This window comes from Megalobrama amblycephala, linkage group LG4, assembly GCF_018812025.1.
Source record: "Megalobrama amblycephala isolate DHTTF-2021 linkage group LG4, ASM1881202v1, whole genome shotgun sequence".
In the NCBI taxonomy this organism is placed as follows: Eukaryota; Metazoa; Chordata; class Actinopteri; order Cypriniformes; family Xenocyprididae; genus Megalobrama; species Megalobrama amblycephala.
Genome location: NC_063047.1, coordinates 22,831,633 through 22,902,824, shown reverse-complemented (window position 1 = coordinate 22,902,824; position 71,192 = coordinate 22,831,633). Strand labels below are relative to the sequence as shown.

General features: G+C 38.0%; 3 protein-coding genes and 1 pseudogene across 6 annotated transcripts; 2 read left to right on the top strand and 2 right to left on the bottom strand.

Annotated features, from left to right (window-relative positions):
• Positions 1–10,909: 10,909 nt before the first annotated feature.
• Positions 10,910–24,577, bottom strand: smim29 (small integral membrane protein 29). Of its 4 annotated transcripts, none has more exons than XM_048188371.1 (6): positions 24,420–24,576; positions 23,169–23,362; positions 22,825–22,850; positions 18,286–18,391; positions 12,197–12,273; positions 10,910–12,081 (listed from the first exon to the last, which is right to left on the bottom strand). In XM_048188371.1, exons 2-5 carry the CDS (start codon positions 23,274–23,276, stop codon positions 12,205–12,207), a joined length of 309 nt encoding a protein of 102 aa, XP_048044328.1. In that variant the 5' UTR covers positions 23,277–23,362; positions 24,420–24,576; the 3' UTR covers positions 10,910–12,081; positions 12,197–12,204. The 4 variants fall into 4 exon arrangements, with proteins under 4 accessions (XP_048044328.1, XP_048044331.1, XP_048044329.1 ...); XM_048188374.1 differs by having other exon boundaries at positions 24,327–24,546; XM_048188372.1 differs by having other exon boundaries at positions 24,382–24,545.
• Positions 24,578–25,332: 755 nt separating this feature from the next.
• On the top strand, positions 25,333–45,183 carry nudt3a (nudix (nucleoside diphosphate linked moiety X)-type motif 3a). The gene is made up of 5 exons (XM_048188370.1): positions 25,333–25,628; positions 26,643–26,753; positions 38,763–38,807; positions 40,585–40,669; positions 42,079–45,183. Exons 1-5 carry the CDS (start codon positions 25,530–25,532, stop codon positions 42,249–42,251), a joined length of 513 nt encoding a protein of 170 aa, XP_048044327.1. The 5' UTR covers positions 25,333–25,529; the 3' UTR covers positions 42,252–45,183.
• Positions 45,184–55,254: 10,071 nt separating this feature from the next.
• Positions 55,255–58,144, top strand: LOC125266165 (annotated as a pseudogene).
• Positions 58,145–65,097: 6,953 nt separating this feature from the next.
• Positions 65,098–66,937, bottom strand: LOC125266100. Its single transcript, XM_048186565.1, has 4 exons — positions 66,804–66,937; positions 66,112–66,423; positions 65,588–65,899; positions 65,098–65,411 (listed from the first exon to the last, which is right to left on the bottom strand). The coding sequence occupies exons 1-4, from the start codon at positions 66,859–66,861 to the stop codon at positions 65,113–65,115; spliced, it is 981 nt and encodes a 326-aa protein (XP_048042522.1). The 5' UTR covers positions 66,862–66,937; the 3' UTR covers positions 65,098–65,112.
• Positions 66,938–71,192: the final 4,255 nt, after the last annotated feature.

Sequence of the window (71,192 nt, the reverse complement as noted above, 5' to 3'; positions counted from 1 at the left end):
TATATGTTGGCAAAATGTTACGCTAGCATAGCATATGTTTTTAATGATACTGAGTGCAAAACGTCTTGAATGCTTTTATTTTATGTTTCGCTGTAGACGATATGTTTTTATTTATAGTTTGGGTGTATTTCATTATTTTTATTTGGATTTTTGTTCATGTTCTGCGTGTTTTTCAAAATAAATGAATTGAATTAATTTTGAGCTCTGCATTCATTGTTCACAGCTGTTGGAATAGCCTTTAAATTAGTTTGGGCAAATGAGGACATAAATTAGGTTAAACTACTGCATGTCCGCCCATAGAAAAATAAATAAATATAAAAATTACCAACTGATTACCATCACACAACCATTGATACACAACGTTGCCACGACGTCGCAGTTACTAACTGGCAACGTCACAAAGTTACGTTGTGGCAACGTATCTGGGAATTTCACTTTTCCGGTTGCCACAACGTAACTAGTTACGTCGCCACGACGAAAGTTTGGTCACCAAATTACGTTGCAGTTACGTAACAGTCACGTATTTTGGTTAGCTGCCTAGTTATAACGCCGGTTTCCGTTTCAATTCAGCTTTAAATTAATTCGTTTTGGCTTAACATTTATATATTATTAAAATATATATAATATTATTATATATTATTAAAATATATTATAACTAAAATAGCTAGCTGTAATTTTGATCTTTAATGTTTGATCTTTACATATTCCCTCAATCTTTTAACCAAAGGGTTATTAACATTAGCCTATATCAGCAGGCAATGTTAGGCTATATAAAATAAATAAATAAAGAGAGATGAGCTATTGTTCGTTTTTCAAAATTGCTTACACTACTTATTTATTGTGATTTAATCTATTTATTCAAAATAGAATAAAATAAAAACTGTAGTTTTTTTTTTTTTTTTTTTAAATCTGTGCTTTTCATCCGCTCCTCTATGTGGGTAGTGCAGTTTCACTATGCATATTAAACTACAAACAGCATTACAACAGTCTGTGTGCTGATTAACATTTCTGAAATAAATATTTCTGTGAAATACGCGTTAGGTTGCACAGAAGAAAGCCGATTTATGACATCTACTGATATAGCGGCAGAGGACTGTTATTTTGTTGAACGAACTGAAAATGACGTCACTGGCTCAGATTTGATTGACCAATCGGCTGAAAGGGGCGTGTAATGACCGCCCACATGTGGAAAACGAGTTTTGAAGTCGTGTTCCGTTTTCTATCCGTGACCCGAAAAAAACGAAAATCGAGTCAAAATCTCGTTTTTCCGTTTTTTTTTTAACAAACGAAAAAACGGGAAACGACCGTTTTCTCGTTTCTGCCTATTTCATTTCAAATTGGAAAACAAACTATCAAAACGTACACGGACCAAATGACAAGAAATTAACATGTTCAGTATCAGAGCATTTTAAGTAAAGATAGTCTGGCTTCCCATGGCACTTTGTAAACAATTGATTGTTAACTATAGGCTGTTGCTTTATTGCAGCTTCCTTTTCCATTAAAACTGGATTCCCCTTTAAATGTGTTTAATAATTGTTTGATTTTCAAAGTATACTAAACTGAGCATCCAAAACATTCAGTTTTCTTTAACCTGAGGACAAATCTATTTAAAATGTTTGTGACCTGTTCAATTCAGTATGCACCACAAATGCAAATTCCTATAGTATAATGTATATTTAATTTGGCTAAAATCAAACAGGTAACTTTCTCCAAGATTCTGCTGAATGAACATGTTTGCGCCACACACAATTCATAAATGTTGCTCATTGACCTTTCATGTGCCTGCTTGATAATTAAAAAATAAAAAATAGTTTGGAGGAAACATGAAATAGACCTGTTTAATGTTATTATAGATAATATAATATTTTATATTTAAATACATCTGAAAAGTCATTCAAAGTAAAAAAACAAAAAACAAATATAAATAAAAAAATAATAAATAATCTTCGCAATTAGAGTCCCCCCAGTGGAATCTCAGCCATTTCCAGCCATATATATATATATATATATATATATATATATATATATATATATATATATATATATATATATATATATACATATATATGCAGTGCCCTCCATAAGTACTGGGACAGTAAAGACAAAATTGCTTTGTTAGCTGTAGTGTCAAGACCAGTTATAAATATGATTAAAAGATTAATATGAGGCAGAAGTACAGAATGTCACATTTTATTATTGACTGTTTCAACACAAAATGTTTTACCAACTAAGTACAGAACGTTTAGAGTTTTATCCCTCTGCCTAATATGAGCATAACTATTGGGCCAGTTTAACTTAAAGTAATTGTAAAAGTGTAAAAGCTAATATTTAATTGTAAATCCCTTGCAAGCAATCACAGGAGCGAGTCTGTGACTTATAGACATCACGTGATGTTTCACACTTTAAAATGCTTTTCCAGGCCTATAATACAGCCATTTTCAACTGTTGCTTGTTTTGGGGAGTTTGGGGAGTCTCCTTTCATATGGTAAAATGCTTGTTCAATAGGATCTGGAGACTGACTTGGTCAATCTAAGACCCCAAAATTTCTTTACCATGATAATCTTGATGGAGTTGGCAGTACTAGTGTTTTGGGTCATTGTCCTGTTGCCATATAAAGCACTTCCCAGTGAGTCTGGTGGCATTTTCTTCTCTACACTGGTAGGCAAGATTCTTTTGTACACTTCTGAATTCATTCTTCTGCTGCCATCATTGAATAAGTCATCAATAAAGATGAGTGAGCCTGTTCCCGAGGCAGACATGCATGCCCATGACATGACACCTCCACCATGCTTTCCAGATGAGATTGTATGCTTTGGATCATTTGCAGTTTCTTGTTTTCTCCACACTTTTGCTTTCCCACTTTGATAAAGGTTAAACTTTGTCTCATCTGTCCATAAAATTCTGTTCTAAAACTCTATTGGCTCATCTCTGTGTGTTTTTGCAAATTGAAATTGGCTTTCCTATTTTTGGAACTGATCAGATGTTTATCTTGCTGTGTAGCCTCTGTAATTCTGTTGGTGAAGTCTCCTGCAAACAGCAAATTGTGAGACCATCACCCCAGATATCTGGAGGTTGCCGGTGATTTTTCTGACAGTTATTTTATATATTTTTATATAGCCCTTGTCATTTGTCTATCATCAACTGTTGTTGATTTTCTCAGCTGACCAGGGATGCGTTTCTCAAAAGCATCGTTATCTAACTAACATCGCAAGTTCCGTCGTTACTTGCATAGTTCAATGATTTGGTGTTTCCAGAAGCCATAGTTCAAATGAATATTCACAAACTGCATCGCAAACTTGTGTGGTTGGAACTTTGATCTCAAACGGATTCATTTAAAGAAGTTATTACTCCACCACCTGCGTGACGTCATTCACCAACGTGGTTGAATGACAGGTTTACGACAATACGGTTTTGGGAAACAGTCGTGACTAGCTAGTTGATTTGTTCAACGATGCATCGTACTATGGTAGTTCAGCAGCGAGTTGCATCGTTGTTTGGGAAACGCACCCCTGGTCATTGTCAGTTGCTGAAGCTTGCCAGTGGTATCTGTCTTTTTCAGTACATTCCAAACTGGACATTCCAAGTCAATCTCCAGATTTAAATCCTATTGAACAAGCATTTCATCAGCTGAAGAGGAGACTAAAGGCAGAAACTCCCCAAAGCAAGCAACCGTTGAAAATGGCTGCATTAAAGGCCTGGAAAAGCATTTCAAAGTGTGAAACCAAGAGTCTGGTGATGTCTATGGGTCACAGACTCCTGTGATTGCTTGCAAGGGATTTACAATTAAATATTATCTTTTACACTTTTACATTTACTTTAAGTTAAACTGTCCCAATACTTATTCTCACATTAGGCAGAGGGATAAAACTCTAATAGTGCTGTACTTCTTAGTTGGTAAAACAAACAGTCAATAATAAAATGTGACCTTCTGTTTTTACTGTCTGTTTTTTTTTTTTTTTTTTTTTTTTTTTATTTTGTCTTTACTTTGTCTTCACTTTAGACAGGTGAAGTGAATAACACTGATTATCTCTTCATCACAGCACCTGTTAGTGGGTGGGATATATTAGCTAGCAAGTGAACATTTTGTCCTCAAAGTTGATGCATTAGAAGCAGGAAAAATGGGCAAGCGTAAGTGTAGTACACTTAAGTTCGTAGTTGAGGGAAGGAAGAGGTCAGGGTCGACGAACAACTGCTGACTGAGCCTTTATTAACTTTCAAAAAGGTTCAACAGAAAGTCTGTGCAACGCACAACAACAAAAATAAACAATCCACAAAGGGCTTCACTCCAGGTTCGGTATACACCATCCACAAGGGCTTCTCTCCAAGTTTGGTATACACAATCCACAAGGGCTTCACTCCAAGAACCTCGACTCGACTCAGTCAGCAGTTCCCCTCTCTCTCACACACTCCTGCTTCTCACGGCGTTTTGTCCTGTCTCCGCGCCAATCACTGGAATGAGAAACAGGTGTTCGTGATTTGTATTCAACCCACTCACTTACCAAGCGTCTCCCGCTATTCTCTCCGGTTGCAGACCTCGCTGAACCACGCCCCCCTCGCCACATACCCCCACCGCCCGACTCAGGCCGGGGAGCCGTCCGGCCTGCAGCCCCCCCCCCCCCCCCCCCCCATTTCTGGAGAGGAAATCGGCCACAGCCATCCGAACACCCGGCCTGTGGACCACCTTGAACTTAAAAGGCTGTAGAGCCAGATACCAACGAGTGATCCGCGCGTTGGTATCCTTCATGCGGTGGAGCCACTGCAGGGGAGCGTGGTCCGAAGAGAGAGTGAATTCCCGTCCCAGGAGATAATAGCGGAGGGTGAGGACGGCCCACCTGATAGCCAAACACTCTTTTTCTACGGTACTGTACTTAGCTTCTCTCTTAGAGAGCTTACGGCTAATGTACAGTACCGGCCGCTCCTCACCCTCTATCTCCTGGGACAGGACAGCACCCAGCCCCCTGTCCGACGCGTCAGTCTGCAACAGAAAAGGGAGAGAAAAGTCAGGAGAGTGAAGCAATGGCCCGCCACATAGAGCAGCCTTCACTTGGGTGAAGGCCTGCTGGCACAGCTCCGTCCACTGGACCATATCTGGAGCATCCTTTTTAGTTAGATCAGTCAACGAGCTGGTGAGGGCCGAATAATTAGCATTTCTCAAAATGCTCAAGAAGTCAATGCTGGTTCTGATAGAAAGGTGTCAGAATACACAGTGCATCGCCGTTTGTTGCGTATGGGGCTGCATAGCTGCAGACCAGTCAGGGTGCCCATGCTGACCCCTGTCCACCGCCGAAAGCACCAACAGTGAGCATTAGAACTGGACCACAGAGCAATAGAAGAAGGTGGCCTTGTCTGACAAATCTCATTTTCTTTTACATCACGTGGATTGCCGGGTGCGTGTGCGCCGCTTGGGGAACACATGGCACCAGGATGCACTATGGGAAGAAGACAAGCCGGCGGAGGCAGTGTGATGCTTTGGGCAATATTCTGCTGGGAAACCTTGGGTCCATGCCATCCATGTGGATGTTACTTTGACGCGTACCACCTACCTAAGCATTGTTGCAGACCATGTACACCCTTTCATAGAAACGGGTGGCTGTGGCCTCTTTCAGCAGGATAATGTGCCCTGCCACAAATCAAAAATGGTTCAGGAATGGTTTGAGGAGCACAACAATGAGTTTGAAGTGTTGACTTGGCCTCCAAATTCCCCAGATCCCAATCCAATCAAGCATCTGTGGGATGTGCTGAACTAACAAGTCCGCTCCATGGAGGCCCACCTCGCAACTTACAGGACTTAAAGGATCTGCTGCTAACATCTTTGTGCCACATACCACAGCACACCTTCAGGGGTCTAGTGGAGTCCATGCATCGATGGGTCAAGGCTGTTTTGGCAGCAAAAGGGGGACCAGGGGGATGTGTGAGACCCCTGTAATTACAAAATGGTTCAGTCTGTTTTGTTAAAAGGACTTCATTTTCTTTAAAAGCTGTTATAATAATGACAATTATTATTTTGGTGAGTTTAGAATTTAATACATTTCTCATAATGTAAAAATTGTTATTACATTATGAGCTCAAGATTGTATTATGTTTGGAGAAAATTATTACATTATGGACATTTTATTACAACAATAATGTAATACTTATTACACATTATATGCAGTTTTTACATTATGTGTAGTTATTACATTATGAGTTGCTACATTGCTGTTACAGCAAATGAAAATGCAAAATAATATTTGCTGGTACACAATGTATATCTGAACATGATTAAGGATCCATATACATATCAAACATGTTACTGCCTTTTCTTTTTTTTTTAAATGAAGAATTGTGCCTTGTAGCATGAAGAAAATTATGTAAAATGTGTTCACGCTTACTGTTGTTTGCTGCTAAGTGTTCACACTCAACAGCATTTTGCAACTATAAATTGCCATCATCTCCCACTGATAACTGCAAATTTGTCACTGTTCATTTGAATAAAGTTAAATTATTTTGCTTCAAAACCTGGCCAACTCTACTTGAAAGTGAAATATGCTTTCATGCTGTCAGTGCACACAACCCTTTAGATGAAAGAATTAAAGCATATGTAGTAACAGTATTAGTTTTAATAGAAGTTCAACAAAAATACATCCAGTACAAACTGAATGTGCAAGTACATCAGCTTTAAATTAAAACGCTTTAAATTTCATGTTGACCATGAAATCCTGATCTCACGTTTGGAGCAGTGGGTGGGCATCACGGGCATAGCGCTCGAATGGTTTAGGTCCTACTTCGAAGGTCGGACTTTCTGTGTCAGCTGTGGTGACTCTGAGTTCTCCTCTGCCCCTCTCTCTTGTGGGGTTCCACAGGGCTCAGTTTTAGGCCCTCTTCTCTTCTCTCTGTATTTGCTCCCGCTAGGTTTCAATCAGGAAGCACGGCATGTCTTTCCATTTTTACGCAGACGATAGCCATAATTATGTGCCTCTTAAAAAAGAACAACACTGTCAGACCGTTACTCGATTGTCTTGACGATATACAGGCCTGGATGTCTCTTAACTTTTTAAGTTTTAATGTAAAAAAGACAGAGGTGATGGTTTTTGGTGGCACCATTGGGACCCCTTCTGTTGATATGGGGGCCTTGGCCCAGTACAACAAACCAACCATTACTAACCTAGGGGTTAAAATCGACTCTGACCTTAAGCTTGACAGTCAGATCAGGGCAGTCGTTAAAGCAGAACTAAGTTATTTTTTTTATCTTCATAAATAGTTTTCTAAGTCCTTACGATGGTTAATTGACTTGTAGTGGTGTGTTTGAGGCGAGCACTAACCCCCTCTGGCACGTCTACGCCAAAAAACAGCACTTGCAAGTTGAGCTGCGCCGACCCGACACAATCTCGCCTCATGTTCACGTTCACGAGAGTGACAAAATGCTTTACGGTAATTCAAAAACAATGTATATATTATGACTTTATAAGACAATTTTTAAAAATTACCCACCTCCATTGAGATTTCTTGTACTGTATTTGGAAAACTACTGCGCTAGTGAGCGTTGTAGTTGTTGTAGTCCAGAGCTGTGCTTGGAGTATTTACGACAGTGTGATTCACTGAAGGAACCAGTAGGGGGAGCTTTGCAAATCTTACTGAGTTCCTGCTTTAAATCTAGCTTTTTTAGGTTCAAAATCTAGGTTCTAAACGCTGCAGCACGGCTGTTAACTGGAACACGCAAATACGAGCAAATTTCCCCTATTTTAGCCTCACTTCACTTGCTGCCCATCCATTTTAGGATCCATTTTAAAATTCTCTTATTTGTTTTTAAATCTTAAAATGTTCTTACCCCACTCTACATTTCGGAGCTGTTACACCCTTATACACACACCCATTCTCTCAGGTCAGCTGATCAACTACTCCTGAATGTGCCCAAAACAAAACTTAAGCTCAGAAGGGACCGTGCCTTTGCTGTGGCAGCTCCTAAACTGTGGAATGATCTGCCTCTGCCCATTAGACAGGCCTTTTCATTGTCTTCTTTTAAGTAAGCTTCTTAAAACCCACCTTTTCTCTTTGGCCTTTGACTCTTGATTTTGACATTTGTTTCTTAATTTGTTTTATTTGTATTCTATGTCTTGTATGAGTTGGGTATTTTATGTTATATATTCTTCTGTACAGCACTTTGGTCTACTTCGGTTGTTTTAAAGTGCTCTATAAATGAGCATAGAATGATTAATATTCCAGTAATTGGTTTGAACTTTTTTTAATTATAAGCCCTAGGTCATCAGCCCTGCTCCTGGAGGCCCACTGTCCTGCAGAGTTCAGCGTCAACCCTAATCATACACATCTGAACCAGCTCATCAAGCTCTTCAGGATCATTTGAAATCACAGCAGGACTGAAGACCTATAAGCAGTGGGAATCCTATTCAAAGATAGAATGGTTGCATGTGTTAATTCATGAGGCGTGTGACAAATTGAAGGAGCTGACAGCACTCACATCTGATATTGTAAAAACATTTACTTGTTTTGCTGCCTGATATGAACAGCCTGCAGTTTGCCAAGCAGGTCTGTTAAAATGTGGTAAACCTGGACAAACCAGAAATCACTTCATAACTATTCCAAACTTTTGCAAACTTTTCCTTGACTTCAACTCGGCTTTCCGTACAGTCAACCAACTCGGTTTTAGAACAATCCTCCTTTCATGTGTCACTAGGTGCTAGATTTCAGAAGACACAGAACAGATTCTATATTTACATTTATTCATTTTGCAGATGCTTTTATCCAAAGCGACTTACAAATGAGGAATACAGCAAGTGATTCAACATAAAGAGGCAAATAAACACAAGAAGTGCTCATAATATTAAGTTTCAATCATTGCTTAGAGTAGCACAAACTAGAATACAATAGATGAGTTTTCTGCTGTCTTTTGAATTCCACCAGTAAGGAACAGTAAACAAAAATGTTTTGGAGAGTGATTTTGTGCCTCTCTGTGATGGTACCACGAGCCGTTGCTCACTTACCAATCACAGGCTTCTGGTAGGGATGTAGACTCGTAAGAGCGAGTGGAAGTAGGAGGGTGCTGAGCCTGTGGTAGATCTGTAAGCAAGCATCAATGCCTTGAACTTGATGCGAGCAGCATGTGGTAGCCAGTGCAGAGAGATGAAGAGAGGTGTGACGTGGGCCCTTTGAAGAAAATATGTGCAGCAGCATTCTGTATCATTTGAAGAGGTTATGATTGCACATGACGGAAGTCCAGTCAGAAGAGCATTTCAGTAATCAAGCCTAGAAATGACCAGGGATTGGATGAGAAGTTGTGTTGCTTGCTGAGTTAGGAAAGGCCTGATCTTCCTGATGTTGCGTAGTGCAAACCTGCATGACCGAGCTGTCTTTGCATGTGGTCTTTGAAGGTCAGCTGGTCAAGATTATTCCAAATTTTTCTGACCGACCTAGATGGGGAAATTGATGATGAACCTAGCAGGATGGTGAAATCGTGCTGTAGAGTCAGATTGGCAGGGAGGACAAGAAGATCAGTCTTTGCCAGGTTGAGCTGCAGGTGATGTTCTTTCATCCATGCCGAGATGTCTGCCAGACAGCTTGAGATTCGTGCAGCTACTGCTGGATCATGTGGCTGAAATGAAAGCTAGATCTGTGTCATCAGCATAGCAATGGTATGAGAAACCATGTGTCTGTATGATGGTTCCCAGTGATGTAGTGTATATGGAAGAGAGGAGGGGTCAAAGAACTGAACCCTGAGGAACCCCCATTATCAGTTGATGTGCTTTGGATACATCCCCCCTCCAGGCAACCCTGAAAGACCTGTGAGATAAGATTCAAACCAGTGAAGTGGAGTTCCGATGATGCCCATTGATGAGAGGGTGGACAGAAGGATCTCATGATACAGTGTCGAAGGCAGCAGATAGATCCAGCAGAATGAGAACTGATGATTTGGAATCAGCTTTTGCAATCCGCAGGGCTTCAGTGACAAAACAGTAACGCAGTATCGGTTGAATGGTCATTCTTTAAACCAGATTGGTTAACGTCCAGCTGGATATTCTGTGAAAGGAAAGATGATACCTGGTTGAAAACAACACATTCAAGTGTTTTCACTAGACAGGTCTGTAACTATCTACAAGTGGCGTATTGTGGGTTTTTTAAGTAGTGGGGTTACCTGAGCCTGCTTGAATGCTGTAGGGAATATGCCAGTGCGGAGATATGTGTTGTTGATGTGTGAGTGCTGGTAAAAGTGTAGGAGCAATGGCTGGTAGAAGGTGTGAGGAGATGGGATCTAGAGGGCAGGTAGTAGGATGAATGGAGAGAAGTTTAGATACTTCTGCCTCAGTGAGGGGAGAGAAGGAAGAGAGAAGATTTCTGGCTGTGGATGTGGTTCGTCTGAGCCTTGTGTGTGTGGAGCTGAAAACTGACTGTTGATGTAGGGGTTACATTATATGCTGACAATGACCAAATGTCTCACAATATAAGAACTGATTAATGGAAGAACAATTGGTTACACTTTATTTTAAGGTGTCCATGTTACAGTGTAATTATACATTTAAGTACAGAGTAATAATAATTAACTGCATGTACTTACTATAGGGTTAGGGTTAGGATGAGAGTTTGATTTAGGATTAATTGCATGTAATTATGCATAATTTATAGTTATTACTACAGTAACTACATGTAACCTGTGTAACAATAACACTGTAAAATAAAGTGTTACCAAATTATTTGATAGAACCATATGATATTTAACAACCAAGCACCAGACTGTAAACTCCATTGATAACATCAGTTAATTTCAGTGGAACAAAACACAATAATAAATAAATAAATAAAAACCACACCCAGAATCACTCGCTCTCTTCTTGCACTGTTCACATTGCACAAAACCTCACATTTAACAATCAGTTTTTATGACTGTACACAGAGACAAAGAAGAACACATAAAACAAAATTTGTGATTACATGTCTTTTAGCTTTGAGGTCATCTCTATACAAGTGTATTTCCAAAAGTTGACTAAATAAACAAGCAGCAAATATATTTCAGCAAATATATTTTTGCTAAGTTATGCAATATGTGTACATTTTTCCAGCAAAACGGGCAAAAAATATTGATGACTCATCTTGCACTCACGGGTATATTCACATTTGTTGTCCAATAAATATGCTCTCTAGAATGAGAATGTCTTTTGGTTCTGCTTCTGATTAGCAATAGCAATTACTCTTGTGTATTTGCAAAAACTCAAAAATTTCCTTTCTCAACCACCAACTGCTAGAGGGAAGTGGATGGAATTAACCCATTTTGAAAATGTCTTCACTGCTTTTGTCCATGTTACAAGAGTGGTTTTACAGAATTATGACACACTAAACAAATTTTGAAAAAAAAAAAAAAAAAAAAAGTTCCATTATTTATTTATTTTTTGTCCATACAATGAAATTTATTGGGGTCCAATGTTGTTTGGACTGCAACATCTTCTCTTGTAGTCCACAGTAGAAAGAAATAGATACAGGTTTAGAACAACATGAAAGTGAGTAAATGATGACAATGTTTATTTCGGGGTCTGTCTTTAAATATTTAATTTAGCACTCTCACATTCTGGTTAGTTCAAATCTAACGCAGGTGTTCTCATGAATTGGCCAGAGCATGAGTGTGTCCAGCATAATGAAACAAATGGCGGCAACATGCTTTGAACAGGGCGATTCTCTTGACAAACTAGTTTTCTTGGAGAATAAAAAACAGTTTCTTGTGTGTTGTGATGGTTTAGCACGATGACCTTGTTTGGTCTTGGTTTACTCACAGTGAGCAATCACATTCATGCATACTTCAGTAAAATGAACAGCTCTCACAAGGATTTAATAACACAGAACCTCAGTAAAATACATAAAACTAAAATAAATAAATAAATTGTAACAGTGGCAAATTAACATCCTTCTTGAGTCTTACTATTCAGACAGCAACGCTGCACTTTAAATGGAGTATATTTGCAAGAGGAGACCTGAGATGAACAAGTATGATCCCAATGCTTGAGTCATTTCTCATTTCACTAAAGCTCTTCTAGGCTCATCGCTTCAAACTGCCAGGGAAAAATCAGTAGCTTATTGCTCAAAATTGTCCATCTTGTGAATCTGCAATACAGGATGATGAGGCAACATATGAAGTGACTATTGACCAGGTTCAGAGATTGTGTGTAGAATCACCAAAATGTAAAGTAGATTTTTTTTTTTTTTTTTTTTGGCAAACCTTTATTTTCATGCATCAGGATCCCTTGAAAGCAAGGGTCTGCGCTGTTGATAGGTCCTCATCCAACCCTGGACCACCTGGAAATACAAATGTAAAAAATTTACATATGCCCACACACATATGGTCTTCATTGGCTGCCAGAAAATGTATACTTTGCCCTGCCCAAAAAACACTTTAGTTGTAGCAGAGACTGGAAGAGTTTAGTTCATGTTGAGAAGACACTGTTTTCTGCACTGCCAAAGCAAATCCACTTTGATGCACTTCAAAAGGATGAGGATTCGTGCTGGAATTGATACAATAAAACCGACGCCAATGTTACTGTTCATATCACTGTGTATCATGTGCTGAGGAAGAGCTGAAATTCAGATATGGTAATGGGCGTTTCGGTTCTGACACACTCTGTTAGTTGACCAATCACAACAGACTGTCCATCTGACCAATCAGAGCAGAATAGACCAATCACAACCAGAGTTGGGTATAACGCATTACAAAGTAACCGTTACTGTATTCTAATTACTTTTCCCCGATAACGGCAGTAATGTAATGCATTACATTTTAAATGCATTTTTATGTAATTTGATTAAAGTTACTGATGTCAATAAAATTACGTTACTTGTTGTATAATAAAAAATATTAGGTAAAATGCATTTCTAAAAGAAATCACGTTTGGCACAGATGCATCATTTGATGAGCATGCGCTTCAATGAATCACCGGAGAACGAGTGCTAAAATGGACGGAGAGGAGTGTGTTAGTAATCTGATTACTTTTTACATGCAGTAATCAGTAATGTAATCAAATTACAATTTTAATGTAGTAATTTGTAATTTGTATTGGATTACTTTTTTTGAGTAATTTACCCAACACTGTTCACAACAGACTAGGCCATCTGACCAATCAGAGCACAGTAGGCTCTCGGAAAGGAGGGGCTTAGAGAGGCAGAATCCTTTATTGAACCCGTTTAGACACTGTGGCTGCATTTAAAGGTGCCCTAGAACGTTCTTTCACAAGATGTAATATAAGTCTAAGGTGTCCCCTGAATGTGTCTGTGAAGTTTCAGCTCAAAATACCCCATAGATTTTTTTTTTTATAAATTTTTTTTAACTGCCTATTTTGGGGCATCAACTATGCACCGATTCAGGCTGCGGCACCCTTTGAATCCTTCGCACTCCCTGTCCCCCTGAGCTCTCAACTATAATACAGTGCCTATACAAAGTTCACACAGCTAATATAACCCTCGAATGGATCTTTACAAGATGTTCGTCATGCATGCTGCATGTACTGCAATACATTACACACTGTTGGATAGATTTATAAAGAATGAAGTTGTGTTTGTGAATTATACAGACTGCAAGTGTTTAAAGGGTCATGAAACCCCCCTGGTCGTTCACACCTCTGAGCTGGAAAAAGTCTGTTAAAATGGGCGTGTAAAGCTCTGGAAAAGTGGGAGTGTAGAGGGGGAGAAGAGGGGAGAGAACAACCAATGAAGCACAGACATAGAACACACTCATTATACAGAATAATGAATACTAATATATGAGCACGGAGAATATGACAACAAACTCAGGGCTAATAATAGGCTACTTTGATTATGTTTACGAGCATTGCAGTCTCAAAATCAGTCTTTTGTCTATTAGAATAATTGTGTCGTCGCGTTCAGATAGGCTACACCACTGTATCAGTGTCCAGTTTGCACATATAATTCATTTGAAGAAGACTTGATGAAATATGTGTGCATAACTACACCGTGCTGGTTAATGTTTGGTGCAGGAGAATGTGTGAAATAAAAACTTTAAACACGGATACTTTATTCTGTATGAGCTATGTACCACGTGGCTAGTGTTATTAAACTCATCGCGGAGCTCTGCGCTGAAACCGATCATATGCGTGCTCCGCGTCTATATCATAATAACAGTCGTATTTTTCATGTGTTCGTATTCAAATCCAGTTCTGACCGCATCGCAAGCAAGATACAAACACCACGCGTGCTGCTGTGCTGAAGGAAACAGCCTACGGCTCGCGTGTTTGAACGCAGCTAGAGCAGGCAGAGGTGAATGAGCCGCACTTTTGTGACATTTGAATTCTCCGCTGTAATGCGATCTCACGCGAATATATTTTCCAATTTGTGCTGGTAGATTACAGCAAAACAATCCACATGCACACAAACCTCTGCTCTGGTCGCGTCGTAGGAAAACACATTGTGTTGTAGCACTGAGGAAACGAACACCAACGATATGTCTCTGAATGACAACAGAGACAGAGGCGAGAGAAGTGATACTTCCTCATGCATAATACCGCAATTATAATCTTATGCATACTACAGCACAGTGATTGGATTAAATGAGCTTCATGTAATGAATATATGTCAAGAATCGCTCGAAAACAGTCTACGTCAGCATGTTTGACCAAGCCCATACTTGGGCCGAAAGTACACAATGACGTCAGATTTTGTGACGTCGCTCTGACTCAGCTTTTCAAACTGAAAGACAGAAATCGCTCTGAAAAATGCAAAAATAACAATTTTTCACTTATGAATAACATTAATGAGTACCTTTAGTGTTTTCAATGATGTGCAGCCTATACATATCTGTTTACAGCTCAAAAAAAGTGTTTTGGGGTTTCATGACCCTCTAAAATGAAAATAACGATAATAACGATAAATAATCTCCGTGAATACAGTAATAAATGATGGTAACTTTAACCACATTTAACAGTACATTAGCAACATGCTAACAAAACATTTAGAAAGACAGTTTACAAATATCACTAAAAATATCATGTTATCATGGATCATGTCAGTTATTGTCGCTCCATCTGCTATTTTTCGCTATTGTTCTTGCATGCTTACCTAGTCTGATGATATTGCTGTGCACAGATCCAGATGTTAATACTGGCTGCCCTTGTGTAATGCCTTGAACAGGGCTGGCATATGCAAATATTGGGGGCGTACATATTAATGATCCCAACTGTTATGTTGAGATTCGGTGTTCGGTGTTATGTTCGAGATTCGCCTGTTCTTCGGAGGTCTTTTAAACAAATGAGGTTTACACAAGAAGGAGGAAACAATGGTGTTTGAGACTCACTGTATGTCATGTCCATGTACTGAACTCTTGTTATTCAACTATGCCGAGGTAAATTAAATTTTTGATTCTAGAGCACCTTTAAATCCAATTTTTTACACCCTTCCCTCACTAACTTCCCTCTGTCTCATTCACTCAGTACGTCACTTCTTATGTTGCACGAGTACCCACTACTAACACCCTAAGCCTTTGATCACTCTGAATCCGATATGGAGCTGGTTTATTATTTATAGTTTATTTTCCTTATATATTTTTTATTTTATTATTTTTGCATGAAAATTGTAAAAAAAAAACAAAAAAAAAAAAAAAACATCACACTAGGTAGAATGTTTAAATGTTTACAATTGAAAATGTTTTACAGTTTCCCTCAGACACTTAAACACAGCACATAAATATTTAATGATGTAAGCTTGGTTTAGTTTACCATTTGTTTTCTGTTGCTAAACAACTTGCTGTAAAATACTGCATTGTCATTTGCAATGCAGGTGCAAAATACTTTCTACATTTCTAAAAGTAACTAAATAAATACTGAATTAAACATATTATTAATCACTCTTTCTGTTTCATGGATTCAGAAACTTTACTGAAGCTATCTGTTATGTAACAAAGGTGATAACACTTGAATTAAGAGGAGAATCTGAACACGGGTTTTAAGATTTAGGCCAGGTGACCAGATATCAGATACATTTATTTAAAACTACATTTTTAATTGAATTCCAAATATGCCTTACTGTTCATAAATGTATGCTACGGAGCCCCGCACATGACATGCAAGAAAAAAATTAAATAAATCTTGCTCACAATTTACTAATTCATTTCCGAATTAGATTTACTAATTTGTTCCCGAAATAGTAAATCGTGCGCATGATTTGCATGTCATGTCCGGGGCTCCGTAGCATGCTGTTCACATGAAAACAACAACAACAACAACAACAACAAAAAACGGAAGTGGTTGTAAATGTTATTGTTTACAGGAGCGTTCTCTATGACTGGGTCACTTATTAGACATTTTCCCATTTACACTTAATAGTTATCCAAAGCAAACAAAGGTTTTTATTGTTTGATGAGGGAGAAAATTTGTTTTGGTTTTATAGTTGACGACAATACTAATTAACAATTAGATGCCAGTTTTTGTATGGGATAATTCCACAGTGCATTAAGTTAAGTATTCAGTATTCGGTAGATTGTTGCTGCAATTAGACAGTTCTTTGTTTGAAATCTTGAGCACAATCTCAGATGCATTTAACATTTTATTAACTTTATCATACGGGTACCAGTACCACTACTGTTCAGAAGTTTGGGGTCGGAAAGGCTCTTATGCTCATTTATTTCATTAAAAATACAGTATAAACAGTAATATTGTGAAATATTCTTACAATATAAAATAACTGTTTTCTAGTATGTGAATATATTGTAAAATATGAATTTTCAGCATCATTACTCCAGTCATCAGTGGCCATGTACACACTAGTTGTGTCCCAAATGACGTACTATACACTATGGACTTATACTCTATGTACTTATGCACTATGTACTCAACCGTGTAATGTATGAACTTTATAAGGTTATTTTGTCATTCAACATTGGAGTCTGATAGCCCTTCCCCCTCTGCTATGAAATTAAAGCTGCGACAGTTGAGTGCATGAAGTGTCCAACATTCCACACTTAATTTTTTCAGTTAAATAAGAGCATCATCCAGGTATTTAAAGTGCACTTTTTTGGGGGGATTTTCAGTGAGAACACTCTATTCGCACTATTTATTCTACAAAGCGGCATAGAACAGTGCACAAGTATGCAAATTGGGACGCACCTACTGGAAAGTTTCAGCAGTGACAACCGCATTTAAATGCAGGAGTGAGTCTCTTAAATTATCATTCTAAAGGCCCCGATATACTTCAAACAAATCGAAGAACGAACTGTGATGTCATTTCGAACAAAACAATGTTCTTTTTGTCAGTTCAAAACGGCTTGCCAAAGCAAACTCTCAAGAAAAGTTTGCTCCACCTGCAAAACACCTTCGTACTACCATTGGTCCGTGACGATAACATAATAGGAGGTGTGTGCCAATGCTCTGCCTTCTTTCAAATGGAACTCTTCACTGACTCATTTTGTCTGTTGAGTCCGTCGAGGTAAGATCTCCGAGGGGGAAAACACTGAACACAGTGGATAGCTGCATTATAGTAGAAAATGAATTTGTGTTTCTGATGAAATGAGGCACTGACACTGTTTTTCATATTTGAAACTAAAACTAATTTGCAGAGCTTGTGCTAATATACCCATGTTGTTATTATCAGATGCTTTTCTCATGCTTTTTACAAAAAAAATTCTTGCTGTTTTCTCATTTTTGTTGTGTTTATTTTGTTACTGAGAGAAAAGCATGCAGCACATATTTATATATTCATCTAAACGCCACTCTTAACAGTGTGGGTGGCATCAGATGTTTGATAACAGTATATCACTACTCGCATATTTCAAACTTTGTTTTACTCCTAAACGAAGAATGAAAAAGAACTTCGCCGTGAGTTTCTTAAGAGCATACGGAACACGATTCACTCACAAACCTGAGATGATTGACATTGTGGTAACCATAGCAAAATTCTGGCGTCTCACGTGTTTGGTATCTGCTGTTCTGACCAAAGAAATATTACAGCGACAAAAGAGTCATGTTCAGCAATTTTAACTAAAGCACAGTCGACAGAGGCATCATGTTTTGCTTATGCTTGGAAAAGCTGATTCACAGAGTGTTGCCATGTCCACTTATTAAGTGTTTTTGGGCTTGTTGTTCAAGCTTGGCTCATAAAGCGATCCAAGTTCACAGAGTGATTAATGTGAGCAGGTGCGGGTCGTTATATTTTGGTCTTATTTTCAGCATAAAGCATTTGGATGCATTTCAGTTTATTTTGGGTTTATTCTTGTTTGTCGTTTTTTTAGCAAGATGTAAACATGTATATGTTCACATTTTCTGAATATGTTCACACCAGTGTTTTCTTTTTCATAACAGGATGGATTACCTTTGTGTCTTCCTCTTTCCAAAGAATTTCCTGTTCTGCCTCGTTCAGCTCTTCAGTTGGGTCATAAGTGTAGACTGGAAGCAGCTGATGCCGCAGTCTATCAATCCTAAACGTGTAACAGACACACAAGCAGCAAAGAAAAAGTCATTCTGACCCAGTATTATTTTCTTCATCATCCACCTTGTATTGAAAACAGAGGCTCAGACATTCTGTCTACTATCTACTGTTGTATCTCACAGAAGAAAACCATATGGGTTTACTCATTTTTGAGTGAACTACACTAGTGGTCAAAAGTTTGGAATAATTTATTTGATAAAAAAAGAAAAGAAAAAAAGTAATGTTGTGAAATATTATTACAAAACTTAAAAAGAATCAAAAGCTGAGTGATCAAAGCTGAATTTTCAGCATCATTACTCTAGTCTTCAGTGTCACATGATCCTTCAGAAATGTTCTAATATGTTTATTTGATCCTCAAGAAAAATTTTTATTATGATCAAGGTTGAAAACAGTTCAAATAGTGCTGCTTAAACATTTTTTGTGGAAACTGTGATACTATATCATTCAAAAGTGTGGGGGTAACATTATTATATTTTTTTTTTAAATCAGTAAGGAGGCATTAAAGGTGCCATCGAATTGAAAATTGAATTTACCTCGACATAGTTGAATAACAAGAGTTCAGTACATGGAAATGATATACAGTGAGTCTCAAACTCCATTGTTTCCTCCTTCTTATATAAATCTCATTTGTTTAAAAGACCTCCGAAGAACAGGTGACTCTCAACCAATGTTCCCTCTAATTTTTTTTCTTGCTGAGCAAAACTTTTCTCTGTTGAGCGCCATTTTGGCCACCTGAGCAAAAACATATTTTTCAGACCTTACAATGACGTAAACACACACACAAAAAAAGGTTTTATCATGCAACTGTAACATTTAACTTTAATGTGCCGTTTCTATTTTATTTGACCCTTGTTAACTTAGTGATTTATTAAAAATATGTTTGAAATTAAGCAGTTCAGTCACTAAATTAAGCACATTTTAGATTACTTGTGATTTTTTCACATTGCTGTATTAACTGTACCAGTCTTTACCAAGAAATTCTATTAAAAAATAATTTCTGTCCTCCTGCAGGACAGTTCAGTTCTTTATAATAATATAATATGAGCAGTTACAATGATGGTTTGGGACAATCATAATGTGTTTTTGTACAGTCAATTATTAGCAACAGACAGTGTTAAACCATCAAAATACATGTTTATTGCTTATGAATTTCCCAGATTTTATTACCAGGAGGTTTCAAGATTTTTCGTGGCAAGGAACCCTAAACAATCCCCTTGTGAGATCATTTTTTTATAAGGCTTACATTATAATATAATAAAATATTTAAGTATTTAAACTGATATACAGTATTATATCAGTTTAAATGCTTCCATTTGTTTTAATATATTATTTAGTGAAAACAAACTGAAGCATTTAAACTGATAGCTAAATATTTTTAAGAAAAGTGAACGTTAACTCTTTTATAGTTACTAAACATCCCTGAAACCCACAGCACCACACACAAAAATATATTTAAACTGAGTATATCACTGATGTATTTTGAGTTTGCAAGCTACACCTGTGGTGGGTGTGTGATTGTAAATGTCTCAGAGCATTCTGTGCCCATCATCCGTTATTTCCACCACTTTTCATTAAAACATGACGCTTTATTTCACATTTCTTTTGGTTTCGCGTTGCCTCTCGTATTCATGTATTTAGTCCGCAAACATTACAGTATTCTTACCGCGACTGATTTGGCTCAGGGCCAGCCAGCTCACACGCGCTCAATCGTTCTCTTTCTATGAAACCTGTAAACCGCATTCACCGGTTCCACTCTATAGCGACAATAACTCTATAGCGGTTGTCCAGAGCACTGCAATTATTTCTCATTTAAACTACTACAATCATTTTCATGTCTGTTCTCTGCGCGGCAATTATTTCTTCTGCGCGGCCGCGGCTTCAGAAGTGCGCGGCCGCGCACGCGCGCAGCTTAGAGGAAACATTGATCTCAACATAACACCGACTGTTACGTAACAGTCGCGGTGTACGCCCCCAATATTTGCATATGCCAGCCCATGTTCCCAACATTATGAAAGGCATTACACAAGGGCAGCCAGTATTAACGTCTGGATGTGCACAGCCGAATCATCAGACTAGGTAAGCAAGCAAGGACAATAGCGAAAAATGGCAGATGGAGCAATAATAACTGACAGGATCCATGATTACATGATATTTTTATATTTTAATTGTCTTTCTAAATGTTTCGTTAGCATGTTGCTAATGTACTGTTAAATGTGGTTAAAATTACCATCGTTTATTACTGTATTCACGGAGACAAGAGCCGTCGCTATTTTAATTTTTAAACACTTGCAGTCTGTATAATGCATAAACACAACTTCGTATTTTGATCTGAAACTTCACAGACACATTCAGGGGACACCTTAGACTTATATTACATCTTGAAAAAAAACGTTCGATGGCACCTTTAAATTGATCAAAGGTGACAGTAAATGTACAAACTCGATTCGAAAAAAGTTGGGACACTGTACAAATTGTGAATAAAAAAAGGAATGCAATAATTTACAAATCTCATAAACTTATATTTTATTCACAATAGAATATAGATAACATATCAAATGTTGAAAGTGAGACATTTTGAAATGTCATGCCAAATATTGGCTCATTTTGGATTTCATGAGAGCTACACATTCCAAAAAAGTTGGGACAGGTAGCAATAAGAGGCCGGAAAAGTTAAATGTACATATAAGGAACAGCTGGAGGACCAATTTGCAACTTATTAGGTCAATTGGCAACAAGATTGGGTATAAAAAAGAGCCTCTCAGAGTGGCAGTGTCTCTTAGAAGTCAAGATGGGCAGAGGATCACCAATTCCCCCAATGCTGCGGCGAAAAATAGTGGAGCAATATCAGAAAGGAGTTTCTCAGAGAAAAATTGCAAAGAGTTTGAAGTTATCATCATCTACAGTGCATAATATCATCCAAAGATTCAGAGAATCTGGAACAATCTCTGTGCGTAAGGGTCAAGGCCGGAAAACCATACTGGATGCCCGTGATCCTCGGGCCCTTAGACGGCACTGCATCACATACAGGAATGCTACTGTAATGGAAATCACAACATGGGCTAAAACTCTATAGGTCAAAAAAGAAGCCATATCTAAACATGATCCAGAAGCGCAGGCATTTTCTCTGGGCCAAGGCTCATTTAAAATGGACTGTGGCAAAGTGGAAAACTGTTCTGTGGTCAGACGAATCAAAATTTGAAGTTCTTTTTGGAAAACTGGGACGCCATGTCATCCGGACTAAAGAGGACAAGGACAACCTAAGTTGTTATCAGCGCTCAGTTCAGAAGCCTGCATCTCTGATGGTATGGGGTTGCATGAGTGCGTGTGGCATGGGCAGCTTACACATCTGGAAAGGCACCATCAATGCTGAAAGGTATATCCAAGTTCTAGAACAACATATGCTCCCATCCAGACGTCGTCTCTTTCAGGGAAGACCTTGCATTTTCCAACATGACAATGCCAGACCACATACTGCATCAATTACAACATCATGGCTGCGTAGAAGAAGGATCTGGGTACTGAAATGGCCAGCCTGCAGTCCAGATCTTTCATCCATAGAAAACATTTGGCGCATCATAAAGAGGAAGATGCGACAAAGAAGACCTAAGACAGTTGAGCAACTAGAAGCCTGTATTAGACAAGAATGGGATAACATTCCTATTCCTAAACTTGAGCAACTTGTCTCCTCAGTCCCCAGACGTTTGTTATAAAAAGAAGAGGGGATGCCACACAGTGGTAAACATGGCCTTGTCCCAACTTTTTTGAGATGTGTTGATGCCATGAAATTTAAAATCAACTTATTTTTACCTTAAAATTATACATTTTCTCAGTTTAAACATTTGATATATCATCTATGTTGTATTCTGAATAAAATATTGAAATTTGAAACTTCCACATCATTGCATTCTGTTTTTATTCACAATTTGTACAGTGTCCCAACTTTTTTGGAATCGGGTTTGTATTTATACTGTTAAAAAAGATTTATATTTAAAATAAATGCATTAAAGAATGTATCACTGTTTCCTCAAAAACATCTTAAGCAGAAAAAAAAACTGTTTTCAACATTGATAATAATAAGAACCATTAATAATATTTGAGCACCAATAATAAGTGATAATAAACTAAGCAGAAAATCATATTAGAATGATATCTGAAGGATCATGTGACAATGAACACTGGAGTAATAATTCTGAAAATTCAGCTTTGATCACAGGAATAAATTATACTTCAAAATATATTCAAATAGAATTTTTTTTTTTAAATTGTAATAATATTTCACATTACTGCGTTTACTGTATTTTGCTCAAATAAATGCAGCCTTAGTTAGTAGAAGAGAGTTCTTTCAAAAAGCAATCTTAATTATTCCAAACTTTTGAAAGGTAGTGTATTTTTTTAATGCCAGAGTGCTGAGCGTTTATTTACCTCTGTTTCCTCCTTATGTACATCACCTATAAAACAAAAAGATACATTAGCATTTTCCTAGTAACAATACCTGGAACATATTCTGCCATTTAAAAATGTCTGCATGACCACTCCAGCCGTGGAAACAAGGAGAGATGCATCTGACAAACATCTGTGCACGCATTCATAATAGAATAAAGGTCTTTTGTCTTTCTGGATGTACTGCTCAATCAAATTACTCCATCATGCGACTTCACATTCTTCCCCCACAATAGCACACAGTCAAACACTGCTAAAAACACCCTGAAGAGGCAATGCATGCTACCTAGTAAAACAGTGCTGATTCAGGTTTATATGCCACCTACCACTGCTGTGACAATCCCAATCACAGTGATGAGGAAGAAGGGGACCAGCACGTAGCTGACGGCCACATCTCCGTTGATAGTGTGAGGAGGCTGTGTGGTGCTGTTCATAGTGAGGCCTGTGCTCCTGTCATCTGTTTACTGCTCATCTTCTGCGTGCATGTGACTCCCACATGGTCTCTCTGCCCCAGTAATGACTGGGAAATCCAAGAGAATAAAGTTATTTATGGAGAAGGACACAGCGAGGAATGCTGGAAAAGAGCTAAAGGGTGTTGATCATTTTATTTCAGACAAGTTATCAACTAGATCAGTCATATTTCCTTTTTCTTGGATCTGTAAAAACGTTTCTTTAACTGGGTCTATACATTCCCTTTGACAACACATTTTTTACTGCCGGGTGAATCTAGCAAAAACAGGTTCACTCCAACAAGGAAAAAAGTTTATTTAGCAATTTAAGATGTAGCCTGCTTTAGAACCATTCCCCCCATTGTGCCAGTGACAATTTCTTTATTGCCATAGTATGTCTGAATGTTTTATAGATTTTCTTCTAATTTTGTTGAGGATTTTTGTTGAATCTTAATTTTTTCTCATTACTGTAATACAGAAATACATTGACTTCTTAATTTTGTATGTAAATCAGCATTTCAGGGCAGTACAAATACTACCATAATGTAGTTTTTAAAATGTTTTATTGTTATTATGCTATGTTTTTGAGGCATTCTTTAACGTATCGTGTAAAAATGGTATAAGAATATAGTACCTTCATAAGTAGCATGTACGAGGGACGAATTGTCCAAACACCCTTTCTAAAGCTCAGTATATGCAAAATAAAGCAGTTGACATGGCACAATGCAGAGTGACTGTCAACAGACTTTTAATATCATTCAATCTGCACAACTTCTCTCTATTAGGGAAATGTAACATTTGGATTTAATACAAAACGTCCAGCAGAAGACTGCTTTAATATACGTTTTATAATGACAAAGCGTTTATGTCGCATATGACTAAAAAACAACGCATTTTTTTTTTTTTTTTTTTTTTTACATTATCTACTCCCAGTTGTTTACATTACGTTAATTGCATTATTATGGTGACCAGCATTGATAGCATTAATGTCCTGATAATTATGAGCGGTAATAACACTGGTGTCTGCTGACTCACGTGAAAACATCATGACCAGTCAAACTTCACCATCGAAGCATTAATGTAAACCCACCTGATTCAGTCAAAAGAGCAGAATGAATGTCACTTAACTATAAGACGACTCCAAATCCAGTTATTATAACACAAGTCATGAGTTTGTCTGACATAAAACCTCCACTGTCAGTGTTTACGGAAAGCAAGTCTGCAATGAGAAGGAAACGATGATGGTGGTGCTGGAGGGAGGAGTTATGTCGGTGTCAATGAACGATATTGATCAGCAGATGTCGCTATTGCATGAAATTGTACTACTGTATCATATCATATCATATCATATCATATCATATCATATCATATCATATCATATCATCATATCAAGGTTAATACAGGTAAAATCAATGCTATTCATTATTGATATAATTGCTATTTTATATTTGATATTCTTTTGTAATTATTTTATTTACAAATTTAAGGGTTGGAGCAATAATGTATATTTGCATTTGTGTATGGGATTTTTCAGTTAAATTCTTAGATTATTATTATTATATTTTTATAATATATTTACAACAATATTTTCAATTTATTAAATCTCAACACAATCAGACATTTCAAAACACATCTTTAAATAAAATAGCTGAAAAATCACGCCTTCCAAAGACATGCCAGCCAATCCGATGTCAGCAATTCCAAAAGCCCAAAGTGATTGACGTTCTCTGATTGGCTAAAAAGCGCGGGCCGCCCATAGACAGGGGCCGCCCCCCTGGCTCTTTATTTGTAGATTTCAAAGAGTAAGGTTTCAGTGATCTGTCAAGTAATAAAGGTATTATATTCCTGCCACTATAACAATAACAGTAATAATAATAATAATAATTTAATTAATTAAAACAATAAAATATTATAGAACGCAATGATAAGAAAAATAACCGTGGCACTACGGTAGTGCTCTCTCACTCTTAACCATGCTCTTAACCAGTTCTATCTCTACTGCGCAACGTCATATTCACAAAAAGGAAATGCGCTTCGCGGTTGTACATAATGCTACGCAGTTTGCGCAGAGCTCAGAGTAATGGCGTCTGTGCGACACAAGCTCACAAGACTGACAAAATGAAGCGACGGAGGGAATATTTATGATAGCAGAGGGCCTTTAGAAGGGTTTGTGGGTGCGGGACTGCAGTGACAGGTGCAGAGCTGACAGGAGTTAAGGACTTTCATCTGTTCAGCGCGATGATAAAGCTGAAGTCCAACCAGACGCGCACGTATGACAGAGATGGCTATAAAAAGCGCGCGGCCTGCCTGTGCTTCAGGAGTGAGCGCGAGGAGGAGGTGACGCCATCAATCACTGCTGTCTTTATTTACTTCACCAAATAAATTGACTCTAAAGATATGAGCTAATAAAGTTAGCATTGTGTATGTGTTAGAAGTACAGTTGTACATGTTTATATGATGGATATGTGTATTGTAAGGCCACAGAAACGATATCTGCTCATATCTGTTTTTGTTTTCGGTAAAGTCACTTCTTTCCGTCAATATGACACGGTTATTGATACTACTGTAAACATAAATTAAGTTGGAATCTCCCTCAAATAGTTGCTACTAAAAAGGGTTTAACCTGGACATTCTGCATGTGGTAATCTTGAAGTACTATGTAAATATCAAATATACTGGTGCATGATTATTATCATTACAATGAGTTTGAATTTATTAATATATGAATCTGATATCTTCACTGTTCCATAGTATTGTTTTGTAGCACAGTAGTGTTTTGTGTAAGAAACTTAAACTAACTTTGTCATATTGGTTAGCCTATTTTTTTGTATGACCATGTTGGCTAATACCAGGATACCACAACTGCAGTAGCAATTAAAAAGTAGTCCTTGCTGTATAATTAGTGTTGAGTATACTTGAATATGAAACGTTTTGCCATGTTAAAATATTCCAGAGTTCAAGCACGCTGTCTCACCATATCAGTTATTAATTTACATTTCTGGAGCCTTTAGCCATGATTCACCCTCAGGCTCAGTTTGTTGTGTAGTGTCATTGAATCAGTGATTTTGTTAGCCTAGAGCACTTAAACTCAGAAACACAGTAGATTTTAGAAGACAAAGGGGTTATGAATTCTTGCATCTTGACTTTAAAGTTGTCTTTGCATATTAAACCAGGATAGGAGAAGGAAGTATTTTAACATACAAAAATGATGCCATGTGGCACATTGTGATGTGTACACAAACCATGGGATGTCTTATCACTTTTAAGTGATAAATAGATAATTCACAAACATGATTTGTTGCATTAGCTCTTGGTCAGCGTTCTGACGGCGGTCTGTTGTGTCTGTGTTAGGTGCTGTTAGTGAGCAGCAGCAGCCATCCTGATCGATGGATTGTTCCTGGAGGAGGGATGGAGCCGGAGGAGGAGCCCAGTGTTGCTGCTGCCAGGGAGGTGTGTGAAGAGGTAGGCATTCTTTAAAGGGGGGGTATCATACACAGTTTCTGCCAATCTCATTGTAGTAGTGCATCCTTCATATCTCCAAAAAGTCCTTAGTTTTATCATATTTACAAAAGATACTGTAACGAGGTTAGTAGATATGGGAAGAAGGAGGCGGGAACCGGCGAACATTGAACAAAACTTTAATCTCAAAATAAACAAACAAAACGAAAGTAATGCCGGCAGACCCTCGCGGACGTCTGCCGGCTACACAAACATAATAAAACATAACGTAAAGTCCAGGCCTGGTCCTCTCTCGTCCTTCACTGTAGTCGCTCCTCCTTTTATGCTCCCGGAGCTCCTCCGTGAGGGACTCAAGGCCGGTGCGCCTCCCAGGTGAAGCTCATTAACACTCGCGCCACCGGCCTCGCGCCGTTCCCTCACGGCTCTCGCCCGCCCTGGTCGCCACATACCCCCATCGCCCCTCGCAGGCCGGGGGGTACTCCCGAGACTGCGCTCTACTCCCCCCCGGGGCCTGTCTCGGCGGCCGCAGCACCTGGGGGTAAGGACAGACGAGACGAGAGAAAGGAGACGGAAGCAAGGGGAGCGACAGGACGAGAGAGGGGAGAGAGGAAAAAAGAGAAAAAAAAAATTCTTGGTCCGGTTCCCCGACACACTGCCGTTCGGTCCTCAGCCAGCCGGGAGGCTCTTCCTCGCGGTGCCATGCGGTGGCACTGGACGCTCGGTGGACGGCCCGATCCTCGACCGCCTCCTGGCGGCCGGCGATGGCTCCTCCGGACTGAGGGCAGCCGGCAGCGAGTCCCCCGTTCCCTGCTCCTCCCCTTTATGGCGGACGGCAGCAGGCTCCGGCCCACGGCAAACGGCGGCGACTCCTCCGCTCCCTCTTGGACGGCAGCCACCCCACCTCGTCCCAGGGGCACAGCCTCGAGCTCTCCGTCCCACCTGTCACTAGGCTCCAGCACCACCGCCTCGGGCAGCCTCTCGCGGTCTACACACACTCCCGCGCTGCCCGAACTCCGCAGCACCGCGATCCCCCTCAGCAGCGAGGGCTCTTCGACAGCATGTCCCTCCTTCCTCCCGGGTTTCGGCACCAATGTAACGAGGTTAGTAGATATGGGAAGAAGGAGGCGGGAACCGGCGAACATTGAACAAAACTTTAATCTCAAAATAAACAAACAAAACGAAAGTAATGCCGGCAGACCCTCGCGGACGTCTGCCGGCTACACAAACATAATAAAACATAACGTAAAGTCCAGGCCTGGTCCTCTCTCGTCCTTCACTGTAGTCGCTCCTCCTTTTATGCTCCCGGAGCTCCTCCGTGAGGGACTCAAGGCCGGTGCGCCTCCCAGGTGAAGCTCATTAACACTCGCGCCACCGGCCTCGCGCCGTTCCCTCACGGCTCTCGCCCGCCCTGGTCGCCACAGATACATATGCTGTACCGAGTATTTCCGAAAACAGCCGAGTGCCTGAAGGCGTGACGTGTGAGCGGAGATAGAGTGATGAGCTATCACGAGCACGTGCAGCTTTTGTGTAGAGATCGGCTGCAAGCTATCAATGGTCAGCTAAACAAATGTATTTAAACATGCACAATACACCATCGCATTATCCCTGGATAACTTTTGAATCACTATAATGAATATAGCGTATAGTGAATGATGCATAATGAATTTATGAATTCACTACATTCGTGTTGTTTACATTATATGCACTTAGGCGCCTATTGGCAACAAAACAGACATTTGAAGCAGTTTTACTCACTACCTGCGGTTCCGACTCATGACCGGGATCATTACCGCTGTGACCGCTCCATCTTTCAGTTTCAAACGATCTGTAAATCCAGCATTATACCCCTGAAATAGCATTATACCCCCCTTTAAAAACACTTATTTGTTTTAACGGACCCAGGTGGTCGCAAGGGGAATCGCACCAGGAATCGGTTCAAGGGTAAATTATGTTTAATACTTTAAAAGCCAGGTTGTGCAAAAGGTCCATGAAAACAGTGGCTAAGAGAAAAATAAAAACAAAAGTTACAAAAACAAAAGTCGATTTTCCACCATTGGGCCAAACGGTTCTTAGAATGATAAGGAACGGTTCAATTTGTGTTTCAACTTGAGCCTAGTACAACACGGCGCGATTACAAACTGTTCTCGACCTGGAATTCTCGGCACGGTTGTCTAACCGTGCTGAATTGTGCTAGTAGAATCCGTGAAGTGACGTTGCCACTCAGGATTGGCTGTACACTACCAGTTTCTCTGTAGCTGGTTAAGTGCTCTATTTGAGCGACGTAAACACAAATTAATAAAAAAAAATAAATAAATATCTGATCGTCCTCCATAACATAGTCGCTATTTATATCTCGCATCATCAGTAAACCGCTGCGTTACCAAGGCAACAACTGGCACTTTTGTATTACGTCTTGCAGTGGAAAATGAAACCGTAACCATACCAACTGGCCCAGATCGGCACAGAATGGAATGGTTACGCAATGAAAACTGTTTGGCCCGACGATGGAAAAGCAGTTATAGTCTAAAAACTAAAACTGTTTAGATACTAAAGCAAGCACCAACTTCTCTCCCTAACTGTTGAAGCCTGGAGTTTCTCAAGCAGCAACTAATCATCCTTTTAACCCAGTAACTTTTGAGCCAGTTCACAGAATCGAACTTTTAAAGTTCCTGGTTGATGACGCAAGATGCACTCTGAAGTAGAAGTACTGTATTGTTCCGAATATAAGATGATGATTTTTTTTCTTAGAAATGCATCCATCTTATCCATCTTATATTCAGGGTCTAGACTTTTACATGTCAATAATAAACCCACATGAAAAAGGTAAAGGTATGCACATCCAAAACGTCTTGCCCAGGTGCAAGATAAAAAAAATACATCAAATAATACACGTGTGCCTGACAAAGGTCTTTGACCGAAACAATGCCACTTTTATTTTTTTCTAAATAAAGGGAGAACAACAATGTGCAGATCTTTTTCGTATTATTTAATAATACACCCACAACAATAGGTGGCACCAAATACAAGTGCAAAAAGACCATCTTAAAGGGTTAGTTCACCCAAAAATGAAAATTCTGTCATCAATAACTCGCCCTCATGTCGTTCCACACCCGTAAGCTCTTCGTTCATCTGCGGAACACAAATTAAGATATTTTTGATGAAATCTGAGAGGTATATGACTCGTCCATAGACAGCAATTTAACCACCACTTTCAAGGTCCAGAAAGGTACTAAAGACATTGTTAAAAAAGTCAACGTGACTGCAGTGGTTTAACCTTAATTTTATGAAGCGACGAGAATGCATTTTGTGCATAAAAACAAAACAAAAATAACGGCTTTATTCAACAATATCTTCTCTTCTGTATCATTCTCATACTCCGTTTGTGTTCAGCGCTTCAAGGTTCTATGTCAGAATGCTGGCTCCTGCATCAACATCACACGAATGTGTCATACTGCTCACGTGAACAGCCTCTGCCAATACTGAGCCGGCGTTCTAATGTAATAAAAATTTAATAAATGTGTAATAAATATTATTATTATTAAACTGTTTGAATGAATGATTCAGTGACTCAATCATACAAGACTTCACTCATTTCATTACTGGATGAATCATTATTTTTTAACACATCTCTTGAATGAATGATTCAATGACAAATATATTTTTTAAGTCACTTGTCGCCACCTACTGGTGGAACAATGTAATTGCAATTGTTACTTTCAAAAGTTCCATAAAGGTGCAATACGTAATATTTTTGCTGTAAAATATCCAAAAACCACTAGGCCAGTGTTATATATTTTGTTCACTTGAGTACTTAGAATCTTAAATGTTTTCAACTATTTGTAAATCGTGAGAAAATTGCAATTTTAACCAAGGCTTCGGGATGTGTGAGGAGTCGCCTGTCAATGGCGTCATGCCCGCCTTAACTCTGTCCGACTCGGTTTCCGGTTTTATTTTGTAGAAACCATGGAAACACCAAAGACGCTTTAATATAATACACATTTTAATAGACAAGGGAATAACTGTTTTGATATATTATAGACAGAAAACTAATTGTTACATAGCTCAACACATTTAGTCTTATTGTTTAAATCTAATTTTCTTAAAAAAACATTTTTGTGAGTACCATGTTTTGCCATGCCTCAGAGAAAAACACTATTTTGTCAAGTGGCTAACATAGCAGATGCAGCTTTATTTTTAGTAACAGTAATACAGCATTTTCTCCATCATACAATACGTTTTAAAATTAATTGCATGCCATTTATCAACACAAGCCATCCAGCATTTCATATGATATTTTAAAATCGATCTATCTTACTGCAGTGTGTAACAGTGTCTCAAAGCAGCCGCCAAGCGAACGCACAGTAACGTTATAACATCATTTTCAACACTCTCAAATGTATCTAATATGATAAACAGAGCTGCGTTACCTCATACTCATGACCGGAAAAGTGGAAGCAGCACCGGCGACTGCGGAATAATAAAAGATCCGCTGCTCGTGAGGCGTGTGTTGCTCAATCGCTCCAGCGGCCTTGTTCAGCTCCCACAACACTCGGTCTTGCTCTGCTTCATACTACAGTAATGTTAATAATTGCATCCATGAACATGATTTCTTCCCGAGTCCTATCCCTATTCTTTTGCACCGTCCGTTGAGGTGAAGATTCCGCTCTCAAACTTGGCGTCATCAAGCTACCTCTTTGTTTTAAATAGGCCTCTAGCGACCTCTAGCGGACAGAATTCTTACATACTGCACCTTTTAAAGTGATAGTTCACCCAAAAATTAAAATTATCCCTGAACTCACCCTCAAGCCATCCTAGGTGTATATGACTATCTTCTTTCATACGAACAGGTCAAACCACTGCAGTCATAAAAAAAAAAAAAGTAATCCATATGACTCCGGGGGTTAATAAAGGCCTTCTAAAGCGAAGTGATGCGTTCTTGTCAGAAAAATATCCATATTTAAAACTTAATAATTTCAAATAACTAGCCTCCGGCAGATGACCGTACACAGAATGCGCCAGTCGACTTGTGCCAAATGAGGAATTCTCATACACGATGTATGAACTTCTCTTCAGAAGGCCTTTATTAACCCACTGCAGTCATATTTATATTTATTTATTTATTTTTTATTTTTTTTATGGATGGATGCATTATTTTTGACTTCAAAACACGCCCCCCATTCACAACCCTTATAAACCTTGGAGGATTAAGGATTTTTAGAGTGTTTAGGATTTTTTCTTTTACAAAGTACTACAGCTGCCCCGATGGAGATTCCAAAAAAAGTGTTGTCCAGACTTCCGCTGGGAAGGAAATATAGAGACCGGACCTCTTGGAACTTTAATTGAATACCCCTGCAATATACTGTTACACATCAGCTTTACACCAGTTTACTTAAGACATAACTGGCTGTGTTTATGAATACGATGAGCATTTTGACACAATTACTCTTATATTCGACCAATCAAGAGCAATAAGACGTGAAAGAGAACTGGATTCGCGGCCTCCTTCTAAAGCCCAATGTATACCGCATCCATGCATTGTCAACATGACATAATTGGAGGGTCCGCAGACATTGGCACACATCAAGCATATCCTGCTCTTTATTGTCTCATTCATGCATTTCACTCTAAAGCAGCGTTTCCCAAACTGGATGCCGTCTGGTGAGAGCAGGGTTGCCGTGTAAAAACTCCTTCAAACGTTTTTAAATTGCTACAATGTGTAAAAAAACATTTATTGTATACCATCAATGTCTGATGTCCCCAATAACAACAAATAACACACACATTTATAATAAAAATGCGAATCGTAGGATAGTTTGATCTGAATTTCGGTGGGGGTTGCGCATGATTTCATTCCCGTGCTTCATTCCCAGTGCGTACACATGAAGCCGCCTATTTTTCATGATTTGTTTTTGTGCTTACGGTCAAATACACACGAAAATATTGCCACTATGTATGTCTTGCCTCGTATTCACATAAACATATTGGTTATATCATATAATTAGTGCTGTCAACGTTAACGCATGCGATTTGATTTTAAAATATTTAACACAGCGTCCGATTTTTTTCTGTCATCCTTTGGCTTGCGTTACATTATATGATCACGCTCTTCTTCATGCAAATGCTTTTAAACCATTCAAGCGCGACAAGATAAACGAGAGTGCTTGATGATTCTGGCACGCGTATTTCTGTGCGTCGTGCGAGGACATTCATTTATTAAAGTTCTCTCTCGCACTTGAACGAATAACACACACAATTATGCCAAAATTGTCTAGTATACTCATAAGAGCAGTTAAATAAACATTAAACGAATGTAAAAAGTAGTAAGAAAATGGGACGCGTGCCAAATCCACGTCATGCGCAGCAGTGGCAGATCTTAAAGTGACAGCAACCACTAATAACTTTAAAAACTGTCTTTAATGTTAGCCTAATCAAAGAACAAAGGTAACAGAGAAAATTTCTTACTGCTCTTGACTAAAGAACTTTTGTAGCTTTGCTAAGGATATATATATATATATATATATATATATTAGGGCTGTCAATCGATTAAAAATTTTAATCTAATTAATTACATACTTTGTGATTAATTAATCTAAATTAATCGCATACATAATTTTTGCTGTGAAAGTATTAAATATTTCAATTCAAATGAATCAATGCAGGGTTTTTCCTGGGTCAAAAATGGTCTTCGGTGGTGACAGACATTGTCATCCACACAAACAGTAAAAAGTGCCCTACACACGTGATCTGCGAGCCCGATACTGACAATAAAGTACCCGACACTCTCACTGTAATTCTTTCTTTCTTTTTTGAAAAAAAAAAAGTGATTTTATAGCTTTGTAAGCGAAGATGCTTTTTTGCTAAACCTGAAAAGTATTAAAAAGTAGCATTTAGAAGTTATATTAACTAATAATATAATTTTCTACCATATACAATTTAATGCACCTAGCTAACAACAACTTGCTTTGTTCTGGTTTCACCTCACTCCAGTCTAAACTAACTGATTTTATAGGTAGGCCAAATTTTCTAAACATTGTCATTTAAATAACCTGAAAATATTGTGGATTATTAAGGCTAATTTTACTAACCAATCTTGCTAAATGGGGTAAGCACACTTATGTTCTCATTTCAGAGTTGTTCAAGTAAATGATTCAAGTAAATGATTCATTATAGACCGTGTGGACAGATCAGTTGTTGTCATTAATCTGTTCAAATGAGTCATTAGGGCGCGAATTGGACATTAGCGGACGTCGACGCGTTGCGTGCGAATCGCGACTGTTATTAGTATGGGGTTCCGACGAGCTCTTTAATATGAAGTTGCAACATGCACTCGTCTCACTGAACGTGACGTCTGCGTCTGCCGAACTGCGTCTGCCGAACTGCGTCTGCCGAACGTGACGTCTGCGTCTGCCACATTACAGTTTGACTGCCTGGACGTGACATCTACGTGACGTCTGTGTTTGCTGCAAGGGTTTCCAGCACATTCCATACACTAATTTGAGCTTTATTATACCTATTCATTCTCTATTATTGTTTACACTTATCCTCATTGGAAATAATATTTAACGTTTTCAAGTCCATTCATTATTTTTAGCATGCAAGCCACCCATGCAGCTTTGTTACTACAAAGTGCCTTCAATTTTATGATAAAATACATAGGCCTAGAATAAAAGTGTTTTTACGCTCTTTAATTTGAGACAATTCGCCAGGATGAATCAATGACGTTTTCCTCTAATATTTGCAGCAAGAAATAAACATGAATATTTGAATTCATGTTAAAAAAATCAGAACAATTTAATACGAACCACTATCTCATGCAATTGATCGGTCAGTTTCAAAAAACGTGGCACTAATGCCGCTGTGTGATATTTGTACTGAATGAAAACAATTTTCGCACAGCGGCCAAAAGAAAAAAATGAATTAAAAAAATAAATAATAAAAGAATTGTGAGGGGGTATTTGAATTATTTATTAATAAACTAGTGTTTTCTGATTGTCACAAAGATGAATTTGATGATCTTAACTCATCTCCTCAACTGGACGCCCTTTAGATAAAAATGCTTCTTTACGGATTACATAGGCTAATAAGAGTTTGTTTTCGATTTGAATTATTTCGTTTTAAAGTAGTAATTTAAAGCATTTTATAGATATTTTTATCATCTATGAGGCTATTCGCTTAGTCTCGGTTCATTTTTGTGAAGACTTCCTTCTTAAGCCAGAGACGCGAAATGGTTATTTTTATTTATTTATTTATTTATTTAGCTCGGTTGTTCCTTAAAAAAACAAAAAACAAAAAAAAAAAACTTGATTTTAACAAACATAGAATGTTCCCAAAATATTTCTAAATTAACTAAAGAAACGAAAAGAAATTGACCACCTTATCATTAAAAAACAAAACTGAAATATTGTAATGGCTGCACATCAGCTGTGTTTGGGAAAGAGAGAGAGAAAGACAGACTCGGCTAAAATATAGTCTGATTATGGTTATGGCTAAAAATCCCAGAAAATATCGAGATATCATTTTTGTCTCTATCGCACACCTTTATATAGCCTATTTAATTAATCTTTGCTTGTTTGGTACACAATCCACTGATCATAAAGTTTAAAAAAAAAAAACTTAGATTCTTAGATTTTCTCAACGATATCTAGTTGTCCTGCATCTTCAATAAACAAGTTAAAGTTAGTCCATAATGCAGCTGCTAGAATTCTTGCCAGTAGTTTTTACTTCTATTCATGACTTCTTTGTTAACTTATCTGTTTTCTTTTCTTCTTGTGGCTACTGAAACTATTTATTTATTTACATACTTGTATAAGCACCCAATCATTTATTTTTGTTGTCGGATAAAATGAATTAAACATGGGCCAACGACGCCATCTATTGGTGAGCGAGTGCCAGCGTCGTTGTTTAGCTCTATTTTCATTTCACGCATCCATTAACGATTCATTTCACGCAACGATAAGGATCGAGGACAAGACAAATAAATAAATAAACAAACAAATAAAATTGGTGAATCATTTATATAAGGTTTTATTTATTTATATATTGAAGGGCTGGGTCTGGTTAATATTGTTATAATATTGTTACAATTTAAAATAATGGTTTTCTATTTTAATATACTTTATATTTATTTCTGAGATGCAAAGCTGAGTTCTCAGCATCATTACTCCAGTCTTCTTTGATGCATGATCCTTCAATGTCAACGTCGGAAAAAATCGTGCTGCTTAATATTTTTCTGTGATATTTTTACAGGATTGATTATTGAATACTGGCAGATTATTCAAAATATAGAAATCTTATCAATTTAACATTATTGCTGAATAAAAGTTAACATTTTCTTTTTAAAAAAGAAAGGAAAACATGATAAAATAATACTAGAATCCTAATTTATATTTTAAATGTAAAATATAAGAAGAGAGGTGCTTGAAAAACTGAACATTAATCAGGCATAATGCATTTTTCCATGTATTTTATTATTATTTTACAGCAACAGTCTCAGATCTAGCAGCTGATTGCGATCAATGGGTTGGCCATCAAGCGTGTAGGCTACATTAAAAATGTAAAAAGATAAAAAACAATAACCCCTAAATGTAAAAAAAATTCAAAATGGATTTCATAAAACTAAACGACATGAGTATACCTATAAGCAACACAAACTTCGCTAAAACATTGCTTTTAGGCTTTATACTTTTTATGTTATCTTTATACTTTTACAATTTAAAAAAGTAAAAAAAAAAAAGAATGTCTAAATTGTTATATATTAATATATGTATATTTAATATGCACATAATGTATATTGAGTTTGCTGGGAAAAAGTTGCACTAAAAACTGACAAAAAAAAAAAAGTCAGACGCAGACGTCACGTTACAAGTCAGACGGAGATGTCATGTCCATTGAGAGCAGTGAATGAAGTGCAGGTAAATTGTGCATTGGCTCACACACTGCACTGAGCCGTGTGAGGACCATGTTCTGATACGTGTTAGCGAAAAAATAAATAAATAACTTCACTGCTACACATGAATCACGCGTGAATGTCTGACTCGACACTTCACTGCCACACGTGATTTACGTGACATCTGCGTGACGTCTACGCCTCGTCTGCGTCTTAAAATGAATGGATTTAATAGCAAAAAATTAAGACGTCAGTGAGACGTTCAGTGAGATGAGTGCATGTTGCAACGTCATATTTTAGACCTCGTCCGAACGCCATATATTAGGACATCGCAAAAGATTTGTCAACACGGAAAACACTTCACCACTGGATAGGATTTTCTTTTTGTTTACTGAACTGTTCTCCTGTCAGAGAAGATGAGGTGATGTTTTTTTGAGCACTATTCACACCCAACGGTTATTCAGGAAAGACATTCTCCGAATGTGCCTCGTGAAACATGGATTCGGTCTAACAAACTTTTAGCATTGTGTCAGTTGATTTAGATTATTATGTGTGAGGTAGAGAGAGTGCAAAGACGGTGCTTACTTTGAAGAAGAAGAGAGCGTTCTGTCAGTCAGCGCAGCAGTCATCTCCCTCCTTCTTTTTACAGTCGAATGGTGGCTAGAACGGCTCCAGGTTCAAAGGTCAATGCGAAATGGATTAATCTGCGTTATTTTTTTTAACGCGTTATTTTTTCTCAGATTAATTAATCGAAATTAACGCGTTATTTTGACAGCCCATATATATATATATATATATATATATATATATATATATATATATATATATATATATATATATATATCTTAGACTGATTTTCTAGACTTTCAGTGGATGGACAAAAAAAATTAGATGACAGAATTATGACAGAAGGCCTATATACGGCGGTTCTTCCCTGTGGTATTGAATATCGGTAATTTTCAAGGTATTGTATCAATGTAGTATCATGACAACATTTGTGGGGTGCCACAAATTTTTCAAAAATTTTCAAAGGGTGCTGAGACTGAAAAAAGTTTGGGAAACACTGCTCTAAAGTGTCGATAATGCTGTGCAACACATATATTTACATACTGCGATATACACAATATAGCAGTTAAAATCTCTGGAAGATGGAAGACATTTTATTCCGTTGTCACAATGTATATCATTCATACCTGCCAGCACTAAAAAGAATAATAAGGACATAGTTTTGAAATCTGGGGGTGGAGAAGTGTCCCATCTGCTCTCCATCACAATTATATATAGTATTTATTTTATCCTCAGAGAGTTTCCATTTTAGGAGTCCTGGTTTGCGATATGTTGGACTGAAATATTCAGAATTGAACTCCACACTTTACAATAAGGTTCAATTCATCATTTGTTGATGTATTAACTACATAATTTATTATTTAGGTTAATGTTAGTTTGTAAATATAATTGTTAATTGTTAATGCATGTTTGCATGAAGTAATGTTTATTTATACAACGGAAAATGGTAAAACATATTAGTATATGTAAAACTAATGTGAACATTACCTAGATTAATAAATGCAGTAAAAGCATTGCTTCCTGTTAGCTCATGATGCCCAGTGCATTAACTAATGTTGGCAAAGTGAACTTTATTGTAAGCATTCACCGTTTTAAAGGAAGCTGCATATTTGACTTTCTCTGCTCTATTCCTTTTTAGAGTTTCCCCCAGCTGTTACATCTGCAAACACTCATATGATGTCAAGTCTGTAAATCATTAGTAATGCAGTTCTCACATTTCCAAACTCAGTCAAATAATAGGAATTGTGTTGATGGCTTTGACCAGTAATCCTCACATTTGGAACAAATAATCTTAGGTTTACTTTGGCAAGCACTTTTGGTAGAATGTTTTGTTTGCAGAACATATAGAACTAAATCTGTTTTGTTAAATATTTTATATGGTACTGTGATTTAGATTAATGAAGAGCACTCTATTCACAAAAGCCATCGAATTTGTAAATGTTTTTCACATTTAACTTTGTCTTTTGCTTAAATAAGATGTTTCATGATGCTTTAAAATGCTAGAGGATGTTATACATGTCCTGAATTAAGTTTCACTCTATATTTTTTCATTCCCACAGGCAGGAGTAAAAGGCACATTAGGAAGATTGGTAGGCGTTTTTGAGGTGAGCATTTTCTGATGGTAAACAACAGTCAAAAAGAAATTGTCACCACAAGAGTGTATTAGATTGGTGCTTCAGTCCAAGTTGAATTATTAAAAAAAAAATTTTTTTAAAAAAATTGAGAAGTCGTAATGTTTTGAAAATCTCAAAATAGGCATTTTACAAGAATAAAGTTTTGAGATTAATAGTAATATGTAGTAAAGTTTTTAGAAATAGGACAACACAGTTGTCCCAAACAATGAGAGTGCTTTATGTTAAGCGCTTCAAACTAAAGTGTATAGTTTGATGCGGCTTGCCCTGTCAGGAGCTTTAACAGATGAGTGCGCTGTTTAATAGATTAATTCACTTTCAAATGAAAATTAGCCCAAGCTTTACTCACCCTCAAGCCATCCTAGGTGTATATGACTTTCTTCTTTGTGATGAACATAATCGGAGAAATATTAATATTTATCCTGACTCATCTGAGCTTTATAATGGCAGTGAACAGGGTCACAAGTATGAGCTGAGGAAAGTGCTTCCATCCACATCCATCCATCATAAACGTGTACTCCACGTGGCTCTGGGGGATTAATAAAGGTCTTCTGAAGCGAAGCGATGCATTTGTGTAAAAAAAAAAAAAAAAAATTTTTTATTTTTTTAACAAGTTATACAGTAAAATAAACTAGCTTCCACCAGACCGCGTTTTTTTTTTTTTTTCTTTTTTCTTTCTCACAAATGCATCGCTTCACTTCAGAAGACCTTTACTAACCCCCCGGAGCTGTGTGGAGTACACGTTTATGATGGATGGATGTGGATAGAAGCACCTTTTTAGCTCATTTTAGCTCATACTCACTGGTCCCGTTCACTGCCATTATAAAGCTCGGATGCGTCAGGATATTTATTAAAATATCTCCGTTTGTGTTAGTAGAAAGAAAGAAAGTCATATACACCTAGGATGGCTTGAGGGTGAGTAAACGCTTGGGGTAATTTTCATTTAAAAGTGAACTAATCCTTTAATGCATTATGAGATGTTTTGTTTGTTTTTTGTTTTTCTCAACACATAACTTATATTTTACAGTTATCTGTATGTGTAAGAAAGTCGCAATTATTTCCATTTTGAATGAAGGATTGTCCTGACAGCAAGTAAACGAGGACTGGTTCTTGCATGCGCATCAAACAGACGGAGCACAACAACTTATATACACATTTTGCTCAAATATTTCTTGTTAGACATTAAATGTAGGTTTCAAATTCTACATGTAAAACAAGCACTTGTATTTTTATGATAGCAGTAACAGTAAAAGGGCTATTTTCGATTATAAACGTAATATAATTACTAGGTTTGATCAGTGTGTATTCCATGTTAATATTTAGTCTGCTTTTTATTTTGGTTTATCATATTTAATTTAGTTATTTTAACTCCTGCTTTAAATTGGTAAGCAATCAGCAATTGATTTTTTTGGTTTAGAATGTAAGGTTTACATTTTAACCTATTTTTGCACATAATTGTATAGCATGGTGTGTATATACTGTACATTCACTATGTTTTCATTGCCTTCAGATTGCACATTGTTAATTGTTTTTGTTTTTAATTAAAATGTTTGATTTTTAATTAGTAATTAGTAATTATTGGGTTTTTCATCTGATGAATCAAAGAATTAATGACCAGATTAATTATCAAATATTAGTTAAAGCCCTAATTTTAATTTGTCACTAAAACACCATTGCACTTATTCCTTGTGATTTTAATATTTCCTGTGAGGCTGTTACTTGTGCTGAAACAAGTTGTTTTTCTTCACAGAACAGAGACAGAAAGCACAGAACGTATGTCTATGTTCTCATCGTAACTGAGGTTCTGGAGGACTGGGAGGATTCTGTAAATATTGGTAAGAGAATTAGATAAAAATTAGGACGAATTTGCTCTTGGAGGACAAATAAATTATCTATCTATAAATGATCTAAAAACGAATAGGCTAGCTTGTGCCACAGTTGTGCTGCATTTACTGAATGAGTTAGTGGAATCCCAAAAATCCGTCCTTGTTTGTCAAAACCTTAGTGTATTTTAGTTAGAAAGTGGCAGCAACCTCAGTTGAATTAAGATCAAACTATTTCTACAAGTTTGTTTTAGCTAGTGTTACCTGGTGCGCAAGCTTGGATTATTTATTTTTTATTTTAATTTATTTCTTTATACATTTTTACCATTACATGCATTGCCATTAGGGCTGCCTTTGACTAATGTTTTTATATGGTTGACTAGTAGTCCTTCATTTTAAGCATTAGTCGACTAATCGCACGTTCATTAATAAACCATATAAATCATAATAAAGAGCCTTTAATGCGTACATAGACTAATCAGTGCTCAAGCACGCTTAAAGTTTGCCACAGCACACGGGCAGAGGTAATGATTATGAATGCGTTGGGGGAAAAACAGCAAGGAGACCTGCTTTAAGTAGTGTTTTCTGTATTTTCGGCTGCAACGATGAAGTGATTCGTCATTTCCGCAGTAGTGCACATACCTATATGCACGTTTCATTATTATTAAATGACCTGAGAATATTTGTTTTCCATTTCAATTGGTTCATTTAAAAGTAGACATTTCGCTTTTATAGATATATTTCTCATGTCTGTGAGGCAAGTTTACATGGAGTTTTGGCTCTTTTTTATTTTTATTTTTTTTTATTTGGCGCTTAAGTTCACAGAGAGAGATGGCAGAAAGCAGACCCTGTTTGATTATATTATTTTACAAAAGCACAACCTTTTGTTGTTATTGTGAGTCCACACAAATAAAAGTAGACTTTTCACAGATTCAAAAGATGTATTAGTCTTATCTGTATAACCAAAAATGACAGAGTATTTTAAGTGCAAGTGATCATGCTACTATTCAGCTTTCACACTCCTGCACAAACACTTGAATAGCTCACATTTTTCTAAAGCAAGCGGCCATGTAAAAGTTGCTACTACTTACATTTTCCAGTTGATAAGCCATATTTGACGTCGATGAATGATAGGCAAGCGCTTGGATGTCCTGCCTGATGTACTGTAATTACCACATAGACCAGCTGTTAACGATCTGTCCGTCACAGACTGCGTGACTTTGCCACAATTTTTTCCTGCGACTAATAAAATTTTGGTCGACTAAGCCTCTTCCTCGTTGACTAACAGTTAGTCGACTATTAGGGGGCAGCCCTAATTGCCATAGAAGCAAATCAGTGAGGGGATGCTCAGAGCACAAAATATAATTACAGTAAGTAGGACACCACGTGAATGCACAATTTCTGTTGTCTTTTGTTCACAGGTAGGAAAAGGGAGTGGTTTAAGACAGAAGATGCCCGGCGTGTGCTGCAGTGTCATAAACCTGTGCAAGCATCTTACTTTGAAGCCCTTCAGCAGGACTGTATGACCAGCAATGGCACTGCTCTGGTGGCCACATATAACATTAATCAAAACTCTCTCTCCAGCATCAGATAACCACCACAACTAACACAGAAGCCTCTGCAAAGTTCTCCACAATTTTCTACCTTTTCTTACCCGACTGAACCCCTTCTGCATCCACTATCACTGTTTTTTTTTTTTTTTTTTTTTTTTTAATAATTTCAGCACATTAATGGCAACATCGAATGAAATCTGATTGCATTTTACCAGCCTTTTTAGTGTTTAGTTAAAGAATACAGTGTGGGGATGTCTGAGATAAGAGAAAAGTCATAGACTAGTTTGCAAATGAAGTTTGTCTTGCGTTTTAATGAATACTTGCATGAGATTCTCATTTCCTCATGTCAGGTTTATTGAATGCAACTACACTTTCAATATCATGTCTTGAAATAAGTGGCGTTTAAAGAGAAAGCTTTTGGAAGTGTTCATAATGATGTTGTGGTAACGAATGGCCCTTTCGTTCTGCAGTGTATGCCTTTAGCCTTTATGGATATGCTGTTATATAGAGTTGGTTGAATTTTTTTTTTTTTTTTTTTTTTTTTTTTTTTTTGCATGAGGATGTCATGTATTAATGATCTTAAAATACAGGGAGTCTTAGGTTTTCGTGATGTGAACTAAACCGAATGTAGATTTTTTCTTGGTAACGATGGATGGGGCCATTCGACTAATATTGATGTTTGTTTAGTGTATGCTGTACGTAGTAAAATTGCATATTCATAGTCTTAGTTCTTTAAACTGCTAAACAAAAATAGGTGTCATGTCTTAAACTGATCAAAGTAGTTGAAATCTTACTGAAGTCTTATTGCCAATATTACACACTCATGTTGGGAATTCTCACACACGCAGCTACTTCTCAGATTAGTTTTCAAAAACACATTTGCAAAATGTTCTAATGTTGATGGGGTTTAGTGGTTAGTAGTCCACCACTTTTACCATTGAAGGAGATTTTGATAGGAAAGTCTTTAAAGTGTAGTGTGGTGGTTTTTCTGGGTCTGCGATCTTAGATGTCCTGGTGAAAAAGCTTTTCACGTCAGATGTGCGTCATTTCATTAAGTGGCTTAATACGATGCTGGTCAGTCCAGTTTACTGAGTGCACTTGTTTTGTTCTGGTACAGGATTGTTTTTAAGAGAAGAGAACTTTGGAAGGACATTCTAAAATTGAGTTAAGGTGAAATGAGCCTGTTTAGGACATCAGTATCATAAATCTCATGGTCAGTGGTCATACTGGACCTTCTCAGCAGCTGCTGATGTCAGATTCTTCCTCACTCTTCTGAGGGTTTTGCACCTGTAACCAAAGCACAATAGCAACAATTTACAAATGTCTCAATTATTCAGTTTTTTCAGTTTTATTTCAAATTATTGTTCGTCCACTCATAAACTATAACCATAGATTGTGTGTGTGTGTGTCTGTGTACAGTATGTTGGTTTGTATGTTTGAAATAATGTGAATAATCGAAAGACTTGATGCCAAGGTAAATTGCCTCTTGCATAAGGGGATGGATTTCATTTGAAATGTTTACAACTTGATTGTAGTTTCTCTTCAGACACTGGATATTCACTGACCTCTTTTCATTTGTCATAAGTGACTGTTAATGATAGTGCCATTTCATTTTGGAAAGGTGCTTTTCTTGGTCTTAAACTCTTTAATCTGTCCTAAGTATAAATTGTTTTTTGTTTGTTTGTTTCTGATTTATACAATTTTCACAAACATATACTTCAAACGATAATTATTTATGTCTCAAGTAAACTTGTCTTATCAGTATTTCAATGTATTTGTTTTATTATTAATCGGAAAGCTCAAAATGTATTGTAATAAAATTAGTTGGCTAAACCCACTTAAAACCTTTAACTTAAACTTAACTTAAAACCTGTGGCACAACAACACATTTAAAGGTGCAGTAAGAGATTTCTGAGAAACAATGTTGATAGTTGAAATCAAGCCAGACAAACACACCCCTCCCGCCCCAAAACACTCAATGCAAGAGTGGATGTCTCTTTATCATAGTTGAAGCGAAGCAAAATAATACTTTGCAAAAAAATAAAGCTAAGATAACGAATGAACGAAGGAAGAACAAAAAATAAACAAATAGTACATAAGAGTTTATACAAACAGGAATTTGTTGTTAGTCACCAGCAGCTCCAGACAAACAATGACACTTCAAAACTGTCCTGTTACTATAGCTAACATTACAACAACAGCATATTTTGGTTCTGTGAAACATAGCAAAACCAATCTTACTTGCGAATGAAGCAGAAACAATGTGGCGTCCTTTTCAGGCCTTCCCAATCTCTTGCATCTCTTCAGCGCTGGAAAGCTTTTCTATTATTATTGTGGGTTCTAAAGCTCTTGCCTGATTAGAATCCTTCTTTTTCCACTGATATTTCTCTGAGATTTTCTCTTTTTGTAATGTCTCTCAGCCATCTCTCTTTCTACAGTCTTCAAATCTCCTTCTTACTCACTCCCTCTCCTCCCCCATCATGACTGGATACACCCCCTACTGCTGATTTGCTACAAGTGTGTTGGGCTGCTCGGTCCAATCCACTTTCAACAGCGTTTCTTAGAAATCTCTTACTGCACCTTTAACAGCTGTGACAGAGGCTGGCAATGGTCATCTAATGGTGATTTATATGATCTTTCTCTACCCGTTTATTGCAATCATTAGTGGAATGTGAATAAGAAATAATCAAAACTGTACTGAAATTATAGCAGATTTGTTCTTGAATTGTAAATGCTGCATTGTTTTTTGTTGTTGTTGTTGTTGTAAAGTATTAATTTCTTTATTTCTGGAGTAAATTGAAAACATTTCAAGAATCTCAATCTTTCCCCAGTCGCTCTCCTTTTGTAACATTTCAAGCACACTCTTTACCCTGTATCGCTCTGCTGTATCTGATGTTGGGAAAAGAAAATTCGACTCAAGACTGTATAACAGTTGTCAACAATCTATAAATAAAATAAATATCATGAATCACAGGTGCAGTTGTTACAATGTTGGATTTTTTTGGTTCGGTTCGCTTCACAAGGCAACATTTCTCAACTGACCAAAATTTATTAATACAAGTCACATGTAAGTAAACTGTCCTCTTGTTGGACAGTGTGCGAATGTATTACTTTTCCACATCAAGGCTTCGTCTGGGCATCGTACCCATTTCGGAGAAGAGCAGCATTTTAAAATGGAAAAATCGTGCTTCGTCTTTGGTCCGGGTTAACTCACAATTCATTTTGAGAGGAATTATGCTGCGTTCACACCGAACGCGTCTGGGGCGTCTGATTTACATGTTAAGTCAATTTGAACGCGCGCGGCGCGAATCGGCCGTTGACGCGCGAATGGCGCGGCGCTAATTGAGCGTTCACGCGCCTGACGCGCGATTCAGGAATAAAAAGGAATTGCCTGGAAGGTGATAAGCGAAGAAATCGGACAATCTGGTTAGTTGTAAAACGCTTTGCATGATTGTAGCCGTTGATCATAGCCCACCTGCTCGCTAGCAAAAGCCGACCGGCATAACAGAGTTAAATTGTCGCTACTAACTTAGTTTCCAACTGACAAGATGATTTGTTTATTCAGAGGATTTGTGCAGAAAGACATGGAAGCACCTCCCATGACGCGAATTCGCGTCTGAACACACTGTTTAGACGCGTGAATAGAGCGAATTTGACGCGCGTCTGAAGAGTCTGACTTCAAAATGTTCAAGCGTCCAACTAGACGCGTCAGACGCGAATTTGACGCCCCAGACGCGTTCGGTGTGAACGCAGCATTAGCAAAACAAACACTGCTGCTTTTTATGCAATGCTCATCAAATATTGTGTTACAGAGTGGTTCGTCGGGTTGGATTGCTTTCACACCACAAGCGACTGCTCTAGAGTTCGTTTTCAAGTGGGCCCGGACCATCTTGTTCTGGTGATATCGGACAATTTTTTTTGTGTGGATGAGAGTGTGAATGCCATGTTCATACATGCCTAAATGAACCTAGGGTGCTTCTCTTTTTTTCTTATTTGTTCATCCTCGTTTCCTTCCCTCGTGTCTCAGCTTCACCCCCATAGGATGTGAGGGGAGGATGCAAGGAAAGAAAAGGGAATTGAAGGAAATGTTGTTTATTGGAATGTGCTAGATCACTCGAGCTTCACTTCACAGCGTCATCAGCTGCGCTCAGGGATTCTGTCCTTATGTTGTAAAAGTTTGGTTCTTTAAAAAATTCATAATAAATATTAATAATGGAGGGATCACGTGACGCATCGTACGTGACGGCTGCCGATCTTTAGAGCTCCTAGCACGCTCCCTCTTTTATCAATATTTAACAGGTTAAAGTTTACAATCTAACAGTCTAAACACACCTTTAAACAAGATGAATGCCAACAAGAAGGCTGCATCCTCGCCCGCAAAAACCCCGACTGGAAAACGGATGAAATCTTCAATTTGCAGTGAAGACATGGCGGACGCCATTTCTCTGGCTTTAGCGAAACAACAAGCTACGTTGGAAGAAGTTGTCCGGAACGCAGTGCATATTGCGATGAAAGATGTGACACAGTGCATGCAGTCACTGACTGCCGAATTTCAGTCACAGATGGCCGTTGTGCGCGGGCTTATCGACAAAGTGGACAATATCCAACGCGAGACCAGAGGCCTGAAACAAGACGTTGTCGGCTGCAAATCAGATGTGTCTAAATTTCAAGCAAAGCTGGCAGAATTGGAAGATCGAGAAAGACGCAATAATGTTCGACTTGTTGGTCTCGCACCGAACCGTGAGGGAGGCGACGCGATACGCTTTCTTACAGAAATGCTTCCAAAGTGGATCCCCTCGCTCTCAAACAGGCCGATAGAGATCGAAAGAGCCCACCGCATCTATGGACAGCAGAGGTCCACGGAGACGGGTCGCACTATGATTTTTAAAGTGCTGAGATATCAAGACCGTCAGTCTATCTTAGATGGGGCAAGAGAGCTGAGCAAGAGGGGACCAATTCTGGATGGCGAGAATCGGCTGAAATTCTTTGCTGACTACAGCGCCTACACCTCGCAAAGGCGGAGAAGTTTTGCGGATACACGGAAGGAGTTACGAGCTTCAGGAATCCAATCTTTTTTGATCTACCCAGCCACTCTGCGCGTTATGCACAACGGTGAGAAACTGTCTTTCTCTTCCCCACAAGAAGCAGAGGAGTTCCGACTTCAGATCGCAGACACTTCGCGGGCAAAACGGCAGCTGACTTTCGGCGATGTCAATCCATACGAGATGGACACGGATCAAACTGATAATTAACCAGCCATCGTAACTGGTAGGACTGTTCATGGAACTGTATGGTTAAGGACATTCTACATTTACTTTGGCTAAACACAGGCTACCAATAAGTTAAATGCCGTTTCATTACGTTCAGTATTTCTTTCTTGTTCAGGGCAGCACAAAATTTGAGAGTAGCCTATATAACGCAGAAAGGCGTGCTTTTACTTGAACGTGTTCGATTGTTCCTGTTAACTTTTGTTTCTGACATCTAAGTCACACACGAGAGGGAGCGGGTGAGTTTCAGATCAGTGGAACGTATGATACTGTCACGGTTCCGATACACAAGTTGGGGAATATCTAGCGGTCTGGGGGAGCGGGGAGGGGGGAGTTTCGTCCTACCATGTATCTCTTTGTTTATGTTAGTAACGAAATGTGCAATCAAACTAGTGTTGTCTAAAACAACTAATTATTTACCCTTTAATATAGTCAAAGTTTACAGTCCTTTTGATAATGGTTAATATCTCAATGATTTCAGTTAACATCAGAGGTTTAAATAGTCCTATAAAGAGAACAAAGTTTCTGCATAGTTTAAACAGACATAACATAGATGTGGCTCTAGTTCAAGAATCTCATCTAAAAACAAGCGATGTTGCTCGTGTACAAAATAAATTTTATAAAGTCATTGCTGCATCTAGTGATGGAACAAAAACAAAGGGATCTCTTATACTCATTAAAAGAAACTTTCCTCTTGTTATTGAAAGATGTAGTAATGATAAATCTGGCAGGTTGAGCTATTTCTGCACAAGTATTCAAGGCAAGAAAATAGCTTTTGTCTCCGTCTATGCTCCAGCAGTTTTTGACGTAAACTTTTTTCAGTGGTTAACTAATCAGTTGCTACTCCTGAATGAATATGCCCTTATTATTGGAGGGGACATGAATGCACTTGCTGATTTGATGCTTGATAAATCCACTACTACATTTTCCAAATCGCAAGAGACAACATCTGTAAACTTTAAGTCCTTTATGCAAACTTTTAATCTCATAGATGTATGGCGAGTTCAGAATCCTTTGGTTAGAGATTACACTTTCTTTTCTTCAAGGCATCAGACATATTCTAGAATAGATTATATTTTATGTTCTCGTGAATTCAGGATGTGTTTTGAGAGCATCGCAATCCTTCCTGCTGTAATATCTGACCACAACCCTCTTCTGACAAAGTTTATTTACTGTTCACATGAGAGGTCTCCAAGATGGCAATTTAATATATCTCTTCTACAAGATTCTGCATTTTTAATAGATTTTAGAAATAATTTGAAAGACTTTTTGAGCATAAACCTCAATAGTGTGGATAACCACATGATGGTATGGATGGCTACCAAAGGTTTTATTAGAGACTTCGTTATATCCTTCTCATCACATTTAAATAAAGCAAGAAAATCACAAATTCAGGAATTAGAACAAATTTGCCTCTCCCATGAGAAAGATTTGAAGAAGAAATTCTCAAGATCAGTTGAAAATGCTTTAAAGAGTTCTAGGTCAAAGCTAAATGATTTGCTCCGAAGAAAAGCTGAATTCATTATGCATAGAGTCCGTCAGAAGTATTATTATAATGGGCCAAGACCCAGTAAGTTACTGGCTCTACAACTCAGACAAAGTGAAGGAATGGCTATTATTGATACCATTCATTCACCTACAAAAGGCCTAGTAACAAATCCTAGAGAGATAAATAATACTTTTGCAGAACATTTTAAAGAGCTATATCAGCCAAAGGATAATACTGACAAGGTTGAATGTCATAAATTTCTACAGGACATCGATTTACCACAATTAACGCATAGTGAATCTGAACAAATGACCCAACCTATAACAATTGAGGAGCTGTATGCAGCACTAAAAACGGTAAAGAAGGGGAAATCACCTGGGCCAGACGGGATCCCCCCTGAATTAATTTTAAATTTTTGGGATATATTAGGACCAATTATGCATGCTGCAATAAATGCTGCAATCCAAAAGGGACGCTTTGAAAAACAAATGAATACAGCTCTAATCTCTTTAATTCCAAAAAAAGATAAGGACCATACTAAATGTTCAAATTTTAGACCAATTTCTTTAATTAACTCAGATTTAAAAATATATGCTAGGGTTTTAGCTTTACGTCTTGAAAAATATATCTGTAAATTAGTTCATAGCGATCAATCTGGCTTTATCCCACATCGTTTGGCTGCAGACAATATACGTCGGTTGTTACATGTAATTCATGAAAGTAAGGATAAAAATTTCCCTTGTGTAGTTTTATCCTTAGATGCAGATAAAGCTTTCGATAGATTAAATTGGGATTATTTATGGATGGTGTTAGATAAATTTGGTTTTGATGAGAAATTTATTAATATGGTACAAATAATTTATTATAATCCATCAGCAATTATAGCAACAAATGGCTTACACTCCCAACCTTTTAATATTTTGAGAGGGACAAGGCAAGGATGCCCCCTCTCACCAATGTTATTTGCACTGTCTCTCGAACCTTTAGCGCAAAAAATAAGACAAGACCAAATTTGTTCCATTTCAATCAAGGATACCCAACATGCAATATCTCTCTACGCAGATGACATCTTACTGTATTTTTCAGATTTTGACGCAATACAAAACATACTAGAAATTTTTAACTGTTTTGGGAAATTTTCCGGATACAGGATCAATTGGTCCAAATCATCTCTTCTACCTTTAAACAAAAAAGCTCAGAGTACCCAGACACCATCAGTTATCCCAATTATGAATCAGATAACTTATCTAGGGATATTTATACGGCCCTCTCTAAAAGAAATTGTACATATTAATTATGATAAAGTCTTTCAAAAGCTTAAAAGAGATATTGACAGGTGGAGGACACTTCCTGCATCACTGCAATCTAGAGTTTCGACTGTGAAGATGAATATATTACCTAGGGTTAATTTTCTTAGTGCCATGATTCCTTTGCCACCTCTTTTAAAATGGTGGAAAAGACTTGACTCTTTAATTCGCACTTTTCTTTGGAATGGCAAACAACCAAAGTTAAAATTGGCGACATTGCAACGTACTAAAATGGAGGGTGGTCTCTCCCTTCCCAATTTTGAGCTATATCATAAAGCATTCCAACTGCGAGCAGTCAAGACATGGTTTGACTCTATAGCTTCCACACCTTGCAGAGAAATAGAAGCAGCAATTGTCAGACCAATTAGACTTCAAGATGTACTGTTTTCTGGACTCTCTTTAAAGTATTGTAAACAATCCTTCGGTCCCATTGTAACAAACACCATTAACACTTTCATAGCAGTGGAGAAATTATTAAGTTACAACAACAAATGGCACCTACAGACTCCCCTATGGCGTAATAGGAATATTAAATGTGGTTCTGAACCGTTCACATCAGAACAGTGGTCAAAGCAGGGAATAAGGACTCTTGCCGACATATGGAATGATAACGGGATGCTCAGCTTTCAAAATATAGTTGCATCTTTTAATGTACCGGCATCTTCCTTTTTTTTGTTTTTGCAACTGCGTTCAGCCCTCAGAGCTTATGGAGTCCCATGGGGATCAGCTCTCGAAACACATCCTGTTCATTGTTGGCTCTTTAATCCTTCTCAACAAAGGGTAGTGTCAGCTGTCTATCCTTACCTTCTTGAAGCTAAGCAAAAACAATTACCACTGCACACAATTTGGACAAGGGAGCTATCTGTAGACCAGATTGATTGGGAGACGGTATGGAAAAATATTTTCTGTGCATCAAAGAATCCAAACCATCAATTAATTCATTTCAAATTTTGTCACAGATTGTATTGGACACCAAAGAAACGCTTCCTCATTAAATTGTCTGCAAATCCCCACTGTAGTTTTTGTCCCTACCAACAAGAGGGAACATTCATGCATATGGTCTGGGAATGTGAGAAGGTTTATGAGTTCTGGGAAAAGATCTCATCAATAATGTCTGATATGATAGGAAAAGAGATACCAGTGCAACCAGTTGTGCTCCTTCTAAATGATGACTCCAATTTAGGTTTCACAGAGCTACAAAGGAAGATTTGGCTGGCAGGACTAACCTCTGCCAAAAAGATAATTGCGCAAAGATGGCTCCCTCCCAATATTTTATCTGTGCGACACTGGCTATTTCAGTTTCATGATATAGTAATGTTAGAACTGTCAACGGCCAGAATAAATAAAGCCAGAGCCTCAACTCTTGAGGCTTGGGAATCTGTGGCAGATAAGTTGACAGAAAAGCTTCAAGATGGTAGAATCTAATTTTGTGATATGATCGGACTCTCAAACCTCTGATGATCGTTGTTATTTTACTTATCCTAAGTTTCTCATATTGCAGACTTGTATCTGTTTTTTTTTTTTTTTTTTTTTTTTATTGTAATCTTTATTGTATTTTATTATGCAGGTGTATATGTGAATGTTATTTTGTTTTGATTGCAATTTTATGTCAAGGATCAATGGTCTGGACCTTGGGGACCGCTGGACGGGGTGGGGGGGGGGTTACAGGTCACCTCCTTGTTTGTGTTTTACTATGGACAACTGTATGTGACCTTATCTATACAATAATCAATAAAAAATTGATCAAAAAAAAAAATAAATAAATATTAATAATGCAAGATGCCCCATTGAAATATGTGAGATGTAACTTTTATTTAAACTAAAAGTAAAGCATACATTTAAGTTATTGTGACAGATATGAGGGGGGAGGATAAAGTATATGTGCATTAGGTTTCTTGAAGAGAAAGACTTCCGCAAAGTATACACCTGTGTATCCTCATTCATAGCTCCTCGTGAAGCTTCCTCATTCCTCGTTCCTTGCCTCCTCGCTGTGCAATTAGACAATTGAGATGTCCTTCAAGATGGCTGAGTTCGATCTGTTTCCGGGTCACAGGCTGAAGGATGTAGGAGCGAGGAAACGGGGAAGCATCAATTTGAGTATTGAGAAGCACTAGTCTTGCATAGCCAAAGCTTCATATTGATGGCAGAAGGTCTGGACTCCTTTGCAGCTTTCATCAGCCAAGGACCGGCAAAGACAACATCTGACTGACATGTAAAGCAGCCAATCACAGTTCATTTTGTTCTGCTTCCTGTTTAGGGACTTGAAAATGTAAAGTCAATGTGTGTACGATAACCACCATGCATACAATAAATTATTCGTTCAAGAAGGTTGTGCAAGTTTAATGGTACTGCAAATTTCACATACTTTTGAAAATTCTGCATTTAGTTGATCCTGATAAGCGTTCACAAAGGCTTTCTTCTATGAGGGAGTTTGGGGTCACGACGGCTTTGTTTTCAGGCAGACTGTTGAATGCAACACACATCTGGAATTCCTGGAGAATTCAACCAATTAGATGATGACTTTGGAACTCCCAAAGTGTTTCCATTTTGTGTACCTTATATCAGACATTCAGCCCTGACATCTGAGGCTGAGACTAAAATGAATCGAACTAAGGGGGAAAATGTTCCGAAACAAATGCTTCAAACAAGCCAGGTGTGAAAATGCCCTAAAAGACTTTGGATAAAAACTAGTGCTTGAAGAACAGAAGCATGACACTTTGGCCGGCCTGGTGGTATAATTAATTAAAAGACAGTGGCCCTCATTTATCAAACAATCGTACGGCAGAAAACTGTGCATACGCTCGTTTAAACGCAAAATTTGGCATTTATCAATATGAGCGTGAGCGGTGGCTACAATCAAATCTCACGTCAGGTCTCAGCTTGTGTACATCTGGTGGAGAGTTGTTATGAGAACCTTTAGTTTATTTTCCTGACCGACAATCACTCACTAACCGATCATTAACCATTGAAACGATTAAAATTAAAATTAAATTAGAATAGATGAGTGTCTTAAAATACCACAAATGTTTGTTTTTTTCTTTCCAGGGATTTCGCTTTGCATGCGCAAATGGCTGCATCAACAGAACATTAGGATTCACACATCATGCACCTGCAATGCAAAGAAAATCACATTATACAAGGAATGAAAAATAGGACTACACAAAATATATATTTCACTGAAATAACAGATTAAATGTGCAATATGTAATATTTTTGCAGTAAAATATCCAAAAACCACTAGGCCAGTGTTATATATTTTGTTCACTTGAGTACTTACAATATCCCAAATGTTTCCAACTATTTGTAAATCGTGAGAAAATTGTAATTTTAACCAAGGCTCCGGGATGTGTGAGGAGTCGCCTGTCAATTGCGTCATACCCGCGTTACCCTTGGTTCCCGGTTTTATTTTGTAGAAACCATGGAAACACCAAAGACACTTTAAAATATTACACATTTTAATAGACAAGGGAACATCTGTTTTTATATATTTATAGACAGAAAACGAATTGTTGTTATATAGCACAACACGTTTAGTCTTATTGTTTAAATTAATTTTCTTGATTTTTTTTTTTTGAGTACCATGTTTTACCATGCCTCAGAGAAAAACACTATTTTGTCAAATAGCTAACATAGCATAATCAGATGCAGCTTTATTTTTATTAACAGTAATACATAATTTTCTCCATCATACAAAATGTTTTAAAATTAATTTAAAATCGATCTAGCTTACTGCAGTGTGTAACAAGTGTCTCTCAGCAGCCGCCGAGCGAACGCACGGAGTAATGTTATGATATTTTCAACACACTCAAATGTATCTAATAATAAACAGAGCTGCGTTACCTCATACTCATGACCGGAAAAGTGGAAGCGGCGCGGGTGACTGGCATAATAAAAGTTCTGCTGCTCGTGAGGCGTGTGTTGCGCAATCGCTCCAGCGGCCTCATTCAGCTCCCACAACACTCAGTCCTGCTCTGCTTCATACTACAGTAATGTTAATAATCTCATCCATGAACATGAGTTCTTCCTGACTCCAATCCCTATTCTTTTGCACCGTCCATTGAGATGGAGATCACATGTCCCAAGATTCCACTCTAAAACTTGGCGTCATCAAGCTACGCCTTTGTTTTGAATAGGCTTCTAAGCGAACTCTAGCGCACACAATTATTACAAATTGTACCTTTAATAAAACAAAAGAGAAAAACTGCATCAAGAAGGGCTAGTACAGGCTACGCTCATTTGATGCATTGTATTCGTTTTCTTTAATTAAATCCAATTGATTGCGTGGGCGCCTCACTCACACTGTCACAATCACCAGCCTCTTGTTCATTGACATTCACACATGAACTACATTTCCCATAACTCTCTTCCCATTATTTGGATCATGCATGATTGTTTCCACCTGTGGTTCATTATCTTGTTTGTCTTTGTCTGTTTAAAGCTGTGTTCTCATTTGGTTTGGTGCGTAGTCTTGGTAATGTTACCACTGCATTTCTGAGCACCTGTATTCTTGTTTTAGTGTTTCATGTTCTCTGCCTGTGTTCTTGGATTCTGCCTAGTTTGGAATGCTGTGTGTATTTGACCATGTGCCTGTTTTGACTACTCATTTGGATTGTCCTAAATAAATGCTGCACGTGGAATCTTCACTCAAGTCTTTTTAGCAGTGTGTTCGTAAAACACACGCAGACCCATCATATCAGTTCTAGAGTTGCTAGCTTTACATTTTAGCCATTTATCAGCAAACTAAATGCAGAGAAAGTTAACACTGCTCAGTTTAATGGTCCGCTATACATCTGTACCATTCAGCGCGCAACGCCCAACCAAACAAATTTTTGCGCATGCGAAGGATGATGTTTTACATGGATATTGAAACAAGAATGAAATACAAAACCTTAGCTTACATAATGAACAATAGTTCAGAAACCAATAAATGTTACATCACAAATATGGAAACATTTGGATTCCTCCCGAATAAGAAAGCCGAATGGGTCGCCTGGGTGAGAGTGTATGATGCTTGAAAGACCCGAAACACTCCGTGACCCCAGGTAACATCACTGATGATGTGCCCAGGTTGCATCGAGTCGATGTATGTTACAAGCTTCTGTCTGGAACAACCAGTGACGATCAGGAATAGACTGATTGACAACCGAGAACAGAGTGGTGACAGCTGGAGTGACAGCGGACAGCTCGGAGAGACGGCAACGGGGTAGGGAGGGTTAGCAGCCCAACCTGCATCTTCTGAGAGGAAGAACCCATTTTCACAAGCTACAGATCGACCTATGGAGTTATACCCCCAGGGATCCCCGAGAGGGGGTGAGGATGAGGATCCCACTCGGACAGACCAAAGAATACAGACACACAGCGATGGAAACATGACGACAAGCACACAATGCTTTTGCGGCAAAGTGTGCAAAAACCCACATGGCCTGAAAATCCACCAGGCCAAGATGAGATGCATGCGGATGGTTCCTGTATCACAGCGCTCAGGGAACACCCCTGGTGAGACGCAGGAGGAGCTAGGCCCAGCTGGAAGGAGATCTAGGAGGTGATCAAAATGGCCAGAGCAAGCTCAACCCCAGGACCTAGTGGGGTACCTTACAAGGTTTATAAGAACTGCCCGAAGCTACTCCACAGGCTCTGGAAGATCCTGAAGGTCATATGGAGGAGGGGAAAGGTTGCTCAGCAGTGGTGGTATGCAGAAGGGGTGTGGATTCCAAAGGAGGAAGAGTCAAAGACTATCAACCAGTTCAGAAACATCTCGCTGCTCAGTGTTGAGGGGAATATATTATTCAGCATTGTTGCTAGGCGGCTGACCGATTACCTCCTGAGGAACTCGTACATTGACACCTCTGTGCAGAAAGGAGGGATCCCGAAGGTGCCGGGGTGTCTGGAGCACACAGGCGTGGTCACACAGCTGATCAGGGAAGCCCGGGAGAACAAACGCCTATGAATCCATACCGCACAAACTGGTTGAGGAGGCCCTGTGCCGGCACCACATCCCAGACAAGTTTAGAGACCTCATTCTGGACTACTACGACAGTTTCAGTCTGAGAGTCTCTGTGGGGTCTATAACATCAGACTGGCACAGGCTTGAAAAGGGGATCATCACGGGATGCACAATTTCAGTGATATTATTTGCACTTGCCATGAACATGCTGGTAAATCTGCAGAGGTCCAGTGCAGAGGTCCCCTCACCAAGTCCAGTATTCGCCAGCCGCCCATTAGGGCTTTCATGGATGACCTGACGATGACAACACCACACATCCCAGGGGGCATGTGGATCCTGAAGGGCTTGGAAGAGATGGCCTCCTGGGCTCGCATGTGCTTCAAGCCAGCAAAGTCTAGATCTCTGGTGTTGAAGAAAGGAAAGGTTACCAACAAGTCCCGCTTCACACTTGGCACGACCCAGACACCATCAATCACTGAGAAACCAGCAAAGAGCTTGGGAAAGGTGTTCGACTGCAGCCTGAAAGATACAGCAGCCATCCATGCAACCAACCTTGAACTGGAAGGCTGCAGTGGACAAGTCAGGCCTACATGGCAAGTTCAAGGCCTGGATTTACCAACACTGCATCCTCCCATGGATTCTCTGGCCCCTCCTGATTTATGAGGTTCCAATCTCCACCATCGAGGGCTTTGAGAGGAGAGTCAGCAGGTTTCTACGGAAGTGGCTGGGCCTACCTCGAAGCCTGAGCAGCATTGCTCTGTATGGCCAGAGCAACAAGCTGAAGCTCCCCATCAGCAATCTGAATGAGGAGTTCAAGGTAGGCCGTGCCAGGGAGGTGCTGCAATACAGAGAGTCACAAGACCCGAAGGTCTCCCAGGCTGGGATTGAGGTGAGGACAGGGCGGAAGTGGAGGGCAGCAGAGGCGGTGGATGTGGCTGAGTCACAGCTACGGCACAGGGCACTGATAGGAGCAGTGACTCATGGAAGAGCTGGCCTGGGTAACGGCACAACATCTCGCTACAACAAGGCACGGGAAGGACAGAAGATCACTGGTGCAGCAAGAGGTGTGGGTAGCAGTAGAGGAGGAGCGGGCCAGCAGGATGGTTGGAATGCAGCAGCAGGGAGCCTGGACAAGATGGAAGCATGCAGTGGACTGTAGAGTGTCATGGGCAGAGCTGTGGAAAGCAGACCTCCATTGCATACAGTTCCTAATCCAGGCTGTCTATGATGTATTACTGAGCCCTTCCAACCTGTTCATCTGGGGAATGGTGGAGTCACCAGCCTGCAGCCTCTGCCTAAAGAGGGGGACCCTGGAGCACATCCTCAGCTGCTGTCCGAAGGCCCTGGGTGAGGGTTGCTACTGTTGGCGCCATGACCAAGTTCTGAAGGCCATAGCGAATACCATCAGCTGTGGAATTGGCCACTGTAAGTGCCTCCGCCCAGTGAAGAACACCATTGCTTTCGTCCGGGCTAGGGAGAAGCCACCATTAGCAGCTACACCTCATCTGGCCTGCTAGCAACAGCACGAGACTGGGAGTTGAAAGTTGATCTGGGGAAGCAACTGAAATTCCCAGAAGCTGTCGCCACCTCAACACTGCGGCCTGACATGCTACTCATCTCAGAGACCTCCAAGCAGATCGTTCTCTTGGAACTCACTGTACCCTGGGAGGACCGTATCGAGGAGGCCAATGAAAGGAAGAGGGCAAAATATGCTGAGCTAGTGGAGGAGTGCCGGAACAATGGGTGGGAGCGCGGCGTGGCCCATCGAGGTGGTATGCAGAGGCTTTGCTGGCCAGTCTCTCTGCAGGGCCTATAAATCCTGGGCATCAAGAGCCAGTAAGCAAGGGCCATCAAGGAGGTCATGGAGGCAGCAGAAGTTGCCTCAAGATGGCTGTGGATAAGGAGAGTAGAACCATGGTTGGGGTAGGGCTACCTGGACACAAGCTGGGGCCTGATCAACCCCAGCTGGGTCACCTGGGTGAGAGTGTATGATGCTTGAAAGACCCGAAACACTCCGTGACCCCAGGTAACATCACTGATGATGTGCCCAGGTTGCATCGAGTTGATGTATGTTACAAGCTATGTCAGCCTAATTCAGTTTTGCTTTAAATAAATTCATTTCTGCTTTATAATTAATGCCACTATAGCCTAATTTGTGTTTCAATTTATAATATATAGCTACTTATTTTTTGTTCTTGTTATGTTCTGAATATAATAAATTTAAAGGATTTTCTGTGGAGTGACGTACTAAAATAACCAAGTTTATATATGTTATGTATATATATGTTTGCAATTACGAGGTTGAGGGGTGTTTTTAGAGTAAGATAAATGTATTTTTCATGCGATTACTTCCTCTTCATGGCCGGGTTACGTTTCTAAACTATTGAAGCTAAACTGTTAAGTTTCTAAACTATAGGGCGAGGCTTTTAAAATTTGATGCGTGAATGACATCAGCCACCACATTTATCAACACCCGTTCATTCATGTGAAGGGATTGTATGGAAGGCCGTAAAGACAAATTAGACGTTATGTGTACAGACATTATATAATGCGTGGATGTGTAATTGCATCTAAACATTATTTCGTGTACAGACGTTAATGTTTTGGTCAATGGAAAGGCCGAAGACTTGAATATTTGCATAAAATTAATTAAACATATAATAGTGACATAAATATCTACCTAAGGGACATGTCATTAATGAATAATGCATATAAAGGTGACGTGCCATTGTACGTACCATAGCACAAGGTTGCATGTCAACACTATCTATGGTCACATCATAATTCGTCGTGTTACGAATGAAGGAGGAGGAAGTCTTTCAAAATACATGCGGCAGAGAGGAATCATGGCTTTGAGAAACTTTGTGAACAATTGCAAGCAAATTTTTCATAAATGTTCTCACTTGTGTCTATCAGATAAACATGGGCACCTAACATCTTTTAATCTGTATATTAAAAAAAAAACATTCCTTCAAAAACCATAGTTGAAAATACAAAAAAACCTTGAACATTTATATCACCCTATTTCTATGCTGGTGACACCATTGCTTTGTGTATGTTAAGCAAGCATCACACGACCAAGAGTGCTGTTTTCCTAAATACCATGACGATTTGAAAATGTGACACTGATTTCATAGAACAGTTTAATACACAAGTAGTTAAAATTAAGTCACTTACATTTTAGATGCAATATTGACTATTTTTGTTCTGTTTTAGCAGCGAAAATAGTTCCAAACAAAGACCACTGCAAAATGGTTTCCATTACTGAACGATTCAGTGTTTTGAACAAATCGCTTGAGGTCAAAAAAAATCTTTTTTATGGAACGCACTTCTGCGTCATCTTAACGAGACAATCAAGGAGGACAGTGTGCAAGCTGCACCTTTTGTTTTACGTTAGTTTATTTATTTATTTTTGGTTTATCGCACCATATAATATATTGTGTCTATGTATTTGAAACATTTGAATGGACCGATAAAGGGAGCCATAAAGTATTTTTGTTGAAGTATAATGTCGTTTTGACCATAATAATGTACCAAATCTAACTCATATAAATATAACAGTAGTATAGAAAAATACTATACATACATTTATAGGTAAGATCAAACTCTGAGCTTCCATGTATCCATTCTCTGATGACAAACAACTTCCCTGTGCAAAGGATCATGGGGGCCTGAAGTGTACATCAGTTGTACCTTTTGAACCAGCCCTTTGAAGTGGCCAGTTTTGAGCACTTCGGTTTGGAATGACCCTTCAGTATGGCAGCCATGATTGTTTTCACTCCGAAGTGCCCTTCGGAGGGTGATATATCTCTTTTGGAATGCAACGAAAGATTCAATGACCCACTCATAACTGCCTCATTCTTGAATAAATCAGTCGTTTGAGCAAATCGTTTGATGAATGACTCAGTGACTCACTCATTAAGATGGTCACCTGCCGCCACCTACTGGTGGTTTAATTTCATGTTTAAAAGTATCATTCCAACATTTCTTGTATATTCCAAAAATATTTAAAACAATCTCATAACAACATTTAATGCAGTTGTAATTTTTCAGTGTAAATGATTTAATTTGATAGGTAAGTTCTATAGTGTCTTACTATTCTAATTTAATTTATTGATCAAATTTAGGAATTTAAAATGAAAGATGAAGCATACATTTGATAAGATTTGGTTGGTGCCCTTTAAAGATAAAAAAAAAAAAAAAAAAAAAAATCCCTCTGGGTAATTTTCACAGATATGCAGATTTAAATATGTCAAAGCAAATTTTTTACTTCGGACAAGTGACAAGAAAGCATATATATATATATATATATATATATATATATATATATATACATATATATATATATATATATATATATATATTACACACACACACACACACACACACACACTTTACAGTAAGGTACACAGGTACACTGATTATCTCAGCTTGATTATGGAAGTGGCAAGTTTGAATCAAACCATGTTTTAACAAGCTAAAATAAATAATACCAAATAAATTAATAAGATAAAATAAATATCACACGTTTATGTATTTTAAACCTCTTATCTAATTAGCCTACCTTGAAAACTGAAATAAAAATCATGAGACTTATAATATATATAATAATATATTCATTATATAATTATTATAATTAATTATACTTTAAGTAATTTTAGTTATTCTGAACAGTATATTATGTTAAAACGAACAATTAAATATATATTATATATTTTATATAAATTAAATATTATACATTGATACATTAAAAAAATGTAAGGTTTGCAGTGCTAGTGGATGTGACTTTTATTTTGATAACGGAAATCTTAAGTTTTCACATCTACACACAATTACGCATACACGCATTATATATTCTATACACAAAATAACATGTTTAGCCGCAATTACGCGTACACGCGTTATAACGTCTGTACACATAGTGTCTAAAGACATATTTGTCTTTATGGCCTTCCATAGAATTGGCCGCATACGAAAGTTTAATGAATCACACGTGAGCGTTGTTGTAAGCTGATTTTTTTGTTCAGATGTACACTGGTTTCTATGTTCGACTGATAAATGAGGGCCACTAAGTGTAGTGCAGTTCTTCTAAATCTCTAGTGAACTTAGAGAAGGATAGCACTGTTGGGCCACAGCAGTCATGATTAAATATATGGCATAGACCTTAGCTTAATTGGGGTTTCTGAAAGACTGGAGATAATGAGCAAGTGACATGAAGGCCAAGTATAGTAACCCATACTCTGAATTTGTCCTCTCCATTTAAACCCATCCAAGTTAGTGCACACACACATTAGGAGCAGTGAGTAGTGACCACAAACACACACTACAAGCCGTAGACACACACCCGGAGCAGAAAGGTTAGGTGGTTAGGTGGGCAGTTCAAAGGCACCTCAGTTGTGGGTATTGAGTGTGGAAGAGAAATCTATTCATTCACTCCCCCACTTACATTTTCCTGTTGAGAATTGAGAATCGAACCCACAACCTTCAGGTTACCAGTCTGACTCTCTAACCATTAGGCCACAACTGCCCCTGAGCAGGAGATAAGTGCCAGTCTGAAAGGCATCAACTTCTAAACCGATGTAAACGACTGCTAATATGGTTGGGCTGTCAACAACGTATGTGAGTGTCTGACCCCCTAGATAGAGAAGAGGAAATGTGAACAGTTATATATTGTACATTTATATCAAGGCAAAATAGATGATGGATCTCCCGTAGTGGAAGAGGGAGCTCCAGCTGACCTAGCTATGATGGCCTACCAAAGAGTGAAAGACAGGAGGTTGCTCTTCAGCACACCTTATTCTTTTATATTAGACAAGCAGTGATTCTACAGCTCGGTTGTGTTGGTTAGATGCGAGAAGGGGTGTAACTGGTCAGTGACTACTAGCATTTTAAAGACAAAGATTGAAGAATGGATAGGACTTAGTTTAATGGTGACTGTCCCTTTGAACACACTTCAGAAGCAAGAATAGCAGCTACACAAGTGCCAAATCTGATGGAATGGGGGAACAATTCTCACCTTTGTCTTCATCAACATTGAGGATAAGAAGAATAACAAATTGGTCAGTTTGGTTAGAAATGCTCTTTTTCCTTAAAGAGTTAGTTCACCCAAAAATGGAAATTATCCCATGATTTACTCACTCTTAAGCCATCCTAGGTGTACACTGTTAGCAATTTCTGTAAATTACACAGTATTTTACTGTAATATGAACTGTATTTTACTGTAAAACAGTTATACAGTATGTTACTGTATTTAAAAGTTGCATTATGGGAAATATCCCATTGGTGTCAATAAAATACAGTATTTTTCATTTACTGTAAACTGAAATACAGTAAAAACAAATGAGCGTGAAAACTGACCAATCACAGAGAGGCTTATTTTTCGGCTTGGAGAAAGAAGAAAAGGAAGACACCGATGCAAGAACCAGACAGCAACAAAGGTGTGTACAAATATTCCTGCTTTTTATTAAAATAATTTGTATTTTTGGTTTAACTAAAAGTGTACATATATGAGTCCATCTTGCCGGGTGTTAAAAATTAACACTGAAGCAGTGTTAAAGTTAATGGGATAATTGATTGATGATTGAGTGATGATTGACAATTAGTGGTGACACCTGATGTTAATAAGCAGAATCACTGAAGGAAAGAGAGAAAAAAGGTGTTAATTAATGGAATGTTTCATTTCAAGTCACCATGAAAGAGGTCAGCGTTTGCTTTAGTTGGGCTCTTGACTCTTTACCTTTTATTATTAATTTTTCTCTGATTGCTCCAACTTTGTATTTGTAAAGCACATTTGTTATGGTCAGAGGAAATTTGATCTGGTCACAATATGTTTTGGTGATGATATTGTCATCATGCAGTGGCCTGGTGTCGTTTAGTGTCGAAATCTCTGACCGTATGCTTGATGTGTAGCTTTATTATAAATGATTGTAGTCCTGTGATTTTACAGCTTGAGATCCAACAATAGTAGAAACTTTTTTTTAAGAAAAATACATTACACACTGAAGCTTCGGTGTTTAAACACACAGACATCAAGAGTCAGCATATGATTCTCAAGAACGGTGACGATAAATAAATACAAAATACTGACAAACAGATCAACTCTGAACATCACAAAACAAGCTACTGTCACAACAAAACAACAGAAAAATAAAGCAAACATGAACAATCTACGAAAATTACAGGACAATTCAGCTGCATAATTTATTCATGCAGCAATGCATGATGGGAGCCATGGATGAGTTTTGATTGGTGGCTCCCATCATGCACTGCAACATGAAGCACTTTGTTTGATTGTCACCATTGTTGAGGGTCATATGCTGATTCTTGATGTCTGTGTGTGTTTAAAAAAACCTCTTCAGATTATAAAAGCTCTGCTGGATCTCAAGCGGTAACAGTGATGTACTGTAAAGAAATATTATAAAATCTATGTAACCGGGTAATACTGGATGTCTCCAATGAATCTGGCCATTTCACAATGAGAATGTCATCATCAAAACACAACCATTATGACTGTGCTTCCCAAAGCATTGTAAACCTAAATTGATCAATTTTGGCTCACAGCACATTTGGGAAATGCAGTCCAGTTTCTCTGGCCATGACAAATGTGCTTTACAAACACAAAGTTGGAGCAGCCAGAGATAAATTAATGTTAATAAATAGAGTCAAGAGCCCCNAGATTTACTATAAAGAAATAATATAACATCTATATCACCAGTTAATACTGGATGTCACCAATGAATCTGGCCATTTCACAATGAGAAAACACAACCATTATGACTGTGCTTCCCAAAGCATTGTAAACCTAAATTGATCAACTTTGGCTCACAGCACTTTTGGGAAACACAGCTCAGATCATAGTTTCTCTGGCCATAACAAATGTGCTCTACAAACACAAAGTTGGAGCAGCCAGAGATAAATTAATGTTAATAAATAGAGTCAAGAGCCCAACTAAAGGAAATGCTTTTCACCATCATGGTGACTTCAAACTAAACTTTCATTAAAACATTAACATCTAAACATCTGTTCATTCTCGGTAAGAACTTTTGTTGATGTATGACAGAAATCAAATCAAACTGGTTAATAATAAATGTAATAATGTTTAATGGCTGGAAGTCAGTTGTAGTTGTTGTGTCTCTCTCTTTTTCTCTTGTTGTTTCTTCAGTGATTCTGCTTATCATCATCAGGTGTCTCCACTAATTGTCAATCATCACTCAATCATCAATCAATTATCTCATTAACTTTAACACTGCTTCAGTGTTACTTTTTAACACCCGGCAAGATGGACTCATATGGAATGTTTAAAAATGTGTTTAAAATGAAATGTTGTAAAATGTGAAAAAGAAAAGGATTTAATAAATTCTGATTTTAATTCAGCGTGTGTGTAAAATATATATATATCTCATTATAGTCAACGATTGTACGCTGTCAAAGCCAATTTTGTACCCTTTTTGAAGAGTCAATTTTTGTACTATTAAATAAAGGTACAAAATTGTCACCAAAGGTACAAAACTGGTCTCTTAAGGTACAAATCACAAGGGTACAAATTTGTTTTAAGTTACTGGAACTCTCTTGTAAGTGTACAATACTAGACAGGCACTTGTTAGTTCTACATACTATTCCTATTTCACCTTACTTGGTTTTTTCAAGGCAATCGGTCTGCATGCTTTTTTTAAGTAAGGGTTACTTATTGGATTTTACAGTGAAGCACAGGCAGAGGCTCCTTCTGTTTCAAGGCCCATTTCAAGTGAAAGGCCGATACTGTGCCTAATATTTCATCACACAGGGGATTATGCTTTTCTGAATCTGATGTCATAAACCAGATCAATGACATAGTCACGCCCACAAGAGCAGAGAGGACCAATCATATCACAGCTTCACAGAGTGGGAGGAATAAAGTCACATTGACAAACCTGAACATGTGTGACATTGATGAATGAGGTCCAGATGTTTAGTCTGCCTGCTGGTGGGATTGCTCAGCACACAGCTGTAGGAGTTTTGATCCTGAAAGTCCACGTCCAGAGGTAGAGAGAGACTGGTGTTGAGATCAGATGCACTGATGCTGGACAATATGCTGTTTTCTTTGTACCAGGAGAGAGTCACATGACTCACATCCACCACTGAACACACCAATGAACATAATGTTGTTATAGAACATTGTGAAACGTTACTGCTGATGACAGGAACAGGCAGACGATCTAGAAAACATGAGAGAATAAACAAATATGAGCAAATGTAATAAACAATCTTATTTTTGGTTCAATGTGTTTAAATGGTCTGTCATTTCAAATTATAAAATGATTTAACAATTCAATATGTAAACAGACCTTAAAATAAGAATATTTGAAAAACAGGACAAATGATCTCTGCTCACCATAGACAGAAACTCTAATTTTTTTTGATGCAAAATTTGCTCCATGTATCCGTATTCTATATTCTCCATCATGTTTCCTTCTGGTGTTTGTGATGGTCAGAGATCCAGTTTGTTTGTCCACCTTTAGGCTGTCTTTGAATCTCCCACCAAGAACATCATCATATATAGTGATGCTGTCGTCCTGTTTATTCATTTTAGCTATTAAAGTGTTAGAATCTCCAAACCTCCACTCAATCCGATTATTAGCCTTCAATTCATTCCGACCAGAGTTTAGAGTGACTGAATCTCCCTCATTCACCAAGACTGGCTTTGCTGCATCGTCACCAAACATAGAGAAAAAATAGAAAGTGTAAGACCTTTAAATAACTTTATGATTGTTTACAAAAGTAAATAGCTTGAAATTTAAATAAGAAATGATGAATATAAAACAACAGAGCAGACATAAAAGGTGCAAAATGTTGTGTGGACTAATACTGGATCTGGTGATTAAAAAATAACAGATGTAAAACAAATATTTAACTCACCATAGACAGTGAGAACAAAGTGTTTGTTTGTTCCGTTGATCCCATAACGTCCAGAATGTTCAGGTCTGACGTTTGAGATGGTCAGAGATCCAGAATGTTTGTTCAGCTTCAGTTTGTCTTTGAATCTCCCATCAAGAATATCATCATATACAGTTAATTTTTTGGCCTGTTTATGGATTTCAGCTATTAAAGTTTTTGCAAACTTCCACCAAACAATAACATCAACCCTCAGATTACCAGGACCAAGGTTTAGAGTGACTGTCTCTCCCTCCCTCACTGATATTTGTTTTCCGTCAATAAAACCAAACGCACCTGAAGAACAGAGTTTTTCGCAGATTAAAGATTACATTTTTATATGGACCAATAAATAAATATAAAAAAGAAGAAGAAACAAGAGACTTTTACTCAAATAAGAGTTGTTGTGCCGAATTCTGTGACCCAGCAAAATTATGTGATTATACACATAATGTACTGACGGTAGGATTAAGATTAGCTCAATACAGTGCCTACTATTGTTAGATAATTCGATGGGTCACAGACTTACACACAATACCTTAATTTAAACTTGATCTCACAGTAAAATCATAGTTCAGTTATTTCTAAAATAACATAACGGTGACTGTTAATCTTCTCTAAGTAATCTAACCAGAACAGAAGCAATTGAAGCCATAAAAATCACATTTAAAACTCACCATCCAGACGCCACAGACACAAACAGAGCAAAACTAATTTGAGAAACATTTTCTCCATCAGATCACTGAAAAGCTCACAACACTAGTCAAGTGTCTGATCTAAAACATGACTGAACTGTGATATTTATCTGGTTGTGTGTGAATCCTCCCCTGACCTCCATCAGTTTAAACTCGCATGTCCATTCTCTTTTACATAATGAAAATCAACAAGCTTTTGCTGATCTTACATTTTCAAAACCAGAAACAGGCAAAGTTCAGGCAATCAGCACACAGGTTGTCAAAGGCCAGAAAAACAAGCAGTGAACAAAGTTTAAGTCAAAACCACTGTATATCAAGCAGAAATAAACAGGCTTGTTAATGTGTCACCGTCCATTAATTTAAATTTAATGTTTTTTGTTGTTACGCTAATAGTGGGTACACAGCAAAAACTGCAGTGTTAAATTAACTCTCCAGGGAGTACATGTGAGACCATACTCAAGAGAGTAAAAGTGTTAAAATAAGAGTGTTAAATGAACACTGAAAAGTGTTAAAGTTAATAAGATAATTAAGTGATTAATTGAGTGATGATTGAGCATTATTGAAGACACCTGATGATAACAAGCAGAATCACCAAAGGAGAAAATCACAATTTTTAAGCCACCATCGTGGAGATGAGGGTTTGTTTTAGTTGGGCTCTTGACCCTTGACTTTTTAAAATAAAATTTGTTTGGGCAGTTTTAACTGAGTTATAACATCCAGACAAATAAGTGGAAAAAATGGTCAGGTGGTGTTGGTTATGTTTTCACATAATCATTATTTGATCAGAATCACTGAACTCATTTAGAGCCCAATCTCTGAGTTAGATTTACGTTATTGATTACAGCAGCACAAGATCCGCTTTATCAATATAATCTGAAGGATTTCACAAACAGTTGTTCTGAGCAAAAAAAAAACAAATCTTTCTTTTAGGCACACACAGACATCAAGAATCAGCCTGTGAATCTCAAGGACGGTGACAAGCAACATATTCTGATCAACAGATCAACTCTGAATATTAGAAAACAAGCTACTAAAAAGTCGCATAAACGGAACAAAATAAAATATGAGAATAAAGAAAATTACTAAGACAATTCAGCTCATAATTTATTCATGCAGCAATGCATGATGGGAGATTGGTGTTGGAGAATTTTGATTGGTGGCACCCAGAATGCACTGCAACATGGTTTATTATTCTCACCACTGTTGAGATTCACAGGCTGATTCTTGATGTCTGCGTGTGCCTAAGAGAAAGATTTTTTTTTTTTTTTGATCAGAGCAACTGTTTGTGAAATCCTTCAGATTATATTGATAAAGCTGATCTTGTGCTGTAGAATCACAGTGCTGCTGTAATCAATAATGTAAATCTAACTCAGAGATTGGGCTCTAAATGAGTTCAGTGATTCAGATCAAATAATGATTATGTGAAAACATAACCAACACCACCTGATCAGTTTTCCATTTGTTTGTCTGGATGTTAAAACTCAGTTAAAACAGCCCAAACTAAATTTCATTTTAAAAAGTCAAGGGTCAAGAGCTCAACTAAAACAAACCCTCATCTCCACGATGGTGGCTTAAAAATTGTGATTTTCCCCTTTGGTGATTCTGCTTGTTATCATCAGGTGTCTTCAATAATGGTCAATCATCACTCAATTATTCACTTAATTATCTCATTAACTTTAACACTTTTCAGTGTTCATTTAACACTCTTATTTTAACACTTTAACACTCTTGAGTATGGTCTCACATGTACTCCCAGGAGAGTTAATTTAACACTGCAGTTTTTGCTGTGTAGAAAAAAAAGTAACTTAATGGAAAGAAAATATACTTTCAGATAATATTTTATTTAATTTATTTTGGCTCCACTACAGTGACCATATAAAAGCCAATTATTTCATTTAGAAAACAACAATTTATATTTATATTTAAGATGCCTAATATTTTTTCACACAGTATAAGTGGATCTTTATATATGTAAAAATGTAGCTGCTTTCATCATTTAGAAAGGGAATTATATTTCCTGAAAGGGGATTATTATATTTAGGGGATCCTTGGCATTTTGAGTTGTCAGGAAAGGGAAAGGGTGAACAGAAGAGACTTTTTTTTAAAAAAAACATAAAAAAAAAAATCTTACAGTTCAAAAACTTTTGACTGGTTATTGTACTTCTGTGGTTATTTTGGTGAAAGTAACTCAAAAACTCATAATATTTGTCATTTTCTAGAAAGTAGCCTACAGGAATATACTGTGAGTTAAAGTCGACACTGTGCCAAATCACACCCTATACCCTCATTCACTATTCCCTACATTAGTTCACTAATATAGTACACTTGACAGAGTGAATTAAAATAAGTGAGTGAATTCAGACACTGACGAACACCTGATAAGCAGAATCACTGAAGGACAGAGAAACAAGACCAGAAAAAAGAGAAGAACTACAACTGACTTCAGCCACACTGAGTGTGAAACCAGTTCACAAACCAGTTAGACATTATTTCTTCCATACATGTACAGAAGTTCTTGTTGAGAATTAACAGATTTGGATGTTGATGTTTTATTGAAAATAAAAATGTATTGAAGTTTGCAGTCACCATCGTGGTGACCAGTGTCTGCTTTAGTTGGGCTCTTGACTCTTTAACATTATCATTCTCTAGCTGCTGTAACTGAGTGTTTATAAAACACATTTGTTATGGCAGGAAAAAGCCAACATGAAGTTGATCAGGTGTTTTGTCTGTTGTGATGATGCTGTAATCATCTTGGACTTGTTTAATTCACTAATCTCTTTCTCTGTCTAGTCTTTGATTTAATGTGCTTTTTATTGATTATACTGTGCCTGTTATTCAACAGTGTAAGAAGGGTCAAGAGCTCAACTAAAGCAAACACTGATCTCCTCAATAGTAACATCAAACCAAACATTTTCAATAAAACATCAAAATCTAAACTTCTTTTAATTCTCAATGAGATCTTCTGTAGAAACAAAGTTAATCTGGTCAGTAATAAGTGTAATAATGTTTACTGGCTGGGAGACAGTTGTAGTTCTTGTGTTTCTGCTCATATATTTTCCGTGATTTCAGTGATTCTGCTTGTTAACAGCAGGTGTTCATCATTTATGCTCAATCATCACTTAGCGCATGGCGTCTTTACAGTATCAGACTGTAGATTACAGTAAATAACTGTACAATCAACAGTAAATTACTGGCAACAGTGTTGCCAGTATTTTACTGTAAAAAAAAAGCCTGGCAAGGTCTAACAGTGTATATAATATATTACATTTTGGAAGTAACTTGCCCAACTCTGTTCAGGAAGCCACCGTGTTGACACCTACTGACCTGAAACACACACTATCTATTCCTGTAGTATATTATACAGTAGTGTAAGATAAAACATATTCACACATTGTGCATAATCAAAACTCAAAGTACCAGAGTGGGGACCAAGATCCTTTCACTCTTAAGCCATCGAGACTTATATTTTTGTTACACATATGTGACCTCTGACCTGTGACTCTCGCTTGTGTTACATGTGCCTCTGTTGTCATCATATGGATTCCATTTCCCACAATTCCCCATCTAGTAACCAATCACACACTCACACCTGTTACCCATCAGTGACACTTTATGAGCTGCACTCAGACACACACACACATTGCTGAGTATTTTTTAGCCATTGGTTTGCATTCCGTCCTGCCTTGTCTTGCCTAGCCTGTGTTTTGACCCTGGACTGTTTCCTTGTTTTTGATCATTTGCTGCCTGCCTTGACCATTGCCTGTGTTCTTGGATTACTCTTTTGCCTTGCCTTCCTGTTACTGTTTGCTGATGATCGACCTACTGTCTGTTTGACTACACTCTTATTATGAATAAAGCCTGCACGTGGATCTCCAACTCCGTTGTCCCGCTCCGTACATTACGTTTTATTTCTGTGTGCTTTGTTTATTTCTGTGGAGTTTATTTAAGTGTAAAGATTTTTTGTGTGAAGTGGAAGATTGTGAGTTTATTAGCAGGAGAAAAATTAAGAAACGCTTCAGCTGCAAACTGCTGACACACACAGATATGACAAACATCCAGCAGAAGCTGTTTACCCACCAAACACACTGATGTTTGTACAGATAAAATAAAAGATAAGAAAAAGCAACATTGCAGGGTTCATTGGAGTCAAAAGCCAGATCTTGTGCTGTAGAATCACAGTGCTGCTGTAATCAATAATGCAAATCTAACTCAGAGATTCAGATCAAATAATGATTATGAGAAAACATAACCAACACCACCTGATCATCTTTTCTCTTTGCTTGTCTGGCTGTTATGACTCAGTTACAGCAGCCCAAACAAAATCTACTATTAAAAAGTCAAGGGTCAAGAGCCGAATTAAAACGAACACTA

Excerpts from the sequence above, each read along its gene's own strand:
- smim29 (XM_048188375.1), bottom strand. The coding sequence starts at position 23,276 with ATGAACAGCACCACACAGCCTCCTCACACTATCAACGGAGATGTGGCC. Across the intron at positions 22,851-23,168 it reads TTGGGATTGTCACAGCAGTG|GTGATGTACATAAGGAGGAA; the intron begins GTAGGTGGCATA and ends TTTGTTTTATAG. Across the intron at positions 12,274-18,285 it reads GGAAAGAGGAAGACACAAAG|GTGGTCCAGGGTTGGATGAG; the intron begins GTAATCCATCCT and ends TTGTATTTCCAG.
- nudt3a (XM_048188370.1), top strand. The coding sequence starts at position 25,530 with ATGATAAAGCTGAAGTCCAACCAGACGCGCACGTATGACAGAGATGGC. Across the intron at positions 25,629-26,642 it reads GGAGTGAGCGCGAGGAGGAG|GTGCTGTTAGTGAGCAGCAG; the intron begins GTGACGCCATCA and ends TGTCTGTGTTAG. Across the intron at positions 26,754-38,762 it reads CCAGGGAGGTGTGTGAAGAG|GCAGGAGTAAAAGGCACATT; the intron begins GTAGGCATTCTT and ends TCATTCCCACAG.
- LOC125266100 (XM_048186565.1), bottom strand. The coding sequence starts at position 66,861 with ATGGAGAAAATGTTTCTCAAATTAGTTTTGCTCTGTTTGTGTCTGTGG. Across the intron at positions 66,424-66,803 it reads GTGTCTGTGGCGTCTGGATG|GTGCGTTTGGTTTTATTGAC; the intron begins GTGAGTTTTAAA and ends TCTGTTCTTCAG. Across the intron at positions 65,412-65,587 it reads AATTAGAGTTTCTGTCTATG|ATCGTCTGCCTGTTCCTGTC; the intron begins GTGAGCAGAGAT and ends CATGTTTTCTAG.